The sequence below is a fragment of the Populus alba genome, chromosome 1 (genome assembly GCF_005239225.2).
Source record: "Populus alba chromosome 1, ASM523922v2, whole genome shotgun sequence".
Classification (NCBI taxonomy): Eukaryota; Viridiplantae; Streptophyta; class Magnoliopsida; order Malpighiales; family Salicaceae; genus Populus; species Populus alba.
The window spans coordinates 51,330,311-51,402,399 of NC_133284.1; the positions used below are offsets into that span (position 1 = coordinate 51,330,311).

Genomic DNA, 72,089 nt, shown 5'->3' on the forward strand with positions numbered 1-72,089 from the left:
CCATTTTTTTTTATGAATTTATTTTGTCAAAAATTGGGTTATGACAATCTTTGTAAAAGAATAACATATAACCATGTTAAACCTAAAAAATCAAAATTCTCTTAATAAAGACCAAAAGGCAAATCCAACTTTTTTCTTGGATGGATAAACAAATCTAATCATTTGAAGACACGAAAGATATTATTATCAAAAGATATATTTGTAGCTCAGTATTTTATTTTATTTTTTACTTTTGGTATTTGTTGTGCATTTCATCAATTAAAAACCTATAATGCCCTTCCTAGACTTGATAGACATTTTCCTATCTTTAACCTCGACTTACCTTTTAAATGCAGACAATTTTCACCTTTTGGCTTTAATATAGCATTTCTTAAAGTTTTCTTAGATGCCCCCTAGTCAATGATTTTTTCACTTTTATCCATTTCTCAATTGTTGGGATTTCGTTCTTAACATTCCCTTTACCATTAAATCTAATATTGTCTTCATCTTTTCAATTAAAAATCCCTTGTTTGCCCTAATGTAGGGTGTGATCCATGTCGTAGTTTTTTTTAAAAGAAATATTTCATCATGCTCACTAGGAACCCTAACTAGTCTTAGAGATCGGGCACGGGGATTGGTTGTGTAAAGGGAAGGTATTAGCACCCCAAATATGTCATATTTAAGGTAAGTTGCATTGTTTAATTGTTTGGTTATACCTTTGGACTTAATTTTCATGCAGATTCGTCCAATAATCATTTAATTTAACCTTAAATCTGGATTGTTTCTTTAGTCTTAGGTATTATGGGTACAATTAGGCTTTGAATTTTATCCAAAATTGCAACTTAATTTTCCCTTATGTTTAAGATCCTCTTCGATTTGCTTTTTTCATGTTGCCAGTTTTTATTTTATTTTTTTATTTTTGTTTTGGAAAAAAAAAAAGAAGTTAATTTAGGGAATAACCCAAAAATAGGTTATGACAAAGGAAATAAACAAAAATGATATTTTCTCATTTCAAGAAAGATAAGTTAAAACCAATTAATTTTGACTCCATCCAATGTATGATTTGGACTTGCAAGAAATTATGATTCATGAGCCCATAACTACTGAATCTACTATATGTCATTATGCATACTGCTAAAACTTAGATACATAATGCGTTGTTCAATTTCATGTGTGAGTTTAAAATTTGATTAGTCACCCCCACAACGTCTATTATTTCATTTTAATAGACATCGAGTCATTTATGCAATAAAAATACTTTTAATCTTTCAGGATTGATTAACTTTAATTTTACATGTTGGAGTTTGATCAAAATATTTTGTTAAAATACTATTTGAAAGAAACATCTTTTTTTTATTTTAAGATAATAATAAGACAACAAACAAAGCACTGTTATTTGTTCATCTATATCAAAATTGATTAGGTTATCAAACAAATGAAAAAAATTAAAAATTAATTCATAAAACTAAATATCCAGGTTTCATCTCTTTATATTATCCTTATGTTTCTTTAACATTCCAAACTCATATTGAGTCTTTTTATGGTTTTTTCTTTTCTGTTTTCGATCAATAACTTATTTCTGAATGCAAAGCATTCATCAAGTGCTTGCATTTACGAGATCAAGATAACAAAAAAAAACTGATGAAAGGAATTTAGCTGAAAGTTGACGGATTGTACCTATTTCAAAATTCCAAATATCGGATATGATTTCCTTGTCTCTGTAATGTTTTGAATATATATGGATGTAAAGTCTTTTTTTTCTTCTTATTTAGCCTAGTTAGTTAGGGAAGACTATTTAAATTAGTTTTGATGGTCTATCAATCACATCTATTATCGATCAATAAAGTTTCATGCTTTCTAAGTATTTTCTACAAATTTATTTTATTTGTTATCAGATTTAATAAATTTCGTTTTTCTTTTCCCTATACTTTACTCTCACTCAATCCACTTAACATATATTACTCGTTGGATACGACCCACACGCATTTCAAGCCTGTAGCCTGGGAGGCAAGTCTAGCCAGGGGGTTAGCTCATAAGACTTTAATAGGCTAGGCTCAAATTTTCGGGCTTGGAACAAACATTATCCGAATAGGGTTGAGCGCCCCTCAACTATAATCATGCTGCTGCTTATGCTAACAACATTTGTGACATCCACAATCGATTTATCCTTTTTCTGCCATAAAATATGATAGAATTATTTTCTTTTTTTAGTTCAATGTGATGCCCATTATCTAGATCTTCGACTCTATATTTAAGCAGAATAATCTTTCATTTTTCTATACCTCATCCCATCTGTTTCTAGAGATCGGAACTTAGACATCCCCAAGATGAAAATTTCAAGTTCTTTAGTTATTGTACTGTATACAATTTTCTTCAAAACGAAATTTGAAGTTTTTTTTCTTCTTGTAGTTTTCTTTATTTCTTGCTGCGTAGCGAGAAAATAATAATGACCACCTATAACAGCCTTAATTAGGGGTTAAAGCTTACATGTGCAGTTGCTTTGCTGAAGATAGCTAGAATCAATGAAGATATGTGGTAACTAAAAGAGGCATTAAAGGGGAAAAAATGGATTAATTATTGCTTGTTGATGGTAGAAGAAGAAGAAGAAGAAGTTGTCCGTTTAAAAGATAGCAGATTGCTTGGCTGCTCAGTAATGGGCATTCTATCCGCTTGGGCAGGGCCCAAGTAGACTGCAAGGCTGTTCGTTCCGCCAGTTGCCTTGTCTACCATGCTCAGGTCTTCGGGACAGCTACTATTTAGGTCTCAACCCAACTCCTAAGCCTTATTTTTCAGGAGCCAGAGTTGACATGCACCACACAATATAGTGTTGCGACCTTCAAGAAATCAATAGGCATCGTAATATTTTATGTTTACAAACATGAATTGTTAGTAAGGATGATTGGTCCTTCGTGATTTTACTCTTTGCAACTCCACCCTTACCAAAATAAACTTATATGACCAAAGTATATAAATATTTCAGACTGCATAAACATGCAATAAAAAAAACCATATAATAATCACATACAATATTCACTTTTCTAAACTTTCGCTCTCTTGGTTGCATAATTCATTTTCCATGTATACTATTCCTCTTCTCTTCCGCATATACTATTCATCTCTTGTAATTTATGGATTCTTTGTTCTAATAGAAGACTTATTTTTTCAGAGAGCATATAACGATAAACTTTTGATTTTTCAGTCCAAGATCCAATTGTAAAAATTCTAAATCCAACTGAAAGTTAAAAAAAAAATTCAGAGAGCATAGAAGACTCAATCATTACTTGTAGTCCTTGATAACATCATAGCCTTTAGTTCCATCTAGTTCATTGCCTCGTGTTCTATAACGGGTTAGAGCAAAAAAAATTAAAAAGTGAAAAAAAAAAAAAAACATTACAAGTATTAATAATGTGTCTTCTAAAAAAAATTAGATTTTAACCATGAATTAAATGCTTTTTTATCTGATATTAAGATGAAAAAGCATTTGATCTACCTAGGTTAGCATGTGTTGACTATCATTCTATTGGTAATTAATTTACCAACAAAATCACCAACGGAAATACTCCGTCGGTGAATCTTTCGTCGGTAATTTTCTATCCGTCGATAAGTCTGTTAGTAATAAAAAAATATTATTATCGATGGATTTACTAACAGAAAAGGCGCACAAAAAAAAAATCTACTTCATTCCATTGGTATTTCCCTCGAAAAAATACTGAATGTAATTCTGTCTGTAATTATTTTAAATTTTTTTTAAAAAAAATCTATTTTATAAATCTATAAAATAATTAAATTAATATAAATCAATACTCTATAATACTCAAAACGCTTAGAAAAAAGAAGAAGAAAATCATATGAAAATAATTCCTACAACAATATTCATATAATTATTAAGAACAAAAACAAATAAAAAAAACAAATATAGTGAAAAAAAAAAATCTTACCTTAATGTGGTTGCAAGTGAACCTAAAAAGAGAAAAAATGAGTAAAGTATATTAATTTAAAAAAAAAAAAAACTGAGAAGAAAGGAGAAGAATACAAACCTGAGTATGGAGGAGAAGAAAAGGAGTTGAGGAGAGAAGAGAAGAGAAAGAAATGGATAGTTATGTTATTTACATATGAAGAAGAAGAAGAAGAAAAGAGTCTCGTTTGTTGTGAAATTAGGGATTCTAGGCTTTTTATTGAGGTGTTTTACCGACTGATAATAAAATATTAATATTTTTAATCATTCTGTCGGTGATTCTATGTGTAATATTTAATTCAAAATTTCAATTTAATCAAAAATTTTCAAAAAACACCAAATATCACCAATAACTTTTCAATATGTTGATAATTTCGTCTGTAATATTTAATTTAAAATTTTAATTTAATTAAAATTTTTCAGAAAACCACCAAATAACATCGATGACTTTTCAATCCGTCAGTGATTTTGTCTGTAAAGAACAGTAATTAACTATGCAATTGGAAAGTGAACAGTTCCAGAGCTCTCTGAAAAATACCGACAGAATTTTCTGTTGGTAATTCCGTTTGTAATTGACATGACGAACATTGTTCACAGTTTACCAACGGATTTACCAAAGGATTTTACCGTCGGAATAATTTTGTTGGTAAAAATAGCACGTAATTGTTTTTTTTTAATTTTTTTTTTCATTTTAATTGCCTTAATAAATACCAAGGGAATATTTCCATCGATAAAATCCATTGGCAATTTACCAACAAAAATATTCCCTTTATATTTTTGTTTGTATTTATTGATTTTCTGGTAGTGTGTATTTGAGTTTTTTTTTTTTTAATGAGGTGTAGTAAAAACATTAAGCTAAAAAAACTCTGGATGCTGCGAATTAACCTATTAAACCTATAACCCAACTCATGAACACAATTGGGTTCAATAATTTTTTTATCAATGTTTTTAATTGTAAACTCCTGATCAAAAAGAAAAGAATAGTACGAAAAGTGTTGGTGTAAACACCGGCGAGAAATCGGTAATGTTGTCATGGCACGAGAATAAGCTGTAAATGACTAAAAATGAAAAATAATTAAAGTAAAGTGGCTTCGAGAAGACAATAAAATGATTAGGTGCTTTACACAAGGATGAAATTAAGGAGATTTTGATTTTTGGGTGAAAAATCATAAATCAACTAGTTTTACGTTAAAAATTCATCACACTCAATCAGGTTGTTTGAATAATCTGAAATTTTGCTGATATAATTAAAAGAAATATGGTGATATAATTAAAAGAAATATGATATAAATTAGCTGAAAAGTCAGCTTTTAAAGGGCTATTTTCAGTCAACCAAAAGGAAAAAGAAAAGAAAATAACTCATGGGGACTAGATAAATTTAAACATGAAAGGCAAGGGCTTAACTGTAATAATAAAAATTTTACTATATAAACCCCATTTTGCTTGGGGTGTCCAGCAGGTTACAAGGAGAGAAAAGGGAGTTAAGGATTTTCTTACATCTTCTCTACAATTCTCTCATCAATTCTTGAAAATAATGCATACTTATGGAGAGTTAAGATAATTAAAAAGGTTTATAGTGAGCTACACTAAATATTTGAGTGATCTAAGGGTTTTAAAGCTTGTGGAGGAAGAATGAAATGTGGACAAAGGAAGAAGAAGGAGAGAAATAAAGGGTGATTTCACCTTGAGAAGAGTTGCCTACAGGAGGACCCGTAAATTAGACGGATGAATTAGTGACCCGGTAAGAGGGGTCAGTACCCAAAAAATTAGGTGGATGATTTAGTGACTCAGTAAAGGGGGTAAGTGCCCAGTAAATTAGGCAGATGAATTAGTGGCCTGGTAAAGGGGGTTGATGCTCTGTATATTAGGCAAATGAATTAGTGGCCCGGTAAATGGGCTGGTGCTCAGTAATTGGGTGAATAAATAAAAGACCCAGTGATGAGGTCAATGCTCGAGAATTGGATGAATAAATAAGAGATCTGGTGATGAGGTCGGTGCCTAGTAATTAAGCAAATGAATTAATGCCCTGGTAACGGGGTTAATGTCAAATGTTGGATGGTTGGATTTTTGGACAGTCAGAAGTAATGGACTGAACCTAGGGTCAGTGCCGAGTTTGGGTAAATGTCATACATGCCTTGTAAATGGGCATACTGGGAGGAACTAGTTGTTCGGATGTTTGGGACTAATGTCTTGGTTAAAAGGGTTACTAATAGAAGCAATTATTGAGTGGATAATTGGTATACGTAGTATAATGTAAATATGAAATCTTAAAAAAATTTGCAAAAACATTTTGTCGGAAAAAGAAAATGTGTATTGTGATTGAATACGTGAAAATGATTGGAATGTCATGATAATTTTTATTTTTAGACTATTGTATTATTAGGTAAGATGTACTAAGAGTGATGTGTCTTCCCCTTACATAACTAGTCTTTTATTCGAACTCTCGTAAATCATTAGATTTTCTAGTGACCATAACACTAGATGATGACTCCTGAACTATAATCATAATTTTATGATTAAACTCAAAACTTCTTTTCAAAACACTTGAGAGACAAATTTGTCATTTGATGTCGTGCACGTCACAATAGTCAATAACTATTTTCTCTCTCTAAGCCGAAATTTGATGTTCTCTCTCTCCTATGACAAAAAAAGATTGAAAAAATAAAAAAAGTGAATTTGAGACAACTAGAGAAACCGATCAACTATAAACTTAAAAGATAGGGGATGAAAATAATTTTTTTGTATGAAATTCAAAGGCATCACCTATTTTACCCCTTATTTTGACTTTGATAATCTAACTTTCAATCCAACCCTTTCTTCTAAAAAAATATGTAATTGAGTGCTAATTTGGGTTTAAAAAAATTAATTATGCCCAAAAAAATTCAATGATCAAATTAAAAAAATTAACTATTACAATCCGTAATTTATGAGAGGATAAACTACTGAATTAGTTTCTGTTAATACAATATACCATGTCCGATCATTCACTTCAATCACTTGCCTCTTATTTTTATATATAAAAAGGCCACCATTTAATCAAATTATTACTAGATAATTAATTGTAATAGACTACATTCATATTTCATAAAAACTCTGCAAACCCAAATTCAAAATTCTTATTTAAACCACCTAAGGTCAGTTGTTGAACAAGGGGATATTTCTTCACCAATGCCCTCATTATAACATGAAAAATAATTTGATTGCTCCCCCATTCCAAAGTGGCAACCATGCACACTCTTGAAGCTAGGACTCCTTAAATTCTGACTGAAACTACTATTACTGCTGTAGCCAATATTGCCAACACCATTTCCATTGGGACCACGATCAGGAACTGGAAATGACAGACGTTTCTTTGCAAGTAGTACTGATCCACTACGTTCTCTCTCGGGTGTTGATGGTCTCTGCCTTGGTGCACTCTGTGACCTAACACGAGCCTTTGCTGACTCAGTTGCTGCCATGTAGTTTGGCAATATTGTAGCACTTATACCCCCACCATATCGACCAAGACCATTGTTAATGCAATAGCTAGAGCTCAAGCTCGGTGTATGTGCTGCTGAGTAGCATTTTTTTCCCTCTTTTAGGCATCTTGGGCTTGCAGAACGTACTTGAAGGTGCTTGGGTTTGCAGGGAGAGGGTGTGATAGGTGAGTGGTGAATAGAACGGCTGGAGTATGATCTATGGAGAGGAGAAGCAATAGAGTGTCTGGTGGGTTGTTTTTGTTGGTGATTTTGGCTTTGTGATCTTTGACAAGTTGGAGTTGCACTAGAATATGAAAATGGTCTAGATGTGTCCATCTCTACAGTCTTTATGTTGTTGTCTTTTCTATCTGTTGATGCCCTGTTACTTGTCTCCCATTGCTTTGTTGCCATCCATCGATCAAGCCACCTTGTTCTGTCTTCTAGTTCCTCTTCATCCCCTGCCGATGGGTTCCTTCTAGACCTCCATTTCTTGATGTGTTGGGTCATGTAGATATTCGAGAAGTTAAATAACTACGAAATACATATGTTATAGTTTTTGAACCTACAAATCAAACACATATAGGGAGTGAGAAGACCAACCTGGCTAGAGAAAGCATAAGCCAAGGCTTTTTCGCGTTTTAAAGCAGCTTCCTTCTTACTTTGCACCATGGCTTCAATTTCTTCATGTGTGCATCGACGATCATCCCAATCATCTAGAAGAGAGCTTAAATCTCTCGACTGCAACACAAAAGCCATTAGCTTACTATATATCAAGAACGCCTAATGATTTATCCACACTACCATGGTACTATTATGTTATTTCATGCCTCAAATTATGAATTATGAATTATAAATGCATTGTGTCTCTCTCTTTTCATAGCAATTGTTTGAAAATTGATAAATATATAGTAAGACGTTTGTGATCTACATTTGCATTTGCACTGGTGTTATGTGTGTTCACTTGTTTGTTGATAAAAAAAAACCTATTTATTAATAATTGCTATGGTATGATAGATTTATTTCACCAATATAGTATTGCCCTTACAAACGAAGGAGCAATATTTAGTGTTGATACACGAAATTAACTAACCTAAGAATATATACCACTTAATATGTATAAACATATTCTTCCAAAAAAACTTGTATAAACATAAGGAAACTAGCATGGGTCTAATGATCTCAATGATGAGTTTTAATCAAATAAATGGGTCTAATAATTTCAGAAATAATTATAGTTTGGCTGATGGGCTCATAGTGTTAATTACAAGTACTTACCGTGGACTTTCTCTCACGAATGTCTTGGAGATATCTAGACTCCCATAAGCTATTGGTCTCAGAAAACATGGACCTTCTGCTCCATTCATGTGAAAGCCTTTCTCGTTGGTCACGGACTCGATCTTGTACTCGAACTAAAGCTTGCATGCATTGAAGTGTTAACTTTGCTTGCTTTCTTACATTATGTCCTCTCACTAAAGCTTGTAACTTCACCAGCCCTTTTAGTGCACGTAGAGCTCCCCTTGCCTTCAATACTCGATCAAGATAACCAAATCATTAACCAAGAAAGACATGAAAATATTGAAGCGCACAATAGCAAGTGATGACTTACTAGGTAGCCTCTAAAGGCTGTTTGAATGATAATAGCAGCCCATATTTCAGCTCTAACAAAGCAGCTGGAAGCTGGTCTAGCGAGTCTAGCAATCTTTACTGCTTCTTGGGCTGTGACAGATGCAGCTTCAGCTGCCGCAGCTTCTACTGCAGTTGCATGTCTTTTCTCGGCATCCATGGTAGGACTCACGGGTGCAGTAATAGTACTCGTAATTGTGTTTGTTATTGGGATTTTTTCTTCACGTTGTTGAACTGGAAAATGGTTATTGGACTTCCTAAAAAGCCATCTTCTTTTCTCTTTCTTCTGCAAACAATCAAACCCAAAAATCCATGCACCGAGAAATAAATTCTTTGTTATACGCATAAAGTACAAGCTAGTCATTGTTCATGATAAGATCATCATGAATTACCTTTCCTTCCTCTTCTTGGTCATGGTCTTCTCTCCTTCTGCCACTCCTTTTCTCATTCTCTTTACTTGGAAACCTGAATGCTCTTTTCACTACGGTCAAACATGAGGTACCACCCTTCTTTCCCATTCAGAGAGGTAGCCAGAAAGAAAGAAATTTTACATTACAATAAAAAACAGCAAGGGCATAAAAAGAGAGCTGGAGAGGGTGGTGATAGATATAGGTGCATGGTATTCTAGTGACATTGATTCCTTCAACAATTATTATAGCTGTAAAGATGTGAAGTCGGTAAGGGATAAAGCTAGATATTAATTACAAGTCTGTGAAGGTGATGTTTATTTTGTGCAGAATCTAACAGAGACTTGTGTTGTCGTGTAGTGGCATGAGATAAACAATCTAGTGGAGGTGTGTCAGGAATTGTCAATAACATTGTAAATGATGATAATGTGATGGGAGAAGACATGACAGAGACAGATAGTTTTAATAGTACACACAAGAATCCAAAGTCACATTAAGATAAGCTAGGTAAATAATGTGTCTGGTCCCTCAAGTTTCAAATCTTGACCATGTCTAACTCCTCGCCACAATTTTACTTCTTTCATTTTCATGGATATATATTAAAAAAACGCCTAATACATCTACTTTAAAACAAAACTTACAATATATATCATATTAAATAATAATTTACTCTCACATTAAAGAGTTGAAGAGTTAATGACGAGACTTATAGTCACCTTGACCCTTTATAATAACCTCTCTATCACATGGTTGGCGTGTGCATGCATATTGATACCTGAAATTGGAATAAAAGGGGTTAAGGTGGCTGAAATCTGAAACTTGAAGGACCGCAAGAACAATGTATTCCATTTGTTAATTTTTATGGAGCTAGCATGCATGTATCTTAAAGAATAACTGACCTCCCCCTATTGCCTTCACGTGTTATGAGCAGCTTGAGGAGGATAGAAAGAGAGAATGAAAACAGACCTTGAAGACCACCAACGAAGGACCGAGTTAGCTAGCCATCCAACTATTAAACAATTGAAGAGGAATCGATATATTTTTTGGTCAGTGGGAAGTCATTAGACTGGTCAAACACTTCTGACTCTGTGGTCTACTTTCCAAAAATGTTTCTTGTCTGAATTTGAAAAAATAAGGACAAATAATAGTAATGTAGATCAGTTGCGTCTTCTCCTAATAGTTAATAATGGAGCAAATAAAACCAAGTTATATTAATCTCCCTAGTGTCCGATGCAACAAATGGCTATTGAGAGATTGAGAGGCTTATCTTGGCAGATTGTGGGGCTTCGGCTAAAGGAAGTAATACTTGAGGTGGTTTGGAAAGATAATACGAAGTTTATGGTTTTTTAAAGTGTTTTTTTTTTTTTTTTAAAAAAAGTATATATATTAAAATAATATTTTTTTATTTTTTATATTAATACATCAAAATAATCCAAAAATATCTAAAAATTAATTTACTTCCATGACTAGGTTATAGTGAATTGAAATGGAAGGTGTGGTATTAAACCATTTCAAAAAGGGAAATAATTATTCTTCATTCTTATTGTGGATGCTGAACAAATTGTGTAGTTTTTATAGCTACACCACTATAATATAATATGTTTTGCAGTACTTTGTTATCCATAGAAGAAACTTATGTTGCATTGCTTTGCCAATGTGTATAAAGTGATTAGGTTGCTTCTTTTTTAATGGAGAGTGTTGCATGTATATAGCGCCACGACGATTATCTTTCTATATTAGAAATGATTAGAAATGTTGTGGGTGGAACGAATAAGAAATTTTTATTTTTTATTAGTAAAAAAAATAAGAGGAGCCACCTAGTTTTTATCATTATGAACCCTAATTAATTTTAGAATTTGTGTAAGAGAACTAATTGAATAAATGAAAGTTATTAGCATTCCTAATACGCCTTACTTCAGGTAAGTTACATCATTTATCTGTCTGATATAAACTAAGCGAATGTTGTGTTTTCTAAATGTTGGTTTATTTATGGTCGAAGAAAAGTTTTTCTCATTAAGAAGGTCATTTTCTTATTAGGTTAAAGACCTGGTTGTTCTAATGACAATATATATATAAAAAAAACTATATTTTTATTTAATATCAGAAATAGTTCTTATGTATAAGTTCATAATCTCAAATACTAACAGAAAACAATATAATTTTTTGGTATTTTTTGAAATATAGATCAAGTTCTCATAGCTTTAATAAATTGGTTATAAATCTCAAAATACAAGTAAATAGGTATTTTTGAATTTTTATATGGAAATATGATATGATTTTTTTTATATTTTTAAGAGACTTGACCGTATGAAAATTAAAATAGATATTATTTTTTTTACTGAAATATTTTTTTTTTTTTTAGAGGGAACCGATTCATTTAATACCAAAAAAAGTATTTCACGTGTAAGTCACAATTTCAAATATTAAATATGAAAGGGTGAAAAAAATCAAAATTGATTGCAAGATCATCATCAAACCTTTGAAAATTTGACTAAAGCCACATTCAACGAAACACAATAATATGTTTTAAATAAAACAAGATATCAATTTAAAAACAAATTATTTTCTATTTGACATCAACTTAAAAACAAGCAAACACCACACCCCAAAATAAACTATGAATTAAAAAAAGGTTTTAATTGGCAATCACACTCCAAAAAAAGTAAACACACCATCCAACACAAATTATCAAATAAAAAATATACATCAGTTCAAATCAAATAATATCCAAACAATTCAAATATTATACAAAAACAATAATCATGTCTAAAATTCCATAACATCATAGTAATTTATCAAAAAATAATTTGAGATCATGAATCAACTTTCTAAAGGCTGGGAATTAATTGGAAAAGCTAACGCAACCAAGAAAACATTTATGGACGCATCGTGAATATGCCTGATCAAGACCCAACTTCACCATAGAGATTTCTTTAATTCTTTATGTCGCTCGTCACCCGCGTGATGTTGTTTTTGCAATTTTTTATTTCGTTGCTTGATTCATTAGGAGTTGTCACCTAATATTTAATTGAGGGCTACTAGGAAACCCTAGTATACTGGTTTTGTTAAAGATTCACGGGTAAGAGACTGGTTGTGGTTAGGAAATGTATTAGCACCCTTAACGAACCCTACCTGAGGTAAGCTGCTTCATGGCTTTGATGTGTTAAAGAAGTTTTAAAAATTTAGTTCATTCATCGAATATTAGAAATACAACTTACATGTAAGTTCATAATCCTTAACCGTGAGTAAATCAAAATATTAAATTCTTTTTTATTCTTTGCAATTTTATCATATAAAAAAAACATTCATAAACAAAATACAAACAACACATTTACTTTCACTATTTTTCTTTTCTTTTCTTTTCTTTTTTTTGGTACATCCACACTAAAAATTATAAAAAATTCAAAACGAAATAAAAATTACATTAAATAATTTAAAATTTACAAAATAGCCCCTAAAACTCCAGAAATTGCAAGGAAGGCCTTCTGCTGCTGCAAGAACAGTGACGGCGCGTCTCCTCCACATGCCACCACCACTGGCAGCGCTTAGGTCCACACGTCGCCGTCGATGAAGCCAACAAAACTGGTGGATTGAGAACGTCTTCTTCTTTTCTATCTTCCAACGCCAGCAGTGAGGGTCACCGTCACACAATAAAAAAAAAACGCACAAACAGCAGTCGGTTTTAATTTTTCTTTCCTTTACAAATTTGCTTCTCTTTCTCTTCTTCTCCGTTTTGGATCTACTTCTCTCTATAGATCAATTCTTTTCCTTTTCTTTTCCATTCTTCTCTGTTTCAGGTGGCGGCAAGACCAAGGGGGTCACTGGCTGCTAGGCTTTTTTCTGGTCTAGCCGGCGGAAATGGAGAAGAGATCTGTTGTCGGCTGCAGCTGCTGGAGCTGCTGTGGAGGTGGGAGAAGAAAGGAGCCGCTATGGGGCTAGTCTCCTGTGTCGGTGGGTGGTGGCTCTAGTGGAGAAGATGGGGCGGCTACGGTTTGGAGAAGGTCTGGTATGTAGAAAAAGGAGAGGAGGCAGTGTGGGGGGGCTAGTTTTGGCAGAGATGGAAACGACTGAGATGAAATGGCGTTAGGCAGGGGGGTGGCCTGTTGGCTAAGGGAGAAGAAGATAGGGCTACGGTGTGGAGGAGAAAAATTCAAACCGGGGAGGGGTTCTGTGTTGTTTTCTGAAAATGAGAGGAAATAGGGAAGATTAGTTATGGATTGAAGAGAAAATGAGAGCTGGTCTTGGTTTTTTTTTTTGGCCGAGGAGAAGAGGAGATTGAAGGGGAGATGGTGGAACCGAAGATGGTGAGCGGCGACTGCTATTTTGTTTCCAAGTGGAGGGGCGGCGCCAGCTGGTTTGAAGGAGATGAGTTTTAAGGATTAGGTTTCTCTTCTTCTTCTTTTTTTGTGTCTTTCTAAATGTGTAAAATTGTCCCCCCTTTTGTGTGTGTTAAAAGCTACTATTTATAGGCAAAATATTGTTTAGGCCTCAAAATTGATCCCTCAACTTTTATTTTTTGTAAATTTGATTTTTCTTGTATTTTTGAAAACAAGCAATATCAACGTCGACTCAATAAGGCAAATCAACGATTTTTAAAATAACGCGTGAAAAGTCGAACGCATTCGAAAAACCTTTAAAATTTTAATTTTTTTTAGACGACGTTAAAATGCTAAAAATGATGCAAATATTTTTAAAAATATATTTTTAAAAATTTTTATTATTTTTTACTATCTTTTTATTTTTTAAAAATTTTATTAAATAAATGGATAAAAAATTAGGTAATAACACTTTAACTACCTCAAAACAAAGACTAAAGAGAACTGTGCTTGTTCCTCAAGCTTCCATTTTGCACTTCGAAGCAATCACTTCTGATACTAATTGCACAGTACGGCATTCCATGATTGCCCATTCCATCATGGATAATCTTTTCTCTTCCTGTTGAAATGATATGTTAAAATGTGAACAAGCATCGAAGATTGCAACCATAAGGCGCAAACAATGAAGACTCACACCATTTTTTTGGCCAAGGTAGCAGATCAAGTTTCAAGACCTCTGTCTCCAGTACTATCCTATTGGCTTTGTAATATGGGACTTTTTTCACAACATCATCAGGATCATCCCTGGCACGAACATGATCCATGGAGAGTAGGGCCTACAGATGATAGTTTTGGCAAAACAATGAACTATATGCAATTCCACCAAGTACATATTTAAACTCCAAAAAGTTTGATTAACAAGAAAATCTAAGCAATTAGGAAAGAACGAAGAAAAACTATTATTATAGCATAATTTATTACTCCATACACATCGTAGACCTTATGACAGATTGACATAACTGGTCCCCGATTAGTGTCAAATATAACTATTTATCATGGTTAAATGAAAAGAAAAAAAATATTTTAAAAAACAAAAAAATAAATAAAAGCTTGACCCATTGTAGGTTTTGTGATTTATATTTTCCAATATAGCTAAAAAAAAACATGTCAAGTTTAAGTTTAAAAAGAGGTCTACTTGTGTTAATTTATTTGTTTAACGAAAACAATCATTATATTTTATCTGACTATTAAATCATTTTTAAATTTTACTAGAAAATTCTACAACTTTTATTTTATATTATTAACACATTGTATCTCTTCGAGGTTGGAAAGGCTTTTAAATTAGGACTTAAGAACATATTGTCTCTTTTAATGTTAGTATTTTCCATTATATTTTGGCATATTATATTTTGATTGAGAATAAATGGCGTGAGTAGAGTTTATCCAGCCCTTCTCGTGAACTTCTATCGTCTTATTTTAAAAGACACATTCAACCTCGACTTGCTTTAAGCTTATATGGAAACATTTGTGAATATGGAGACCGACCCACAAAATTGGGAAGTAGGAAAACCAGTTGAAATTTGCTTCATAAATGGGTTGGCTAAAACAAGGTGGCCACAGCACAGAATAAATACAACAATAACAATCTTAGGTTTACAAGGAAACCCAGAAAGACTATATGCTCTTGTTTTGATCTTAAATGCACCAAACGATCTCATAAAGAAGATCACACATTTAAACAACGCAGTTCATGATTAGATTCTTCTAATGGAAGAAGATAATCTTACTTCCTGCAAGTGCTCCCAACCAGGTTTTCTCTTTGCTATCATATCTCCTAGCTGATCATGCCTCATTGACGTCTAAGCCCAATGCAGGAAACCCCAAATTGTAGACAGAACCAACGGTGACAATATTGTTTTTGAGGCAGGGAGTATTGCCCAGAGATATAATAACTAGCCACACGAGGTGATGTTAGATTGGAAAGAGGTGGCAATTGGCTTGAATAGCAACTAGAACGCAGAGAGACTGGACTAATTATATAACGCATATTGTATATTTAATAAGATCAATAAAAAAAATTCACAAAACTCCACGCTTGCATTTGATCTGAGTAGAAAAGACCAAGAATCCACAGGCCATCTGAAGAAGACAATGAATGTTCTCAATTGCTAGGAACTCGTTAATGGGTATCCTCCCTACACTTAAGAATTGTTTAATTCATGCGAGACTAGTAGTTGTAAAACCCTACCTAGTAATGCTTCAAGAATTTTTACCCGGTAAAATAAATATTTTTTTATAATAATTAAAAGGATGTTGTTTTAATTATTTAAAAAAAATACGTTAAGAATTGAATTGAGTATATCAAACTTAGATTAATTAGTTTATCGAATTAACCTCTGTTTTTTATTTGGTCAACCAATTCTTTTTAATATTTTTTATTTAACTTGGATTGTTTTTGGATTCCAGATCTACCCACCTTCCATCTAGATTTTAAAACTATAGTATGAAGTCAAGGGATGACTAATTTGATCAGGCTTATATTTTACTAGCAAATTTAACACACGAATTAAATAAATAAATAGGCAATTGAATGCCTTATATATTTTATTTTATTTTAGTTTAACGTGGATGTCCGGGCCAGCTTGCGCGCACCTTGACTAATCTCACGGGTCCTGAAGTTAACAACCATGTAAGCCTCCAGTGGCCATCGTATGAGCAAGTCCAGGGCTCGAACCTAAGACCACAGAGGGAGCAAACCTCTTGGTCCCAAGCTCTTACCACTGGGCCACCACCTAGATGGTTACGATAACTGGTTTATAATTACGATAACTGGCTTCCTACGGGCTGGTTAAAGTAATAATGCAACAAGACTTTCTATATCTTAGGGAAGAGGCAAATAAGCTTCAAAAACTTAAGGTTGTATGGCTTTTTAAATAACCTTAAGTATATTTGGTAGTGTGATAGTGATTGCTTTTTAAATAACTTTTTCATATCGAAATGGATGTCAATGATATTTTTTTATTTTTAAAAAATTATTTTTGACATCAGCACATCAAAACGATCCAAAACATATAAACCGTATTAAATTTTAACAAAAAAATTAAACTTTTTAGGAACGCGGCTTGCACCGCGTTCCCAAACAGTCTCTTAATCGGTTAAGTAAAAGACAATTCTTTAATAGTATCACCCGTGTAATATGATGATTCATGTTTGTAAAATAAATAAATAAATAAATAAATAAATCATGGTATGCGGAAATTGAAATTCAAAGCAAAAAATTGATCTTCCTAGCTAGCGTTCAATTTTCGATGAACTCCAAGCATATACTATAAGGATTCGATGCCAAAATGGTATGCGGAAATTGAAATTCAAAGCAAAAAATTGATCTTCCTAGCTAGCGTTCAATTTTCGATGAACTCCAAGCATATACTATAAGGATTCGATGCCATCTATAATTGCATTTTGTGGCCAGTAGGTCCACAAGTATCAGGCGGCTTTGCCAGCATCAAAGGGCTGGTGGTCTGTCTGAAAAGTTGGTACGACATTATTTTAGATGAGGTGCTGGCCCTGCCTAAAAGGTGTTCTCTAGGTATAGTCTCAGGCACCCACTATTTGGCCCCAATAATTATGATTTCAGACTGTTCTTTTCTGTTGGTTTTGAATTTGTTGTTACTTGTTAATGTCCCATAAACAGGAGTTTTCCTGTAGGCAAACTTTAAAAAAAATATGGAGATAAACTTTAAAATGATTAAATTAGAGGGACATATGAAAAATTATGATATTCTTAGAAAGGCAAAATGCTTAATTACTACAGAAATTTGAAGTTCCGAAAGAAAAACTTAGAATTTAAGCTTGAAAGAGAGCTACATACTTTTCTCACCCAATATACATAATTTGATTTTTCTATCTGTAATTAGGTTATATTGGACAATTATTTATCGCTTAAGTGAGAGTACTTTTGAGTGTTACAAATACATGATGTATACCTCTTTTCATCAATAATTATCTAAATGTTATTATATGTCTCATGACCCAATTTGAATTTCTCTAAAATTATCTTTTTTTTTCTTTTTAAAATATTTTAAAAAATAAAAATAAATTGAAAAAAAAACAAACAAAGAAAAACTAGTAACTTTGTAAGAGCAAGCTAAAAAGGGTTTCAAACACATGGAGAAACAAAACTGGAATTTTAGAAAAAATTAGGAGTCCAATTATACCTCTATTATACTTGAAATTGAAAAACAATGCAAATTAAAAGTCAAATTAAATGATTTATTGGATGAATCTGTATAAAAAATTAAATATAAAGACTTAATTAGACTTTTAATAGATTAATTTGATTTAATCACGGGCTCAATTAAGAATTTAACTATAAACTTTAATATTTGGCAAGTACTTTTTTATGAGTTAAGAGATGAGATCCCTTACCTCTCTTGTTGGCGACTAAATTTTATAGAAGCTTATTCCACGACTTAGAGGGTGTTTGGTTTGAAGGTGACTTCAGCTCTTTTTTTTATAGGACCCACACAAAAAGAATGTATTTTTAGCTTTTAAAAATGTGGTTTGCGCTTTAAAAGGGTTATACCTTTAGAAAAAAAATCACTACACCTTCCACCCAACACACACTTTACTTTTCTCAAGACAAAGATCAGATTTAAGGGTTGTAAGGCTATTTATAGCTCGATAAACTAACTTATGTTATGAAAAGATTTTTAATTGTTAAATAAAAAAGAGAGCTTCATAGATTTAGAAAACTATGCTTATTTGGTCGTGTTGTTCAACCAATAAAAATTGTGTTTAAATTTATTAAATCTTGTGATAAAACTTAAAAGGTTGTTTGAAAGAAAAGTAACACATAAAAAAATATGTTGAAAAAAACACAGGTTTGGACGCACTAGGTGAGCAAGCTATGGGGGCCTCACCTTGCCCGAGCCCAAGTAAGCTGTGGCTTTAGGCCCAAAGCCGAAGGTCTTTTTTTTCGATATTCTTATCTAACATAATCTATTAATAAATAAAACTTTAAAGGAGTAGGTTTAAATTATGAAGACAATATTTTAAAAAATTAAACACATTAAATTAGTAGAAAATAATCTGATATTGACCCAGCCCAAGCTCTATCCTCTGTAAACGGGCTTGGCCTGGTGGTGTTTGTTTTCAAACACTGAGTGGAAACATGTGAATTGACCTTGGAATGGGTGACGCAGGGAAGAAAGTGCGAGCCCAATTAAATATTCCCTCAGACGTAGTCCTGTAATTTGAATTAAAAATTTAGCGCCCAGCACCTCACACTGAGTCCCCACAAAATTTTCAAATTTGAGTGGCTGAAAAGGCTAGATAATAATTGCACTTGCTTTTCCAATTGTGCTCGCATTTACCATTCATGTGATTTCTCTTAAGATACCCCTTCACCAAAATGTAGCTTTACATGTTTTTTTTTTTTTTTCTGAGAAATAATGTTCATTATGTTAAATTTACTATTTTGTTAAACCTTATCGTTTTGATTTAATTTATAACGAGAATTAACTCGAATTGCTATAGGATGTATAAAGGATAATGTGGTAATTTAGCTATATAAATCATTGGTCTTATTCATGTCATTTGTGAGATTAATAGCATGTCAGTTTTACTTAACGTCAAATTTTATGAAAGGTAAAACATTTGTTATTTTCCAACTAAATATCATGGATTTAAATATATGAATTATATGGTTTAATTGTTGAGATTTTAACAAGATATTAGTAAAAATCTAGTTTTTTTTTTTTAAATACGACACCATTTTATATATTCTTTTAGAAAGATTAGCCTTCAATTTAATCTATTATATTTTAAAAAAAAAATTTTAATTAATTCAAGTTAATTTATCAAATTATTACCAAGATTTCAGTTATTCCAATTCCTAAATTAGATATTATAAATATAATTTTTTATCTTTTCAGCTATAAAACTTGTTATTAAAAATAAACTGAAATTTGATAAGAATGTCAAATTTAATTGATTAAAACAATATAAAAAACACGCAAATGAATAATTAAAACACTTAAAACCAAATATATTGAAACACAAAATGTTTCAATACTCCATTGATCTATAAAAACCTTGTTGCTTATAACAATAAATCTAGTTATAATTAATTAATCAACGAAATTACAAAATGTAAATTTTAAGGCAGCAATAAAAGCAGATTTCTCATAATAATAATAATAATAAAATATAGTGAGATGAGATCTAGAAAATTCATTTAAAATTCCCTTCCTAAAAAAGTCATCCCCTGTATCTAACCCTGTGTCATCACTATCTGTGACTACTCTTGCTTTCCCTCTCAGTCTACTTCAAATTTCAAACACCAAAACAAGTTGAAGCCATCAACAACACTCTGCAGCTACCACCACCATCATCATGGGCTGTGTATCTTCTAATCTACTTAACAATGAGGATGAGTTCGCTCAACTAGGCAGCTCAGCGCTAAGTCACCACATAGTTTCACTCACTTCAACCACTTATGGCCTCCTCAATCTTGACCCGTTACCACCACCAACACCACCACCACAAGCCACCACAACTCCTCCAACACCATCACCTCGGTTCACTCTTGGCTCCATCTTCCCTACCCCTCTTACAGAACCCAAGTCCAAACCAGAAATCATTGATTCTTGGGAACTTATGTCTGGTCTTGACACCGATAGCTTTCGTTTCTCTCCCATTATCAAGAAAGACCACGAAAGTTCCCATTTTTCATCCTTTTTCAAGAAACATCAAGAAACTCCTTTATTTAGCAAAGAAAACACCAGTCCAAAACTTCTTTTGAAGGATAGCTCTTTAGTTACCAAGAAGTGCCAAGAAAGTCCTTTATCTAGCCAAGAAAACAAGAACCCAAATTTTCTTTTGAGGGACAGTACAGGTTTAATTGATAAATTTGAGAGCCTATGTCCACCCAGTGGAGAAGACAGAGTTGTGATCTACACAACGACTTTGAGAGGCATAAGAAAGACTTTTGAAGCTTGTAATGTAGTACGTGCAGCATTTGAAGGGTTTGGTGTGTTGATTTGTGAGAGAGATGTCTCCATGGACAAAGGGTTTAAAGAGGAGTTAATGGAATTAATGATAGGGAAAGAGAGAGAGGCAATGGTGCCGCCAAGGGTTTTTGTTAAAGGAAGGTACATGGGTGGTGCTGAGGAAGTGATGAGACTAGTTGAGGAAGGGATAATGGGAGATGTTTTAGAAGGGTTGCCTAAGAAGGGAGTAAAGGGTGTGTGTGAAGGGTGCGGAGATGTGAGGTTTCTGCCTTGTTTTTCTTGTAACGGGAGTTGTAAGATGGTGATGGTGGTTAAGGAGGAGCTGGGGCAGAAACAAGGGAGGACTGTTGTGCTTAGATGCCCTGATTGTAATGAGAATGGTTTGGTGCTTTGTCCCATTTGTAGCTGATGCTCCAACTTCCAGTCTGTTGTATCCTGAAGTCCTATGTTGTATCATCATAAGTAAGTTATCTCAATTTACTTGTTTTGAATTTGAGCTGAAATGATAATGATCTGTATCGAATTGATGCGAATCCTATTGAATGTGGTCTATGTGTCAATACATGATCAATTTACTTTGCTTAGATTCAATAGTTTTAGATGATTCAACAAATTGTGGAAATGGGATTATCAAATTTCTGCTGTTACATTTGGGACAAGGAGGCTAATGAATTGAAATGATCGACTCTAAAACAAAGATGTAAAACTTGTTCAGAATATGGGGAAGAACTTAAATTGATTGGTTTTTGTAGCATTGACTGTTATGTTGTTAAATATTCTTTTTGATGGTTCGCTTCCTTATGTTAGATCTTGAGCATGATATATACATTGTCTCTTACACAAGATTTGGGACTATTGTTATAGAGAGAGTTGCAAGATTTTTTTTATTTTTTTATGATGCGCTTAATCATGCTAAAGGTTAAAGTCTAGGTTGATCTAGTGTAGAATTATAAGGTAATCTTAAAGCACCAAGAGGGAAGCTTCCCATAGTGCTTTCACCTATTTCAATTGTAAAGGAGGAGTTACTGGTTACACTCTAGGAACTCATATAGTCTCAGATTGTTTGATGTTATTGTTTTTCTTTTTTTATGTATTTGAATATATGCAGAGTCAAGCGTTAAATGCCTCAAACTAGGGAAGTGTTAAATTTACCAAATCCTACTCATAGCCACAGTAACATTTTTTGATGGCTTTGATTTTATTTCTGGAAAAAATTCCCAGATGACTTGACTGATACTGAGCTCGGTGTGATTTCGAACATGCTGATTTACATCTTGGCAACAGCAGCATAGTCTTACATCGTAAAATTTGCCTTCTCTTCATTTTCCTTAGAAGTACTAGGAACGCAATTATGTATCTTTGGTTTTCTATAGCACCATGTTCTTTGCACACTTTAGAATCATTTTGAACCGCAGAATTACAGTACAACATCATTGTGCAAATGGGAGGTGTTTAAAGGCGAGCACTTAGAGTTTGTTTTGCCAAACTTTTTCGTAGCTTGAAGAGAGAGCATTAAAAACTGAAGTTTCAAGGCCATTGCATCTTATTGATTTTGACTGTTGAATTTAACCTTAAAAAAGGTTTTTTCCATAGATTACTGAAAGAAGACAGAAAACGTGACAGATAATGATTGCATTGGGTTACTTCACCTAGGGTTCATTGCAGTAAGAGCATCAGTTTTCATTGTTTTCATGTGAAACATGATGCAAGTGCGAGTGTACTGTTATGATTTTTATTGCTTACCACCATTAATTGTAACTGAAAATCTGTTCAAAATTTATGGGGTTTGGTTTTGTGATTCATCCATTCTGTTTGTGGGCCACAAGCATGGATGTGTATGTGGTGTTTATAGCAAAAGCGTGTATTGTTTGGTTTGAACTTAAAAGCTGAACGGAACATTAAATTATTGGTTAATCATGCATAAAAAAATATTAGATTATTGGTTACTCATGCATATAAAAGATGTATGTGCAAAGAAATGAACTAAAATTGATCAAAATATAGGGGTTAAGAAAATATTCTTTTCAAAAACACGAAAAACATTACCTAAAATCTAGAAAAAATGCTCAGAAATGGCAGCCACTACCAAGCTCAGAAATGGGCATTTTGGTTTCTAAGACATGCATTTTTTACCATAATATGTCACAATATCATATACAAATATGTTTGAATTTAAAAAAAAAAAACAAAAAAAAAACATTAAAATCAAATAAGAGGTATCAAATAAAGAAATACATAAACTTAAAACATGCAATATGTTCACACAACATGGATTTAAAATTGGTTTTTTCATTGAACTCATTTTATGCATGAAAAAACCTAGCAAACCAAGGAGCTTTAACATGTATAGTTTAATTAAACAAAAACTAGAACAACATTATATATCATAAACAAACTTAAACAACAACTTTAATGCATCAAAAACATAAAACAAATCAAAATAACTTCATTAAATAAAAATCACTGCAACAAAAAGGTGAATACAACATTATTTGTCGAGCATTCAAACCACTTTTCTATGCTTATAAACATAAATATAAAATAAAAAACAACAAAAGTAGGTCACTGAAAACCTCATTTTGGATTAAAAAAAAATATACCTAGAAAAACTACCATCAAGGCCTAAAAAAAGTTATTTAAAAGAGTTATTTGGTCTCTTTTTAAGTAAATATTTTCTAAAAATTTCAAGAGAATCTCCTTTATATTTTTAATACCAAGTTATCAACTCAAAATCAAAACCTATAATAATGACCACAAACTCATCCACTATAAATAAACATCGCAACTCCACTAAACACATCAATTTCAATATCCCCTGTAGTTTTTTTTATATATATATATATATATATATATATATATTAGTTAACCTTGTATGATTTCATATACAATATTTAAAACTAATTTATTTACAATAACATTAATTTCTTAGGACACAAACACATTCAAAATATAAATACAACAAAACTATATTACCAGTTAAAGTAAAGGCATTATTCTTAATTACATACCCGGCAAAAGAATAACTTTAAATATTTTAAAATTTCTTAACTTACAGGGAATATAAAATATAATATCAATACTTCCAATACAAAAATTAACTTAAACAAGGATTTTCATATATGCTTCTACTTTCCAGCTTGAGGGTGCGATGTACCTAACAACATATTTATATAACATGTGAACATTTGGTAAAAACTAGAAAATTTACACTTATTAATAATACACAATTTAAATAAGGGTTATTTGTAGCATACATATTAATATACATACACTAGTTCATTAAATGAAGTACTTATCGTCAATATATTAATTTAATCTAAATTTTAATTTTTTGCCAATCCTTTACTAGATATCTTCTTCATTAACTAGGATATGACTTTCTTAAGTTGTCTATTAATTAGTATATTATATCTGATGTTTAGGTAAGAAAGAAAAGGAAAATAGTTCAACCAATTAACCAGGAAATAATCTTTCAACATGTCCATTTAACAGGGTATTATTTCCATTAACCAAAAAAATAATCTTTCGCAATGCCCATTTATTTAAAAGGGCATTATTTCCATTATTTTTATTTCACAATTTCTACATTAAAATTGCAATCAAAGGAAATGTCTTCTAAAATACTAAATTAAACAATTAATTTATTATAGGGTATTTAACACCTACCTAGTATTTGTGGGCATGAAATGATCCCTTATTGTTGATTAGGTCCTACAACCTCTTCTGCACCAACACAAAAATCAACATGTCAATTATTATTCATATCCAAATAATAAAAATCTCATTTCATTTTAAGTTAAGAAGAATAAAATTCTCCATTTTAAATCTTAATCAAAATTAACATTTTAATTCTCCAACAATCCATCCGATTCATCTAAAATCACTTTTTTACATTAACAAAATCCAAGTCAAAATTCTTTTTCTCTTTTTTATATGTCATGGCCAAAATTCCTTTAAGGAAAAAGGATGAATATTTTATTTTTGTAACATCCTTCAATATTCTATTTATTAACATTTATAAGCCCATAAATTCCCACAATTCCTAAACAATTGCCTTAAATTCTTCAATCTCCCAAAACTTCTCCTTTTGCCGAGACCAATAACAAAAAAGAGGGGAGGGGTTTGTTTTTTCCATTTCTAAATTAAACACTTACCCACTAATAATTTATGCTTTCTAATATAGTTCAATCATAAATTGCATCATTTCAATAATTAACACCATAAATCCTCAAATTTACATAATCATAGCAATTTAATTTCTTCATCAAAACATAAAATTATAACAATTAATCATTCTAAACATATTCTTCAACTTACTTGGATAAAGATTCAAGGAATGGATGCAAGAAAAAATTCAAGTTTCCTTATTCTCTCTTTTTAAACCCTAGTTTTAGATTTCTTTCTTCAAAAAAGTTCCAAGCACTAAATCACCCCTCTTAATTATTTTTTCTAAGTGCTAATCACTCTAATTACACTTCTCTTCTTTTTTGTTTTTATATAATTTGCAAGGAAACAACTAAAAATCACACAAATCGTTTCCCTCTCTTATGACTTCTAGCCATTGGGAAGCAAGGATAAAAAAAGGGGCATTTATATGGTCCCATCTTTTAAATTTGCATATTGACCCTTTTTGTTTAGTATTTTTAAAATTTGTTCCTATCCTTTCTTTCTCAATAAATTAATGCCTTATAACTTTCTTTTGTTTAATTTTGCCCCTCCAAATGCTTGCTTACTATTTATTTATCTATTATTATTATTATTATTATTATTATTGGCCGGGTTATAATATAACCGGCTTTTACAACTACTCTCTCTTTGTTTTCTTATGAAAATTTGTCTCTTATAAACTTGTAAAGCTAAGAAATTTTTTGTTTTTTGGCTCATAGACCTCTACATTTATGTTTTTTATTGATATTTTTCTTATCCATTCTTTTCTTTTTCTCCTACTCCTCTGCCTTTGTTTTTTCTTTCTAAACTTGGGGGGGGGGTATTTACATGGTTTTGCTAGGGTTTTGGAAGGTTTTGAATCCATTTATGACCTCTTGATCTTGAGATAAGTGTTGTAAACTCTTGATAAGGACACATTGAGAAGGCTTTGTGTATGAACACATGAAAAATCTATCGAATTTTGCATGATAATTGCATTGTCAAGGCTGACCGGGTTGCTCATTTTTTAGGCCTCGTTGGAGCAATTCTAATATCATAGTCGCCTGAGACCACCTAAAATTGGTAGCAATTCTAATATCATAGTTGCTTGAGACCATCTAAAGTTGGTAAAGGGGATGCACACCTTTATTTGAATCCAACCTTACTTAATTTGGAGGTTTATAGCTTCATATTTATATGTTTGAAGTTGTCAACTCGATCACCCAAAACTGTAAAAAACAAAGGTCAATCGACCGAACGACGTGTCACTCACCTTCTCTTTTTTAAGTCTAAATGACGTGTCATTTAGGGTTTTTGATTTGAGATTGACAAATTTCAATTAAGTTCTTATTCTTTTAAAATCTTTTAATATCACCCATAATTGTCTTCAAATTTTTAATTTCATGTAATTTCACCTATGACAAACTTAATTATCAGCTCTTGAGTTGGTTGCCTTTTTCATTTTGGTTCTTGGTTCTGATTTGTGCATTTTGACCTTCAATTGACTAACAAACTTTTAATTTCTTCAATTTGGCCCCTGCTTTGGTCAATTCCAGTCCTTATATTCATGTGTCTTTTCCAGTTTAGTTATTGGTTTTGGATTTCTTCAATTAAGTCTCTAATTGCATATCAAACTTCTTTATTTATGCAATTAAGCTACTAATTTGACCAAATTAACTCCTAAAAATTACAATTCAACTCTCAGACTTTAATTTCTTCAAATTAAAGCCTAAATTGCCTTTAAAAATCATTTTTCTTGCAATTCAACTATCAATAAATTCAAATAAACTTTGAAAAAATTCTAATTGAGTCCTTAAACATCAAATTTTGTATTTTCCTTCTCAAATTGAATTTTCTTTGCTAATAAGGTATTTATCTGTCGAAAATTAATACATTGTTAAATTTTACAATCTTGTATATTTGATCTTTCTCAACCATTGATAACTTCTTGGGTATTATGATAAACATTTTTGACTAATAGGGTGTGTGTGTGTATTATTTTCTTTGTGTTTTCTCTTTTTATTTTATTTTTCTAATTGCATTGTTTATGTGGGCCTAAAATGAATAACAACAATCTCTATTATTGACATCCTTTGCCCATGGTGTAATTGCTCTTACTAATTGCTTTATACCTCTCTGGTCTTAAATAAAATAAAATAGAATAAAATAAAGTGCTAGCTGTTTTTAGCAATGGAAAAACATACTTGGATTGATCTGTTTAACATTTTTCATCTTCTGTCATCCTGACTGAGATGCTGTGTCAATCCTTGCATACGGTTAATCCTATTGTTAGGTAAAATAGTATGATTTGACACCGAGTGGTTTCCTCTCTTTTGCGAAGAAATATCTCATAATCTTGTTAGCTTCGATGCGCAGCTGCCCCATCTAGCCCGCATTTGTGCAAGGCATTGTTTACATCAGCACTAGTAAAGCATGAGAACATGGAAAAAGGTCGCGAAAAAAATTAAATTTTTTTTAAGCTTTTAAGTCACATCAACAAACCATTGAAGAATCTATTCTAATTCTCTTAGGGCCGGTTACTTTTGAAAAAATTTAATTTTTTTATTAATTTCAAATTAATATGTTTTTATTGTTTTCAAGTCATTTTGATGTGCTGATGTTAAAAATAATTTTTTAAAAATAAAAAAAAACATCATTGATATGTATTTTTACTTGAAATATTATTTGAAAAATAACCACAATCACACTACCAAACAAATTTTTAGTTTTTCACGATGATTAAGCTACGGGACTCAGAACTTATCCTATTTATCTAGAGTTTTTTCGTGATTCATGCTGTCTCCATTTCAAGCTCGCTCCTAGATGTTACCTTTCGCCATGTTATCTGACCCTACACACCTAACAATTGAGTCCTTTCGAGCTCTCTTTGTACAATCGAAACACTACCCACATGTTTTTGTTGGTTATTATTTGTGTTTTGTCCGATCTCCATTTCAAGCTCAAGGAATCCAGTGGCCTACGGCGTGTTATTGATATGATCATCTCGGTTTTGGTTTTCAAATTTTGTTTTTAATCAAGATTTTTTAAATTTATTTTCTTTTATGATAGTCTGGTTCTTCAATCGAATCCAAATTACGTCATATACTATTCATTTTTAAGATGCTTTGCTGATGAAACGATGAACATCGAATTATTAGATAGAACTTACGTTGATTTAAAAAAAAAAAAACTAAACCAAGCTTGTCCTGGGGCCTCTCTAGATAGTTTTTGACCAATCATCCATTTTCTCCCTTCATTAAGGAAATCCTCTGCCTCCCATAAAAAAGTTAGGGACAAGGAAGGGAACAATATTAAAGGCTTGATCACTAAGGGTTCGTTTGAGTCGGATGGATTATAATAGTGATGGTGGTTTAAATATATATTTTTAAATATATTAAAATAATATTTTATTTTTAATTTTTAAAAATTATTTTAAATATTAACAAACTAAAATAATATAAAAATATTAAAAAATTAAAAAAAAATTATAAATATAATTTACACCGTATTCTCAAATCAATTCCTACACTTTCGGTGGAGGTAAGATTGAGAAAGTACAATTTTATACTAATTGCGTATACGATTGAACAATTTAGGCAACCCACTTCCCTACATAAATGACAAAACATAATATTTGTGTCTTGATCTTGAGAAAAGACCATGACAATTGACATGATTCAATTGGAAGACAGAACCATCATGCTATGCCAATTTGAGTCGGATTATGCAAGTAATTTTCCATATGGCCATGATTATTAAGGTGACATTAACATATTTTTAACTAAGTATGTGGATAATTGTCCTAGTGATCATGATCACAGCTACTAAATTATTTTCTACTAAGCATAACAAACATTAGTGTGGTTTGGTGGGATAACAACGGACAATATTCAAGCTAGAAACACCAGCACCATTGCATCAGCTAGCTATTGATCTAATTCTGTTCTGTATTTTTTTTATAATACATTAAAATATTTATTTTTAATATCAGCACGTCAAACCATATGAAAATATTAACAAAATTTAATTTGAAGAAAAATATAAAAAAATTTCAATTTTTTTCAAAAATATTTTTAAAAATGAATACTAAACAGGTTTGTAGTATCTTTTTCAAAATTTTATTTAAAAATACATCAAAATAATATATATATATATTTCACATCAATCAATACATTAAAATTATAAATAATATATTAATTTAATAAAAACCAACGCTATCTCCAAAACAGGGTAGAAGGAGAAAATAAAATCGAAGTAAAATACCATAGCATCAGGATTTGGGCTTACAAGGTAGAATGGAGCTCCTTTTTAACCCATTAAGTCCCTTTTTGTGGGGCAAGTAGGTAAATCACAATGTGGGTATTAGGGCCCACTATTTGCATGCTAGGTGTCCTAAGTGATTATGGAATGGTATGCGCTACAGGGTGTTCAGAGGTGAATTAATAATTATAATTTAAAATATATTTTATTTAAAAATATATTAAAATAATATGCATATATTTTAAAAAAATTATTTATAATATTAACACATCAAAACAATCTAAAAATATATAAAAAATAATTTTAAATAAAAATCAATTTCAAAATTTGAGAAATGCAGTTTAAACTGTATTTTCAATAAATATTACAAGTGTATTGAATTAGTTTTTTAAAAGATCAACCAAATTTTTTTTTAAGTATTCAACGGGAGAATAATACCTTTTGAACCTAAATTATTAAGCGCTAAATTATCAATGACCAAAGGTTAAGTACACTTGGACATATACTTGAATTAGACGACAAAGGGATCTTACAATTTCAAAATGGGATTATGTTATGCTCCATTCAAATTCTTTGACAGCTCAGTTCTAACAGAAATAAGATCATTTTTTAGAAAAACAAGACAAAATCTACCACTAGGTGGTAGAAGAGATACACAAATATATTCACCATCACTTAGGAAAAAATAATTGTTATGTTGATTCCATTGTATACCGTCTCACCACAAAACTGTGGATCGCTGTTACTTTTTTTTTTTTTTTTTTCCAGGTGTTGCACAGAAATCAGGAGAAGGGAAAGGAAAAATGGCAATCGGAGCCATGTCGTCGACATACCGGCCACCGTCTTGGGAGAGAAAATATCGTGGCAATTCCAACAAAGTGCCAAATACTTGTTTCATTAGAATTTTAAGAGAATGTTTGTGCAAAAAATAGAATTATTGTCAGATTTTTATGTTAATTACTATTTTGACACCCATATCTTTGTAACTTGTTCAGGCATCAACCATGCACCAACTACTGATGTTACTTCATTTATGTTGCTATTTATTTATTCTAATTTGCGTTCATGCACAGAAAGCTAGGCTTGTATTGTGTGTGTATATATATATATATATATATATATATATATATATATAGAGGATGTTTCTTTTCTGTATTTTTGGTCAGTTTAGTGCACAAATTAATAATTTTTTTTTTGTTTGTTTAGCCACCAACCATTGATGTAACTTCACTTTGCTGGTACTTTATTCGGTTCATTTTCTGGCTATTCTATACACTTTTAATTAAATTTGAACGAAAGAGAGAGTACACACGGGAGGCAAATGTCTAATTGACAAGAAAAGAAGAAGAAGAAGAAATAAATATAGGAAAAAAAATCTTAAATTAGAATTCTAAACTTCCAAATTAAACATTAATCCTTAATTTTGACCATTGCAATGTTTAATTCGAATTATTTAAATCCCATCACAAAAAAAAGAAGGCCTACTGGCCTTTTGGCCCAAGTCTCTTCTTTACTTCTTTATCTCATTTATTTACATATTCCCACTCTTTTTAGTTAAATTATATATATATATATATATAAAAGGAATTTTGGGCACGCACGGAAGAAATTGGTGGAGTAAAAACAACATCATCCACGTAAATATCAACCTCTACATGCACAGATTTAATTTGTTGCCGATAGGCACATATGGGCCTTTTTTTAGCAACATATCTCTGTGCCAACAAATCTTGATCACTTCTAATAAAACCATCATTACAAAGCATGAGTATTCTTCCCCCCCTGTGTGATGAACCTTATCCTCCAATAACTCCTTGATGCTATTTGATCAGCTACCTAGTTGCTGATCAATTATCAAGATTTAAAACTACATAATTTAATTTAATTGATCAGATTTTAAATTTAGCTATAAAGATCATCAATTTAAGTTTTACAAATCTTAAGGTCAATAGAGATTTACACGGTTGTTAATTTTAAGATCTATATGATTAGTTAAGATATGCACAAACTAACCTGAATATCCATGTTAATCTAAAAAAATAAATTAAATACGACACTCTATTATCAATTAATTAGTGCATAATTTTACTATGCTAAAGTTACAGTCCAATTGTCAATGAGTGTGCTAGGAGAATTGCAAATTAATGGGGTTAGATGCATGATACCGAACTTATATTAAGTCCTACATGATAGATTAACCTTACCAATATACAAAGACTTGTTTGGTTAACAAATGATATTGTCAATGATCTTAATCAAACCCTCTTCTGATTAATTTTTTTTTTTTTATCTTATTTGTATAAAATTGATGGATCAAAGACTTATTTGCGATCGCTAATGGAAATCAATCGCTAGGTCAATTACCTACACCGAAAAAGTAGTCGTTGGGTCCTTCCATGTTAGCTTGATTAGCTACCAAAAAAAAAATACGTACGAACACAAAGTTGGCCCATACAGAAGAAATTATTGATGAAGCTTAACATCTGTTTCGAATTTAAATAGAATCAATTAATGATTAGTCATCATCGGATGGTAAACAACAAATTAAAGTTCAGTGAACGGAGAATTGTACCTTTGATTTTCCATTTCTCTGTCTAATCTTGTTTAAAGGCTACAAAATATTCTTCAGGAAGCTGCTTCGAAGCAAACGTGTCTTGCCCTAATCAATCGTCATATATGCGTCATGTATATGTGTGTGTGTCTCTCTCTCTCTTCTTTTCATTTATATAATTAATATTTTGATCATAGGCAAACCATTAGCGACCAAAACCTCATTTTCTAGGCCATGAAAATACCTTTATGAAATGGTCTGTATTATCATGAGAAGCCAAAAGGGATTCCAAATTTCCATTAACTTTTTACAAAAAACAATCCACGATTTCCTCATGTAAAGCAAGTTGGAGGACAGGAGAGCAGGCTTTCCTGCCATTCTGTGTATCTGGCATGCAAACTCTCAATATTTAGTGAAACCTGTTCAAGTCTTAGTAATTAATTTTGGTCTTTTTGATTATTATGTGATGCACGAGAGAGGATCACCTAATAAACCCAGAATAAAAAAAAAATAAAAAAAACAAAAAACAGAGTGAAAAAAGCAAGATTATGCCTCTCAATTTCTTGGATTTCATGATCACAAATAAGCCACTGTATATGCTGGTTAATATGGAAATATAGTAGTGTATGACATAACATGTGCCTCCCTATAATTTATTATTCCTTTAGGTATACCTAAATTGGTCAAGCTATCAGTAATCTATACAAAAATGTCTTTTCAAAAGAGGTATCGTCAGAGAATGATGGTCAGTCCCCATATTCATCCAAAGCTGTTAGAGATAAGGGAAATCATTAGGCTTAGCTCATCTTGCCTTGAAATTCAAATATTGAATATTGGAGCGTTACAGCACTTAATAATTTATAGAAATTACACATATAATTGATTGATATTTCTTCAACACCATGGCTATATTAATTATCGAGCTCGTGGAATTCCCAAAAGAACGTACAATCACTTTGATCCTTTCATTTTTTACATGGGTCCCAAGATGGATCATAAATTAAACCTTCTGTTCTTTTCTTGCATCGCTATATATTTCAAAAATCATCATTCGACAATTAATTGGAAAACCTAAAACGAGGCATTAAATAATTTCCAAAAATAAAATAAATCAGGAAAGTAGATATTTACATCTACAAAAAACATCAACTTAGAAGTCTTGTGTCTAGGACAAGACCAAGGCACTACTCTTTGCTCCCTCTTGTTAATGATTTTCGAGTGGTAAGGTAACTCATCTTTCTCTCTTTGTTATCTTACCTCGGCTGTGGCATAAAGATAACTCATCTTTCTCTCTTTTTTATCATCTTTATTGGTACGTAGATTAGGTTTTGAGACCCCATGACCTCACTATTCTTCGACAAAGCAATAACCAATCGATCAATTTTGGATTATTGGCATCTTTACAATATCACCATGCCATGTGGGTAATATCATTTGTGTGAGTATGTGCCGACCCCAATACCACATTAAAGTCAGCTTTGTGCTATAATTGGCTTGTCAAGCTTTTTCAATATGGTTAACGAATTTAGGTAAGACCTCAATCACCTTTGGATATGATTACAAGTAGGAAGAGCAAATCACTCAGAAAGTTAAAAAGAAACTGTAGATGTAATATTCTTAGATAACAATTTTCGAATAAAATGGATGACATATATCGTTGTTTAGGATATTTACAAAATGGTGCGAATTGACTATGCCATCCCATCGCAAATATTTCTAAAAACTATATATCACCCAAATTTAAGCTTATTTATGCAATACATGCATGCACTAGATACATAAAGACTACAATATAACGTATACGTACCTAGACTCTTAGGGTTTCTATATGACTCTATAGGGTATACAATAGTGAGCACTTTTGTTATACCGATAAGTGGCATAATGGGTCCGATGATGATGATGGAGACGAAGATTTAGTGAAGCCCCATAGGTCATTCTCGTTGGTATACACATGAGAAGTATTTGCTTGAATGTTTGATGATGATCTATGAGAATTTTGCAAGTGTGATAATTGCATGTCATCATCAGGAGAAAGACCGAAACTCGCATTTGGGCCGGTAGTAAAGCAAGATAAATGCTTCGATGTCTCTGCTTCATGTCCATTAAGTTGTGATGCCACTAGACGATCAAGAGTTACCCAATCGTTAAGTTGCCCGGATTTGGAGCCATGAATTACGGATGATGAGATCATGTCGAAAGTGCCATTGCCAATTTGGTTTGAAGAGGAAGGTTCATTCTCTGTCAGCATCTCATCGTACGATTGGTGATAACAAGATTTGAAACTTCGATCTTGATCAAAAGATGGACTGCTTATTGGAATAGAAGGGAGTGGTGGGCTGTCTAGCCGAGGAAGGTGCATGAATCTTTCATGGAGCCCATCACTGATGCTATTGTCTGAGAGAAACCTTAAACTACTGTTGTTGTTGGAGATATTCATGTTGCTATATGTTTCATTCTCCATCTTGCAAGTCTTTCCCATATAGAGAAGTATTTGATCAAGAACTCCATCATTTCCTGAACCAAGAATCTGATGCGCCTCCAATGAGCTTGATGAGCTTTTGGGACTCTCAAGGGTTTTTTGATAGTTCTTCTTTCTAAATACCCGGCAAACCACCCACCCTTCTTCAGGGATTGCCTCTCCTATAGGATTTGAGACCTGCAGGATTAAGAGAGTGAACAAATCAATACCATATAAGCTAGAAGCCTAGAACCGAACATAGAAGAAATCTATACCAATAGTTTCCTTCAAGTCAAAATACATGAAATATTGTATGAGATCTCAAATTTGAATCCTGTTTAAAAAACAGTATAATTTTCATCTCTGAAATTAATCAACTTCACTTTTAATTATAAAGAATGGTCCTGGTATTTTTTTTATAGAAAAAACAAAAATAAAAAAACAGAGACAAGACAAGAGAAAAGGTAAGAGTATAGGATATTCAAGCATGTAAAATAAAATTAAATATAGGGAAGATACGGCTTACATTAGTGTCGTTGGTGGTGTCATCAAGCCTATATTCATGCATGATCCAATCGGATTTCTGTCCATGTGGAGCTCTTCCTCTGTAAAACACAAGAGTCTTTCTCAATCCAATTCTTTTAAACCCACTATAGATGATCTTATCACGGCCAGTGGCTTTCCAAAACCCAGCAGCCGTAGCTCGATTTGTTCTCGTCCCTGTGGGATATTTCTTGTCTTTGTGACTAAAGAAATACCAATCATTCTGTGGTGTAGATCCGATTTTGCACTTCTCTACAGTCCCAACAAAGGATAATTTCGTTAGTCAACATGTTTGGAAAATAGGAGATAAGTTATGTAGAGAAAGATATAAATGGAGATCACGCTAGCTTAATTATTACCTTGGATGTCCCATGGCTCAAGCTTATTAAGATCAACCTCGCGAATTACATCAAGGTCTATCTTCTCATTAGCAACTTTCTTCCTGAGGTAGTAGTGAAGAAGCTCTTCTTCTGTTGGGTGAAATCTAAAGCCTGGAGGGACCTGAGACTGACCATTTATTGATAGATTCATCATATCCTCAGGCATTATAGGTAGCGAGGCTTGCAAATATATGATCAATGTAGATGTAAGAGAGAAGGAGAGTAGCTAGAGATCAATATGAAAGAGAAACGGAAATGAGAGAACATTTACAGAGTTTGTTGAGGAGAGAGGGTGCGTAAAGGGTAATGCAGTCATGATAATTTATAATGGTTTGTAGGGCATGTGAGGGAACGGTCCAAAAATGCATGAAAAGTTTTGAAATCAATGCTATTAATGTACTTAGTGTGGGTTCTAAGCCTTGGAGAAGAGCTAACCTAGAAGCTGATACTAAAGAGAGAAAGAGGGTGTGGTTTTATAGGCCCACAATATAGGTACTAACAATTGGGTCCATCGAAGAAAAAAAAAATAAAAAATTCAGACTGCGATAGAGGTAACTATTTGTATTTGTGCGAGCAGGAGGAAAGCCCCATCTCAACTACGACCCATGACCTTAATATCTATTTGAAAGTCACCTCTAAAACCTCCAGTACTGTCCTAAAAAAATCTCTCTTTTTTTCTCGCTCTAAACATCACTCGTTTTACTTGTGCAACCACCTCAACGACAAGAAGGCAAGTGAGAGATGATGGGGTCGGGAGGCACTTAGCTTTCATGCATGGTCCCTGAAGGAAAGAAAGACATGATGTGCTTTGTGGAGACTCAGCAACTTAATTTCCATATTTCTTTCTTCCCTACCTTTCTCTTTTTTATTCACATTTTATCATTGCAGTCACCAACTATGTACATCATGGCAGAAGCACAAGAGTAAGATGAGAGTGATCACTTCTCGGGGGGAGGGGGGAGGCGAGTAAAAAATCAATAGTGTCTTAAAAAACTCATGTAGCTGTGCAAATACTGCTATATATTTCAAGAATTTTGGTATAATTTACAGCCACGTGCCTTGAAAACCTTAAGAACGGCTACTAGAGTCCAAGGGGAGTCCTACATAAAGGTCATGTACCTACGAAATCGTGGGAGAGGACTCTCTCGTAGACGTGCATTTTCCTTTCTTGAACTTATTATATTTCCCTTTCCATGATTTTACATGACAACTGCTGAATCTTTCTTTCAAAAAGGAAAACACTTCCTCTAGAGTCAAAATGGCAACCACTAAGAAATCAGTGGCGAGAAAGGCATCTAATAATGCGTTCCCATTTTGTTTCTTCTCTTTCTTTGTTTTTTATCGAATGGGAGATAGAAATTGTCTATCCGAACCCATGTAGTAGTATTCTTCAAGCACCTTTTTGGCGCAGCGGTAGAATTATTGTTTTGCTATTTTTTAATTTTTTTTAATTTTATATTATTTTTGTGTTTCTGAATATTTTGATTTATTGGAGTTAAAAATAAATTTTAACAAATTATTTTAATATATTTTTAAATAAAAAAATATTTTAAAAAAACAATATCTACTACAATATCAAATTAACAGGCCTTAAAGTATCCTAGCTAGCACAAGTCTAGCACACTCCTTTTACATGATACTTGTGATTTTAGCTTAAACCCAACCAAACCGGAAAAAAATCTACTATAGTAATTCATGCTTATACATTAATTTATTTCTTTCATTAGTGAATTTAGGATTAAAAACATCATGTAGGGAAGAGATATATAACATTGTTTAGTTGGTACACTACTAAAAAATTAGAGGAAAAAAATGATGAAAATATTTTTTTCGTGGTTTAACGATTGAAAATACAATGATAAAATAACCCATAGAAATTCCATTAGTGATTTTAAAATAAAAAAAAAAAGCAACTCTTTTACACATGTGTGGCGTCATAAGGAAAACATCCACCCTAAAAATTGGTATTTTATCTATCTATCTGGCAAGTATGGAGAGACAATGTATTCTTGTCTTTTATTAGTGGAAAAATAGGATGGGAGTCACCACCTAGTATTTTGGTCACTAAGAACCCTAACTGGTCTTAGAGATCGGGTACGAGAATTGGTTGCATAAAGGGAAGGTATTAGAACCCCAAATACACCTTACCTAAGGTAAGCTGCATTGTTTTATTGTCTGATAAAGTATAAGGTCTTGTTGTGTTTTCTAGTTGTTGGTCTGTCTATGGTTTAAAGAAAGTCCTCTTCGGTAAGGAGATATTTATCTTATCAAAAACCTAACCATTCTAATGCCAGAAAAAAAAAATTAATATCCAGAATATGTCTTACGTACAAGGTTATAACCCCAAATACTAAAAGAAAACAAAACAATTTTTTCAGAATTTTTAAAATATTGGCCTAATTCTTGTGGCTTTAATAAACCGGTTATTAAAGCCAAAATGTATGCTAATACATATTTTTAAAATTTTCTTTGTTGTATGAAAATACAATATGATTTTTATTTTTAATTTTTAGAGACTTGGTCGTATGCATAAAAATATATATATTTTTTATTTTTTCAATGTTTTGATGAAAACCGGACATCTTAATATCGGATTTGTATCTTTGCGATATAAAAATACAAACAAATATTAAGAAAAATTCAGTAGATAAATATGTGGAAAATCATAGATTTTCTTTTGAAATAAATTTTGAAGAAAATTTTATTTTTTTATGTATTTTTTTTAGAATGGGTTGGATCCGGCCCAAAAAAGAAACTAGGCCAAGAACAACCCAACAAAATGCAAACTATCTCTTATTGGGTTGGACTCAGCCCAACCCCATTGGGTGGGCTGATAATCTAACCTGGGTTGGTTACTATTCTCGTGCACTATAACTAGTCTAAATACATTTTCATGCATTTATTTAAAATTTGCAAAGGAAACACATTTTCATGAAAACAAACATGATAAGAAACATAAATACATTAAGACGCTAAATCAAGATAGTGATAATAAAGATGAGAGGAACTATATGCTAAGAACACACATGAAGATGAATGAAAATCCAACTTATGAGCATGATATGGATACAAAAAAAAAAAAAAAAAACAAAGACATCCAAAAATACATAGAAAATCATAATCAGGAGTACGATGAAACAAACACTCAAATGGAGATTTATTTTGGAGGACAAGAGTAGGCATGCGATTAATAAGATACACTGATGATTCAAATGTATGGTTCCAAAATCATAACTGTTGCTACCCAATGTTTTACCCATATTTTGATAAATTTTCAGAAAAATCCAAAAATAGAGAAAAAACATCGAAAAACCAAAAAAATACATTTTTTAAAATATATTTGCATCATTTTTAGAATTTTTAGCATCGTCTCAAAAGAATTTAAATTTTCAAAGATTTTTGGAACGCGTTCGACTTTTAACGCATTATATTTTAAAATCATCGATTTTTTTCATTCTAGGTGATGTTGATAAAAAAAATCCAAAAAATAAGAAAAAAAATCAAAATTTACAAAATAAGATGTTGAGAACCAACGCATCGTCAGTGATGGTGGCGCGTGGAGAAGACGTGCTGCCACTGTTTCGACTGTCCTTGAGGCTTCACAGAACCCTTACCTGCAATTCCAGGAGTTTTAAGGGCTGTTTTGTAATTTTTAAAGTGTTTAATGTAATTTTTGCATAGTTTTTTTTTTTTAATTTGTACCATTTGTAGCGTGTAAGAAAAAAAGAAAGAAAGAAAGAAAGAAAATATAGTAAAAGTGTATGTGTGTGTTTGTATTTGTTTTATGGATGTTTTTTCTTTTATTTATGATAAAATTGTAAAGAATAAAGAAGAATTTAATATTTTAATTTGCTCACGCTCTAGAATTATTAACTTATATGTAAGTTGTATTTCTAATATCCGATGAAAAGATAAAATTTTTAAAACTTCTTTAACACGTCAAAGCCATGAAGCAGCTTACCTCAGGTAGAGTGCATTAGGGGTGCTAATACCTTCCCTAACCACAACCAGTCCTTTACCCGTGAATCTCTGACGAGACTAGTACATCCAGGTTTCCTAGTAGCCCTCAATTAAATACTAGATGGCGACTCTCAACGAACCAATCAAGCAAATCAAGCAACGAAATGAAAAATCACCAGCCGAAGTCGCGTGGGTGACGTGCGGCAATAACAGAGCACTACATTATCCTGGGGGGTAAGACTAGTTTCTAAAATATGCCGATGACGACATTCAACGATGCCATTTTGCTTATATGTATGATGATAAATTAACCTATGATGAATACCAATAGTCTAAAAGAACTTGTTTAACTTATGATATTTACCACCCCAATCAGTTTGAACAAATTTAATTTTATTTGAAAATTGACACTCAATAAGTATTTGAAAGCGATGAAATGTAGAAAACACATCAAACTTTGCAACAAGAGGATAATATCATATATGTTTGGTATGCACATCGATGAAGATAACAAAGTAACAAAAATCATAAGAAGAAAACATAAGAGCTGGGCCCCAAACATCACTAAATATTAAATCAAGTTGGGTAGTAGTTTTGTGACCCATAGGTCTCAACAACAAACACAACGACTTGCCTGACAGACAAACTTGACATTGAGCAAAAGAGTGTCTAGAAGTACAAACTATTTTATTTTTAAGAACTAACAAATTTAAAATGTATGAAGTAGAATGACCCAATCAACGATGCCACATATTAGCAGTCGTAGAGACGTAATGCGACCAATAAGTCTAAGTGATGGATATGGCAGAAGACTCGGATAGAACATAGAGACCATCATTACTCTAACTAGAAAGGAGCACTTTCTTGGTGATGAGATCCTTTATGTGGTATGTCTAATATGGTATATGGCCAGGCCTTTACCATCATTAATATTCAACTGATCATTACCAAGATAGGATGCATAATCGGTCAAAGTTGCAAGATCATGTGCAACGTGTTGGTTCACACTAGTGTCTAGGAACCAAGTAAAAGTAGAAACGTTACCAACAGCAAGGTGGGCAATGGCTGCTGGCCATTACCGCAAAACTATGCATATTGAGAAGCTATGTGGCCGAAGGAGAAGCACAATTGACACTTGACTTTCTGCTCAAATGATCGGTGAAAGGACCACGGTCTAGACCTAGAGGAGTGTCTATTCTGCTACTAGTTGCTTGCCTCAAGTCGATAAAGGCAAAGGAATGGAAGCCATAGAAGTCAGACCTATTTTGATAGTTGTGATGGTTGCTATTGGGATGTCAGTTGCCACAAGAACCCCTATTACCACTAAAATTGGGGTTGCGCTGAGATGTGATAAGATGAGCAGAGGGCGTGGGCAGCAGAGGTGGGTTTGTATCCATGGATTGAAAAGGAGGTCTTGTGCAGAAACTTATGGGTAAGGAGATGGTTATGAAGGTCGGTATATGACAGTGGTTCTGCCTTCGTTATGAGGCTGGTTACAACTCATCATGAAAGACACGAAACATATAGAGGTTGAAGTCTTCAAGAGAGATAGCTCAACCAGTAGCAGCCAATTCATCAAAGATCAATTTTATTTGCTACATGTACATAGCAACCGAAGCATCACCTTGTCAATGGTCTTGAAAAGACCCATGGAGTTACATAATGCGAGAATTAGATGGAGAGATGAGAGCTTGCTTAAGGGTACACCAAACACAATCAGAGGTCTGACAATCTATCACAAGATGTAGTACATCCATTGAAAGGGAGGAGAGTAACGCGCTCAAAATAAATTGATCATGTTGCTTCCAACGTAAAAAAGAAGGGTTGATTGTCGAAGAAGAACTAGCAGAACTGTAAAAAAACATGAGAGGGAGGACACAACATTGAGTCATCAAGCACAAATCAAATATCATGATATTTGGTTTAAAACATTGTTTTTTAACTATGTTTACTTATTTATACAATAACAAAAATAGACACTTGAAAAATCAAGCACAAACCAAATATCAGGATATTTGTTTGAAATTATGATAATCTCAAAGAAAATAAATTGAAACAATTTATGAAGACAAATTCAAAATAAAGCAAATATTAAAGGACAAAAAATGAGAAAAAAATGGTGAAAAAAAGAAAAAAAAGGGAATGCAAAAAAAAAAAAAAAAACAATCTCCTTCATTGTTTCCATGAAGGTGAGTGAGTTGAAATCCCAACTCTTTTAGATAATCCTATGATCACATCTATAATTTAAGACTCTTGTGTAATTAGCCCTTACAATCTAAATAGTTGTAAATAATTGGCTAAATCCTTGCCGTAAAAATATGAAAAGCTACCAATGGCCCCATAATAGGGAAAACCCATGCATGGCAAAGATCTTTACGCTATGCTAGGCTTATCCAAAAAAATCATGATAAAGATGGTAATGGTATTATTAACTTGACATTCCTTCTACAAGGACATCAAAGTGCCAGGCAACATCCACAATAAACCCAGAGAGATCTACATCACTCAACAGAAAAGGAGGAAAATTATCAATTAGATGCCTTCCCCACGCAATTTGGGCAGTTGGGTCACTCTTTTTTATGACAGCGGACTGGAATAAAGGTATTTCTCTCGAAGACTATAATGGTGCCGATATAGATGCATCTTGTTGCTTCTATGATTGCATGCCTGGAGACAACTGTTTTGCTTGTGCTTGCTTGCTTGCTTTTTGCCTTCATACAGTACTTGATCAAATGTGCTAGCACAGTTACTTACCACCCAATTTCGTTGCCAGGATTTCAATAGAAATCGACATTCGTCTCGTAAGTTGATTTTTTTACCTTCTATTTCGATTAAATTTTTTAAAAATACAAATTATAAAATTTTCAAGAAAATGTGTGTTTTTTTTTAAAGTAATTGGACTGCTTTTGGGTTTTTTTTTTATGATAATAAAAAAATATATTTAGATAGCCATTTAGAGGATGGTCAAAGGAGAAGAACATGAAGATATTTGTTACAAATCTGGAGATTGCTAAAAACCGAGTAAAAGTAGGGAAAAAACATTAAAAACACCTAAGTATAGCTGTTAAATAGCCTACCACTAAAAATCTACACACTGTCAATTTGTATGACTTTAATTCACCAACTGTCTAGACACAAATTTAACGGTTTTATTGATAAAAATTTATTTTGGTATTTAAAAAAATATTTCTTCTATGATTATTTTATTGATAAAATCACGAACAGAAAATGTCCACTAAAAAAATGGTCGTCAGTAAATTTTAGTTTGTCGGTAATAAATTTAACAATTGCTTTACAAATGGACCATGCACACCAAAAAACAATTACCCGCTTAGTCCATCAGTAATTCCCTCTTTACTATTTAGCATATCGCCGATATGAGAACTGTATTTAATTTTGTTGGTGAGTTGCAGTGATATTTGCAATAATTCTTTTCCAACTCTCTGGAATATACCCACTGACTGATTTCATCGGTGAGTTGTATTGGCATTTGTTGTAATTGTTTTCAAACTCTCTGGAATATACCGATGGAATAAGTCTGTCAATAACCCCATCAGTAATAATTTAAAAATATATTTTAAAAAATATATATTAAACAAAAATTAAAAATTAAATTAATATAAAATTCAAATATTTAAAAATCAATTATCTTGATATAAAAATAAAATATTTTTTTATAACTTTATATGTTCAAATACAATGAAACTAGAATAGAGGCAACGTTGGAGGAGGAGGCTCGTCGTCCCCGAGAACGCGGGGTCAATAAGAGTGTGCACATGTACCACCTATTTGTAATCTCATATCCATTACCATTCGGCAGAATTCTTTATAATTCGTAAAGAGTCGTTCATATTTTTCATTGAGATGAGTTGTACGTTCTTGTACTCTTTGATCTAACAATGCCGTAAAATCCAGAGACTAAGTGCTTAGGACCGTTTGTGAGCCTCCAACAGTTGAAACACTATGGGCTGTTTGCAAGTTCTCGGTCGTAGTTTTAGATAGTTTATACACTGGATTTCTATCGGATCCACTAGACAATCTTGTTTCCAACCACAAATCTGGATAGATATCCGGGTAGATCGAAGGATGGTTCTCATACCTCTCCTTCAATCAGCTGTTATATGTCTCATGGAAATAAAAAATAAATTCATCAAATTCAAGTAAATAATAACTTAAGAAAAATATGGTTGAAAACCAACATAGCACAAAGTGTTGAGCTCGGCTTTCCACGAACTGATGCACCACTTTTTGGTGGTCATCAATAACCCATAAATACTTGTTGCTTGTGTTGAGAGAAAGAAAGCTTGATTTCTAGCCTTGATATTTGATAGACAAAAGAGAAGAGAAGAGAAGACCAAATAGAATAAGAGAGAAGAACTAAGTTCTTAAGCCAAGAGAAGAAAATGAGAGTCTGCTACTCCCGTGGAGCTTTTATATTAGGTTTTATGGATGGAATTCTCGATGGACAATTAAATATTACTATTTTTAGATATCTTGTCGGTGATTTCATCTATCAAGTCAAATTGAAATTTTCAATTCGCACTTAAAATTTCAAAAACCCCTCTAGATTTTTTAATTATGTTTGTTATTTCGTCAGTCAAATACTAAATAATTAACAGTAAGAAATGTGTACCTCGATCAAAAAAGCATTAATTACCAGCGTGTTGGAATTCTCATTCCGTCGGTGATTTCATTGGGAAACCTGTAAAAACATGTACTTCAATCAGTAAGAGCATTAATTCTCAATATGTTGGAAATCCCATTCCATCGGTGATTCCATTGGAAACATTAAAACCTTTAATTGTCATCACCAACTTGCCGAAATGATCTTCCAAGTATAGGCGTTGGACTCAAAAATTATCTTCTAAGTATAGGCATTAGACACAAAAATGATTTTTTAAGTATGGGCAATCGACCCACACAAAAACTCTATACAAAGATTCGAAGCTCGTGGAAAGAAATATAGAGGTAAAAGAGTTATATTATAAAAGAAATAATGTACATGAAAGAAGAATACATGTATACAACAGATCTAAAAATTCAGCACAGGCTTCTCTACTAGATACTTTCCTTGTAGAGCTGCAGCGGCATTGACTAAGAATACATCTGTGAATCAGGGGTTAGGGTTGGATGAAAGGCCGGGTTGAAATCCACTCACATTCCTTTTGAAATATTGAAGAATTACAAGTTGGACATGGCTAGTAAAATGTTATGCCCTTTAATCTCAATCAAAGCTATTAAACCCCTAAAAAATTGTTGGAACTCCTCATGAGAGTCCCTTAGGGCCTAGCCTTCTCGAGGCCAACCATAGCCTCGATGAATTACCTCTCCTCATCCTTCAAGGTTAGAAAATTGAATGGATTATAGCCCAGACCATGTCAGAAAAAAAAAAAAAGTTATTGAACTCTTAGCGCTAACTCTGGTAGAGGTCCCAGCAACCGCTTTCTTAGCTAGTAACACAACAAGTTGAGGCAACAGGAACATTGTCGTAAAAGCTTTTATCAATGTTCCCATTTCTGATTCACAAAATTTAATTCTCATTTCTTGTATTCATACACAAAAATAATCAACCCTACCTTAATCACACTCAAAATCAAACATGTAAAACATTGTAAGAATATAATTTAATACAAATTCATGTGCTTGTTTTTTAATAGTTTCATTTCTTGTTTTGTATGCATTACGATGCAACTTAACACATAATTTTATTTAGTTCCATAAATATCTACACATCAAAGTTTCTAAACTTCCATACATACACTTTCCCAACATATGAATTTATACCCAATTAAAATAATTGCTTAAATACTTTAGGATTTTTAGCCATATGAAAGCAAAAAAATATATATTTTTATTTGTTTATTATTTTTTCAACTTTGTTTGGCAAAAACTTATTTTTCTTCCTAATAAAACTATCAAAAAAAGACTAAAGGGATGTTTGTTAAACATACCCTTAAATCCAAAAAAGTGGCAAACAAGACAGGTATTAAACCCTTTGACCAAATATTTTGACCCGACCCGACCAAGTGGACCTGGAATTTTTGGTTCAACCATAAACCAAACAAAAAATTTTGGTTTGATTTAAAAACAACCAAAAAACATAACTGAAACCCAAAAACATATTAAACACCTAAAAGCACAAAAACAAAACTCAAATATTATTGAACAAAACAGATCAAACATATAAAAAAAGATGAAGAACACCTAGAACATCAAGAATATCGAACATGAACCCAGCAACATGGGTTCCAAAACAGACCAGATTTGGTCAAAATGAAGGCACATACATGTTGGAAATCATATAAGGATCAATAATCTAGCATCCATTCACTTCGATTATCATTAAAATATCATGATTTTTGTCAAAATGAGTTTCGGTTCAAAACCAAAACCCTATAATTAAAACCTATAAAAAACATCTTATTGATGCAAATAAACTCTAGATTATCTACTAATCATGCATAAAGAAGGTATTTATGCAAAGAAATAGATGAAACATTGTTTGAATCAAGAGTCTAATGTAATGTTCTTCCCAAGAACATGAAAAACATACCTATAAAACCCAAAACTATACAGCCAAAGCAACCTCTATCAAGCCCACAAAATGGCATTTCAGCTTCTAAAGCATGCTCTTTCAAAAGTCTTTTTTTTTTTACTTGTAAAAATAAATATAAAATACAAACAAATAAAAAAACACCTTAAGCAAGCCACAATGGCTTGCTTGTGGATCAAATGATATACCTAGAATAGCTACTTTCTCTCTTTTCTTTTCTTTTCTTTGGAAAGTTTTTCAACTCCCTTTTTCTTGATCTGAATGAGGGTATTTATAAGGTTTTGCTAGGATTTTAAGAGGTCTAGAATCCATTTTTGATCTCATGGTCTTGAGGGAAGTGTTATAAACCCTTGATAAGAACTCATTAAAGGGCTTTTATGTGTGAACACAAGAAAACAAACTTAGTTTTTGCATGATAGTTACACCATTGAGGCTAACTGAGTTGCCTACTTCCGATGCCTAGTTAAAGAAATTATGTCATCGTCGCCTGAGACCATCTAAAGCTGGTGGAGGGGGTGCACACCTTTTATTTGAATTCAACCTTGCTCAACTTGGAGGTCTATAACTCTATATTCATGCATTTAAAGTTGCCAACTCGATCAGTCAAAACTATGAAAATAAAGGTACAAGCTGACGAATGACATTTCATTCACCTTCTCTTCATAAAGTAAGTTCGAACAACACATCGTTTAGGTTTCTTAATTTGGGATTTAGGAAATTTCAATTGAGTCCATGTTCTTCCAATTGCTTTTAATTGTACTTGTAATTGCCTCTAGACTTTTAATTTCATGCAATTTCACCCTAACCAAACTCAATTGTCAATTTCAAAGTTAATTGTTATTTTCATTTTAGTCCTTAGTTCTGAATTGGTGCATTTTGAACCTCAACTGACCAACAAACTTTCAATTTCTTTAATTTGGCCCTTGATTTAGTCAATTTCAGCCCTTACATTCACGCACATTTTTTAATTTGGTCTTTGGTTTTGGATTTCTTCAATCAAGTTCCAAATTGCCCATCAAACTTTAATATTTATGCAATTAAGCCCCTGACTTGACCAACTTAACTCTTAAAAATTCCAATTCGACTTCAAACTTTAATTTCTTCCAATTAAAGCCTAAATCGTCTTCAAAAAATCAATTCTTCTTGAAATCAAGCCCACAATAAAATCAATTAGACCTTGAAAAATTCCAATTAAGTCCTTAAACATCTAATTTTGAATTGTCTTCATCCAATTAAATTTTTCTTTGCCAATAGGGCCTTCATCAGTCGAAAATACAATGTCAAATTTTCCAATCTTGTATATTTTAATCTTTTTCAATCGGTTTTCAACAATTTCTTGGGTGTTTTGGTATATTCTTCTCACCAATATATTTTTTTTTCTTTTTAAAAACTTTCAATTCTTTTGTATTTTCTTTTCCTTTCTTTTTTCTGATTTTTTTATATGGAAGTCCAAAATAGGTAACAACAATTAGCACAGATCTCGAGAAGTTCACTCAATTACCGTATTTAATGCAAGCCGCCCTTTTGTTTCTCAAGGGACACCTTCTCCTAGTAAAGACAAGCCACCTAAGCATAAAGATCCCAAAAGTCCTATATGGGACATGCAAAATCTTTTAGAGAAGGTAAAACAGCTCTCATCTATTGATGGCAGGAGATTTTCAAAATCTTTGAATATAATACACAAAGCTTTAGGGGGCTATTGATGGATTAAATCTTTTTTCTTTTAGTCCTCCCTTCTGAACTAATGAATAAATTTTAGAGTGATAAGCTCTAGACTCAACCAAGTGTTGAGGCCAGATATGTGTAGGTCTAATAAACCGCTAGACCCACCATCCATAAGCTCAGCCAAGCACTGGGCCCAGATATGTGTTGGTCTAGCGAATCGCTAGACCCACCATCCCTAGGTTCAACCAACCGCTAAGCCTAAACATGTATGGGTCTAGTGAACTGCCACGTCCACCTTCTTTGGGCTCAGCCAAGCACTAAGCCCATGTATGTGTGGGTTTGGTGAACCGTCAGATGCACAGTCAGAGATATTTTACTCTAATGAGTTAAGAATATTTTACTCTAATGAGTTAAAGATACTTTATCTTGACAAGACAAGAATATTGGGCGGATATGTAAAACTTTTTTCCCTTCCATAAAATGGAGGAGACCTCAAGAGCTATAAAAATGAACCAAGGTAATCTCCTCGAAGCAGGTTTAATTTTTCTCCTCTACAAATGATATATATCTATTTCTAAGGTTTTCTTCTAAAAGAATATATATTTTTTTTCATATGATATTGATGTAATCATCGAAGAATTTCAAAACTCTAAAAAGGAGATTGTTTACAAGTATTGAGCATATCAATTATTTTACCAAGAAAATTAAGATAAATCAAAATATTGTTAAAATCAAAGGATTAATAATTTTATTCTAGGCCTCGACTTGACCTTCAAGAAATGTTTCTTATTGTATTTTTTTACAGTCAAGGTGAACTGGGCCAAACATTTTAATTAAAGAGCAAAACTAAACAGGATAATACACTATAAATATTATATAACTTATCTATTTAAATAAAAATTTTGCGCCAACACAATTGATGGTACAATATAGTCAAAGTCACTTTGCGTGTTTATATTTTGATGGCCAGAAATTTAGGTTTATATCGTTGCAGGTCAGATAATTCTAGACAAGTACATTGCTGGTTTGGCTCAAATGTCAATTAAAATGAAAGCCATAGATCTGGCTAGTGACCTTTGAATGTAGAAATTTGAACAACGATATTTCAACAACTTATCTTACTCCTCTGAGCTACCCAGCAGTTTCAGATTCTTTTTTAAAAATTAGCACAGTAAATTAAAAATATTAATGAAATAATATAATTTTAATATGTGATGAACTCATGATTTAAATATTATATAACTTAACTCAAAATTTGAATTTTTATTTTTCTTAAAATGAAATTTCTTTTATACTTTTGGATCGTTTTAATATGATGATGTCAAAAATAATTTTTAATAAATAAAAAATTTTACTTTGATACATTTTTTAGTAAAAAGTACTCTAAACCGCCACCACTACCATAATTTCAAACACACATATTATATTTTATAAAAAAGTCATATTTTATAAACATGATATTTTATTTAATATTGAGTTTTTCAATCATGATTTCTTTACATATCACGTTTTGAAACCACAATAAGCATAAATTTTATTATTTCACCTAAAGTTTTTGTAGTTAAGTTTTTTCATCAAACTTTAAAATTTTCTTAGCTAGTATACCATTTCAGGTTTAAATTAAAAATAACAAGAGAAAAAAACTTAAAAATGGTTTGTGCATAGCATATGATATATAAGCACTAATTTAACAATAATCTAATCAAGAGAACCTCTCTAAAAAATCAAAGTAAAAAGGATATAAAGTGGGGCTCGATGACGTGATCACTTGTGTTAAATAATTGAAGTCAAGTCAATCCCACGTTTAACTAACTAGTTAGGTTACAAGAACAATATTAATCCATTTATTTTCATATATTCCCTTATAAATATTACCGTTGATGATGGCATGAATTGAGTAAGCAAAGAGACTAAAACACTTCTTATTCTATTCCCCAGCACTTTAGCCACCTCCTAACACAATATACAATATATATATATATATATATATATATATATATATATATATATATATATATATATATATATATATATATATATATATCAGAGGTGATTATGAGCTAAGATTAATGGGCATCGATCTCTCTATCTCTCAGATAACGGTGCCACTACACTAGCTAGCACTACATCAAAAATATTCTGTTAGAAGGTCCTTGTGCTTCTCATTTCTAATCATGATCGTTACTCCTCCAAATTCCACCCCTAATCATGATTCTGGCCAGCAATTGACGGCACAACCACCTCTTTTATCCTCCACTCCCCCTGTCACCACCTTGTATGCTGTTGTGGTTGGTTGTAGTTGGGGGGAAAAACCTCTATATATATATAAACTTGAATTTACCTTCCATTTCTCTAATATTACTTTAAAACTAACCCATGTTGAAAATAAATGCATCGCTTTTCAAATGACGTGGGCTGTGACGAACACCCTCCAATTGAATTCTAGAAAAAGACACAGATGGTGCAAGAATGTCAAATAAAGTAAAGAACGTATACAAGAGTACTCCCGAATGTGCATGGTACGAATTAGGTATAAGATTCTTAAGTTTGCATGAGACGCTATGTAAAGAAACATTTCTTTTGTCGAAAAAAGGTCTTGGTGTAACTTGTGATGAAATATATGTATTTGGGAACTCATATAATTAAATTATACAAGCTATAAATAATATGTTTATTGAAGGAAAACGTTACTTTGGATATGAGAAAGAATTTTTTTAATAACACGCTAATCTTGGATAAATTGTCTAATAAAACTTGACTAAAAAAATTTTGATTCTGATATAAAAAAGTTGGTAAAAAATACTTTTATCCTAATGAAAATAAAAACTATAATCATAGAACATAAATATAATACATTCAAAATGGGAATTAGTCTCTTAACAAGGCCTGGTGCTAGTGCTTCATTGCATGCTGAATGAAAAGCCAATTATTGCATTAAAAAATATGAGCGCTATTGTTTTTTTTGTTCATTTGATATAATATTTAATATAAGGATAAAAAACTTGAGCGGTATATTAGATTAGATTAATCAACCATGTTAAAAGGTACAAAGATATTTGTGTGACTTATTTGACCTTATAGCCAAGAGCGAACTGGTCATCCTGTTTAGAGGGTCATCTAATTAAAAAGGAATTCACGCCGCTTTTATTTTGACCTCAACCTAGTCCCAAGTTAAATATGAGATAATAGACTGTTAAAGGATTAGATCATAAAAAAATATTTAAGAAAATAAAATGAAAAGACAACAACATATTGTACTAGCACAAGTTAACACGCGAAATCTATAACCCAAGCAATGGATAAAGCCATAATGAATTAACTCAGTTGGACAATTTGTGTCTTTCATTTTCCTTCCCTTATACTCTTCTTGGTTAGGCCTTGATTGGGTATTAATTGATATCGGGTTGGATTAAATCTAGAACCAAGTTGAAGATTTATAAAAGAATTAAAGATGAAATTTAATAAATAAATAAATAAACTTTGAAGAATAAAATTGAAAAAAAAATATGAGTATAAAGAAAGGAAAAGAAACCAAAAAAGAAAATTTAGGCGAATCTCTTAAAATTTGGTTAATTTTCAAAACCTGCAACCTGTGAAATCCTTGACTCACATTGAACTAGAAAGCTCAATTCTCAACAAATTTAATATTGAATAATGAAATCGAAAAAAATATTTTAATAAAAAAACTGTCAAAATAAAACAAATAGCAATAAAAATAATAAAAATCAAATTTGATAGAAAAATAAAATAAAATAAAATAAAATGTTGATGGATTAAATTGAAAAGTAAATTCAAATAAGAAAACAATTGAAAACAAAACAAATAGTAATCAAACGAATGAAGACCAAATCCAACATAGAAAAGAATTAGAGGATTAAATTGATAAAAAAAAATTATAAATCATTTCAAATAAAAAAAAATAGTAATCAAAAGAACATGAACTAAATCTTAAGGAAAAACAAATTGAAGGACTTTTTGAAAATTTAAGTTTAGGCATGAAAATCAAGGAGGAGAGAGCAAAGAAGAAAAATAAAAGGTTGTCAACACTAAATTTGAGGTATGTATGCTAAACGCATTGCCCAGAAATGAAGTGGTCGCCGAAATAATTCAAATGTCATCTTGAATGCCACCATTTGGCCACTAGACCGCCGCCATCCTAATGACGCGACTTCAACCCACGCGCTAACATATGTCATACACATGTTAGCCACTTTTTAAAATAATGTTTATATTTATTCAATTACAAAAGTTTCCTATTCAACTTGATAATAAATAAAAAAAAAGACAAATAAAGCCCTTAAATACTAGTTAAAGTTTTTTATTTTAAAAATAATATAATCATTTTATTGTGCTTTAAAATGTAAAAGTATAAAAAATCTTTGAATACCTATTCAATATATTTTTTTCATTTAAAAGTAAATTGGTAGTTTTACCATGAAAAAATATGAAAGGACCTTACCATCTCTAATAGTGAAGCCAAACAAAATCAACAGTTCACTATTCCAATTCACATAGCAAATAAGTTTAAAAGTACAATATTTGACAGGATTAAAATGCTTTTTATTTTAGTTTTTTCTTAATAAGACATGCTTAATGGTTTAAAATTGAAATTAGTTTCTTAACAAGATAATATAGTGAGTAAACTTGGCATCTTAATTACCATGTGCTTGGATATTATAGAATAATTGCTTTGATCCATCTTATCACTCCACTCTTTTTATATATTTAGAATTTACCCTTTTGTGATTCTTTAAGAAACTCCTTTCACCAATCTTTTTTTTTTTTTTTTTTCAAAAAAAGCTTCATTTTAACTTCAATAGAAAGTAATTGATATAATAAAACTAAAGGTTAGCTACAATAGATATATCATAAAACAATAGCAGCATATCTTGAAAAAACATGAGCTGCTTCATTAGCATTTTTAGAAAACATGACTGAGACTGAAATTTAATCCCCTTTGTAATAAATTTCTAAAATCCTTAAACACAACACCAAGTTCATAAACATTAGCACGCAAACTAGTCACTCCATCAACAACAATATTTGCATCCAATTATATACCCACTTTATACATACCTCTAGAGATCAAGAACTTTAGGACACCTTTAAGCCTTAATGCTTCAACCATTGTTGGAAAGATCCATTCCAAATCCGCACATTCCCCTAGCTTTAAATCACCCACATAGAAACAAACAATTTGGACAACTACTCATCATCTAATAGTTGAACTAAACCAAATAACAAGTGGTTATTTTCATGATTACCAAATTTGATATCATCCATACCAACCTCATACCAAACATCAACAACAAAGTTACAATTAAGAAATAGGTGCTCTATTGTTTCGCCTACTGTATATACATAAAATACAACAATCATGAACCTCGACTTCTTTTTGTAACAGCCTAGATTTAGTGGGAAAACAATCATGACATAGTCTCCAAATAAAATACTTGATCTTAGATGGTATCCTAAGATTCCAAAGTTTCGTCCATGCCTCTAGTACTACTTCTCTCAAATCAAAAACCTCAACTTCAATGGCCACCTTGTAGGCCAACTTCACACTAAAAATCCCTTTCTTATTAAAGTACTAAATAAGCTTATCATCAACATTTCTGTAGGATAAAGGAATAGCCTATATAACAACTGCATCCCTTGTTTGAAATAGTGAATTGATTATTTGTAGATCCCAATCAAAACCAGTATCCAAAATAAGATTACAAACATGTAAAGATTACAGCCTTTCTATTATTGGTGTCTCAATAAATCTATTTACATCATCTATTAACCATTCATTGAACCAAACTTTAACATTATTGCCCCTACCAACCCATCATTTACTACCTCTCTTGATAACTTTCTATAAGCTATGGATGCTTCATCAAACAAAGCTAGGGCTATGAGCCTTAGTTAGCAATCTATCTCTCTACCTATGAACTTTTTTTCATATTCAATTTCTCATGTAAGCAAACTTTGAACATTTATTACGTTCAATTAAAAAAGAAAAATCCAAGTATTTTCCATGGTTTAAAGGAGCAAACAAAGCTACTTGCATGGCTCATTAACTATCATGCTAAAATAGATTCCTGATTTCTGGAAATTGACAAACTACCTACAAATTAGATCATATTGATGCAACAATTCTTTCACAACACAACTCTCTTAAGTCGTGGCCTTGAAAAAAGAAAAAGCTATCATATGCGAAGAGTAAGTGCGAAATTGATAGAGCACCTTTAGCAACATTGCAACCAAGAAAGGATCCCTTGACGCAGCCCCTTGTATGCTTATATAAAGACCAACTTCACTACCATTAAAACACAAAAAATATCTTGGTGTAGCGAAACATAACATTATTAAGTCCACTCAATCAGCCGCAAATCATCACTTTAACATAATAGTATGCAATTAATTTGAATGAATCTAATCATATGCCTTACTAATATCTATCTTCAAAGCTACCAACCTCTAATTATCTTGATTGAAGCTTTTCATGAAATGAATGGTCTCAAATGCAATCATTATCATTATAAAATACATTAGCTAGGACTTTAGATATTAATTTATAAAATACATTACAAAGAGCAATAAGCCTAAATTCCTTCATACTTTGTGGATATCTCACCATGAAAGTGTCAGATAGAGTTGTAAGGAATTCCTTTCTAGTTAATCAACTTGGACAAGCATTGAGTAGAGAAAGAAGAGAAGAAGAAGAAGAAGAGGGGGGGGGACTCTGATTATAGTCTACAGTACTAAAATCATCCATTCAACTGTAAAGCTTCCAAAATGGCATTCCCCATTTCGAATTGCGGTTTTATTCTTGAAATTTTTTTAAACTTCCCAAATTTTCTTAATTCACCCGATTCCAATTTTAGCATAAGCTTTGTAGTCTGCCATTTTTGTCTTCTTTCGAGAGCACTTGTTAGTCATGATGAGATCTGCCATGGATAATTTTATAGGATTTCGAGAGCATTTGAACCTTGTGAATTCAAGTGGCTTGTATGGAGTCAAAGGATTATAGTGTTTTTTCAAAAAAAAAAAAAAGGGATGATAATATAAGCTGACAAAAAACACAAATTCATCTAATTTATGGGTTGTTTTAGAGTATTTTGACATGTGCTTTTAAAAATATTTTTTGCTCGAAAATATATTAAAATATTTTTTTTCATTTAAAAAAAATTATTTTTAACATTAGCATATTAAAATGATTTAAAAACATTAAAAAATTAATTTTAAATAAAAAATTAATTTTTTTAGAAACGTGGTTTCCACATGTGTGTTTGGTAATGCAATACAAAGATTTTTTTAATTTAATTAAAAATACATTAAAAAAAATTTACAAATTTTCACTTTTATTTTTTACATCAACCCATTATAATCATAAAAAAAATACTTAAAAATATTAATTTATTACGTTTTTCAGACAAAAATATAATTGAAAATATACTTTAAAAAACAAGTTAAATCACATTATCAAACATACATTAAAACTATACTAGACAACTAGGTAGGTAATGATGTAGCCCTGTCATAGAAAAAATAAAGCAAAAATATGCATAAAAAATAAAATAGACGTGGGCCTTATAGTTTAATTTCATGATAAATCAGAATCTGACAATAGTGAAAAGAGCATGATTTATAAAAAGAGAGAATCAAATCTTGCAGAAAAAATGCAATCTTATTGTTTTCCCATTCTCTTCTTTGGAGTTATTAATTAATTTGATAGCACTTCATTAAACTCTGATCTTCTCCATTAATCATTGATAATTAAGTAATTAGTTTTGTAAATCTTATATCCTATCGTTTTGCATGCAACCTAATTGGGATTCACTTTTCTTAAGAAAAAAAAATTGAACTCAACCATCTAATTATAATTATAAAAAAAAAAAAAAAAAAAACTATACATGTGTATTTGATTTACCATTAATGCAGAGTTGATGATCTCCTTCATCACTGAATTTCACTTCATCTTGTACGAGATTTGGAATATAAGACATTAAATTTTACACATTGGATTGTTCCTTACGAGCTACAAAAAATAAAAATAAAAATAAAAATAAATAAATGGGAAAAGGAAATATTTGTCTTCGATTTTCACGTTATTCCCAACTTGGTCCCCAAACAAAAACAATCCACATTGGATCCTTCATCTATCAAACATTATACAATTGCCCACCACCATTAATATTTATGAAAGCAAAACGTTCTTTTAAGACAAATAGTTCCTCGTTTTCTATGATTTCGAAGGTAAATATTTTAATAAGAGGGTTAACTTGTAATGTCCAATAGATGAGTGATCCAAATGGACATTTTTGTTTGTTTGGGGACCCAATTGAAATTGGGCGGTAGTTGAAAGATAATTATTATCTCCTTTGCCCAAAAAAAAAAGCTATTTTTTGCAAAATATTAGTTTCACATAAGTTTTCATGAACATATAACATAAGAATGATGTAATTATATTGCTGAATTCTCATTCGTTATATCTATCTATTTTTCTTTTGTTTTCTTGAAACGACCTTATAATCAAATAAATTAATTTTGTTAAATCCCAAGGATCAAAACGGTTTTTTTTCTCGATCAAAAAATCAGCTATTAAATGGTTCGAAAGGAAACATTTTTATTTTTTATAAAGAAGATGACTAATTATTAAGAAGTCTAGAGTCTGGCTGCCAATTCTTAAAAACTAGGGCCGGCTCCCTGCATGACTAGAGTCCTCCTCCTCCTTGTGTGGTAGAAGCTAGCTATATTTGTACTAATTACACGACAACTCATCATTAATTAATAGTAAGTGAGGGTTGAGGTCTTAAGCTGGGATCGTGGAGGTTAACGTTGGTGGTGTGAAAAACATCTTGGGATAATCGAGGGGGAATGTCCCTTTGACATTGAAGAAAGGAACATAAAGGCAGTTTTATTTTTCTCGTCAATTTCCATTGATAATTAATGATACTCGGAGGTGTCGCAGGCAAGGGCACTGTAAGGCCCCAGCTTGCCAGCTAGAGAGCTTGATTGAAGAAGATGATTTAACATCAACACCCACCGACTTAATTGATGAAGCTTCTATTATTAAAGAAGAGAAGTACAGTTCTCCTAAGCCATGGCTTGATAAAGCAGCTTTATAGAAGGGGCCATGATCATCAGGTAATTATTATTCAATGATTTGTTTCCGTGAGAAGATAATATAGGGTCCCTGAGTGAAGACGAAAGCGAACTTGACAAGAAGGCTCTCTTGTTTATCTCCTTGCTTAATTATAAATCCTAATGAATATATTTAAGTATTGCTAATATATATATATATAAATCAAATTTTCAAATTATAAGAACTCTAAAAGTCAGCACAAACTGTATGGATTTTTGTATTGTGGACCAAAAAATATTTTATTGTTGACTCACTATGTGAATTCTTCTTCTTATTTAGAAAATTTTGTTCATCAAACTTTTTGTAGGTGATTTCATCATTTTATGGAAAAATTGAAGGCCAATTTTTTGAAAAATGGCAAGATTCAAAGAAATGGGACTAGAATGAAAAAGGTTGAGTAAAGAGGTGGTAGTTTTGAAATTGTATAAAAAATTTCACTTTGTCCTTCTATTTTTTAAATTATAAACTTCCAGTCCTTTAATTGTATAAGTATTTTTGATTAAAAATGAATTGAGAATTAAGTTTTGAAGGGAAAAAAAAACTCGAGGCCTGTATTTTTATCAACTATGATCGCTAGAAATTAGGTCAATAGACGACACACCATCTACGTTGGATTTTTAAAATAAAAGGTTGTAGAACACATCATCCTCCCTGTAATATAAAAAAATAATATTAAGAATGGTGAATAACGTGTTGCAATATTAAGAATGGTGAATAACGTGTTGCTTGGCCTCTATTATTGGAGGAAAAAAAGACTTAGCCGCGAGCCTTTTTTATAAGTCAAGAATATAGGTAGGTCCATATTGTTGGCCTATTTGTTTTTTTATTTTATTTTATTTAATGTATTCTTGACCTTTTAACTTAAAAAAAATAATATCATTTTATCCTTTGTTTTTTAAAAAAAGTCTCTTAAAAAAAAAAAAAAAAAACTCCTTATGTTATTGATTCTTTAAAAAAAAAAAAAAATAAGTTTGCTTTCTATTTTAGTCTCACACGTCACTCCAATTTTATTTTATTTTTGAAACAAATATTGTTTAATATATAATAAGATATCACCCACGAGGTTGGCATATAATTAAATAAATAAATCATTTAAAAAATAAAGAGAAGTTAGATCCAATAGGATGCATACCTAGAGTACTAGTTTGGTAAGTTAACCTGATTTAATTCAAGTATTTTTTTTTTAATTTTCAACTATTTTCTTCAACATTAAGTTGAAAATTGAAGCACTATAATTTATTTTGATTTATTTTTTATATGTTTATCTAGATATTGTGACTCAAGTGGTAGATTTAACTGATTAAATCCGATTTACTCAGTTGATATAATTTGTTGCCTCTCAATAATGTTATAAGAAAAAAAAACGTTGTTAATATGTGTTAGATTTTGAATTCATGATAAGGTTTTTTCTCTTAGGAAACACATAACTATGCCTAAATTATTATTATTTTTGCATTAAAAAAATGTAGATTAATCCAACTCACTTTCTTTTGTGTTTTTTTTTATTATTTGATTTAATAAAATGTTGATTCTGAATAAATAAATTTATTAAACAAAACTGAGTTCATTATCCAAGTTACGAGATCATATATCTTAATATACATCTATTTCTTAATTTCTCAATTTAGTTTTTAATTATCATCAATAATTTTTTTTATTTTTGCATATATTATAACAAATTATTTTTATTTATTTCATTAAATTATTAAATTAATTAAATATATGCATAGGTTTTCGATTTGTGATTATAAAAAAAAAGTATTGTAAACAATTGCATATTCATTTTTTTGCATAGAAATTAAAAAAAAAAAAAAAAAACCCAACTTGTTGTGGAGAACTTGTTAGACATCTTAAAAGAGATTATATATTAAAGGATAAGTTAATTATTATGAACATTAACTCTCTTTGTGAACATGATTGCATTGCCTATAGGTTAGTATTATTAATATTATATATGATTTTAATTAGGAAGTTCACCGGACATGTGAGTGTTGTTTAGTTGAAAATAACTCCTTTCCATTCGACATACTATAAAAATACATAGGCAAAGCCTCTGAATATGCCCTCAAATCCTACATAGTGAGATACATAATACAAGGGGACAGCTAGCTTTGTCATCTTGTGATTCATTTGTCTTATTACTTGATCAAAGATCTATTGATTTAATGTATATAAAACTAATATGCATTCCGGAACAAAAATGATCACACCATTTGAAAAAAATTTAGAATTAATAGAAGTGTTAAAATATATCTAAATTCAAAAATTTAAGTTGGAAGGTAAAGTTTTAATAATACTTAATTTTATATTATTGTTTGATAAATAATTTTAAGTAAAAGTTTTTAGACTTGAAATTTTATATAATTTTAAATTTTAATTAAAAAAATAAAGATGAAGTGATTAAAATTCATAACCGTTTAGTCATGATTCTATTATAAAATGATTAGTTTAATTCAAGAATTTAAGTTGAGAGATCAAATTACAAAAATAATTTTATATAAACTCTTTAATACATAAATTTAAATTTAAGATAACTAGGGGATTTTGTAGGTAACTAATTCCAATATAAGAAAAATAATAAACATTTTGTTAAGGAAAATTAAAGCCTACATGCATGGTCCATCCTGATAAATCAACAAAAAATGAATTTCTAAGTTCATAGATAATTGTGTGGCTGGGGTTGTTTCAAATCTTCAATGCGCCACCTACCATTAATTGTTTAAATAAATGTTGGTTGTATTTTTTCTGTTTCTAGTAAGACTACATGCATGGTACATTTTTTTAGCTTCACAGAAAAATAGATAAATAAATTTGAAAAGCATGTTTCCAATCGTTAATCACGATCTTGAATTAAAGTAGCTTGAATACAAGAGCACCTTGTCAATTTGAGAGCTAGAAACAATAACTGTCACCTTACTATGCGAGAGGTGACTCATAATTTTCTTAATTATTGAAAGAAAAACACTACATTGGGACTAAAGCTATCCATGTCGTAATTATTAAAATATCAAATTAAGGTTTTGATATATATATATATATATATGAACATGTTAAACTTGTTAATTTTGTGTACATTTCTCATGAAGAAAACCATATCCTCAAGATTACTGACTGACAATGCCATTTCAACTTGCTGATATACGTATCTAGAAGAGCAAGATAAATGTGTATGCCTGTTCGTGAGCAAAAATCCATGTCATGAAGCTGCTAGATTTCTTACTTTAAGGCAATCATCTCCATTTTCGAATATGATTGATTTTTTTTGTTGAAAAAATTTAACTTTTGTCATATTTCACGGGTACTTTTCTTGAGAAGTAGCTTTCATTGGGTTCCTCTTTTCACCACCAAATATATAAGAAATTAAGATTACCAAGTCTTTTCGTGAAAGAATAATTTGATTAATTAATAGAGTACTAGCTAGCTAGCTAGCGGCCATATATTCACCGAATTTCTCCCCTGTGATTTCTTTTCATTCCTCTAAAGAGAATCTGTGAAATAATATCAATTTGTACCGTCTAGTGATATGGGGAAGAAATTGATTATTGTGGCCACATGCATAACGTTTAATTAAATTTCTCTTAATGTGGAACGTGCGTTTTGCAGGTGGCATTCCTATTGAAAGGTTTTTGAAGCAATGAATTTTGCGTATGGGACACAGAAATTTCAATAGCCTTGTGATTGATAAAAAAAAAAAAAAAAAAGTGCTTAAAAAGCCAAGCTCGTGAACTATATATATAAATATATAATCCCGTTGCTTATGGAGTAATAGTCTTTAAATCATCATGAGTTTGTCTTTTCTTTCAATTGGATCATGGCTTTCATGAATATTTTTGTTTTTGATGAATTGAAATAATAACTTTTTTATATAAAAAAAAAGTGTGTGTGTGTAAACCAATCATATATTAAACAGAAAATACTACGATTTTTATACGCATATAATAAATTTTATTCTATTTATGTTAGATTCGAAACTTAAGATATATTGATACACTGAAATTCATGCTAGTGTTATCTATTAGTAGGTCTGCTGCATGCCTAGTGGTTACATAGCTACTTACTTCTGAGAAGTATTGCTGAGCTAAAATTGTTGACATTGAAGTAAACATGTTGGTTAATTAATTGCACCCACAAGATTCCAAGTAAATAATTTTGTTGGTCCCATGACAGGGCAGTGACGTTGAAAAAGAGGTAATATTTTCTTTACCAAGATGCAAGTGTCTTCATTGCTTATTTTTTTTATTTTTTTTTATTTGCTTTTGCTCTTCTTATAGGAATATGATATCAAATCATGCTGTAAAATTCCACTTTACCTCTGTAACAACGTATTTGAATGTGATTGATACCATTGAACTAGGGTTCTGGCTTGACCTGGGACATGTTCTTAAGTTTTTGTCATGATGTTCCTTCAATTCAAAATAAGAAATTAGATTTTGATGGTTAAATTCAGAGGTTTTTTGAGTATTATCAAAGGGTTGTTGGTATATGGTTGACTAGAAACAAGCACATACAGCAGGTTTTTGTTTTTAGTTATGAAAATGATGACCACATACATCACCATCTACTGATAACAAAATCCACCCTCAAATTTGTCATTTTGATCAAATGATTTTGTTCATATTCATCGATCAGAAGTCGATCGAGTTAAATACACGCCTACAAAATCTAGAACATATACTAGGGAGATGAATTTGATCAGACACAAGAACTTGAAGTCCATATTTCTTGTAAGCTATCCCTTCTCGGCTTGATATTTACTTTCATGGCTCGTTTCAAGATTTGGGTGTTTGTGGTGTCGTGTATATGAGTATGTAATCATAGTTATAATATATGATCCGACCTGGCGAATTAATACAAGGTTTGATCCAAGCAATTAGATGAAGGAAAAATAATTGTTTTTTTTAACTAAGTCGAGTCTTATAACTATAATTTAATTCAAAGACTTGATGTTCTAATTGGTTTTTTTTAAGATAAATATGAATAGATCCTCCTCGTCACACACTTATCTCATATTGAAACTAAGATCAGAAGAAAGAATTCAAGATGTCCTAAGAAATGACCTAAACGTTAAGACTTCGAATCCAAGCTTTTTGACAAAAGATAATTGATAAGTGGGATAGTTTTTTTTTTTTTTTTATGAGATAACCCAGAGTTTTGAGTCCTAGTAAGAGAAAAAGGAAGAAAAAAAGGTGGTGTGGTCTGCGTTTAACAATTCTAGGCCCATTGTGAAAAGGGAGCACAAACACACGGATTTAACCCGTGATGGAAGCCTATTTTTTGCAAGATTCAGCGTTTATCACTGCTCTAGCTTTCAGAACCAGATCCATCCTCAAAGAAGGCTTCGTTTCATGTTGACTGATAGGTCTAGACCACTGCCCATATCAGGTTTATTCCTGAATTGACGGTATGTCAAGATTAAAAATAATTATACAAGTTTAAAAATAAATTGAATGATTAAAAAAAATATTATCTAAGTTTAAATATAAATTTAAAAAATGATATAATTTTTTTTTTTAAAAATATAAAAACGGTGACTTATTCGATCAATTCAGGTTTTGCACGACATAACTTGTTGAACCTGCAAATTTAGATCATGGAATCTATTGGTAATTTAAATTCAAAAAATATTTTCAAGCTCAAATCTACTCTTTCAAATGGTGGGAATGCCAGAGGACACTCTAGTTCTTATTGAATAGAATTTATTGACACCAAGATCATACTTTTTTCGTGGCTGAAAACTATGTCAACCAATAATTTTTTCTTTCTACCATCGAAATTGGGAAATTGTCTCTCTCTTATCTATCAAACCAAGAATTGAAATATAAGAAAAATAAATTTTTGAACTAAAATTGAATTTTTAAAATTTTAAGGGATCAAAAATTAATCATTTAAAAATTATGAGGATCAAAGTAAATATTTTGCACCACCTATGATTACCTATCATCCTTGATCAATTTGGCCCTTTCTTAGCAAATTATAAGGAATTGGATACTAATTTGACCACAAAAAAGATCAATTGAGGAGAAAAAAAAAATTTGATGACTACAAATAAAATAAAAAAACATGTGGATTCATGTAGAAACCATCGATGCCTTTTAGTTTTTTTTCTAATTATATTTGTAGTTACTATAAATCCAAAATAAAAAGAATTCTATTTTGGGCTGTTCCAAGACCCCAAGAAATTGCCATTGTCCCCTGACTCCCTGGTCTGGTAGTTCCAAACTCCTGCAAACAAAGTGGTTCAGCCATTTATGGGCACCACCAGCATCAGCAAGAGCCCAAGAGATCTAACTTGGAAGCTCATATTCAGCCCACTAGACCCAGAATCCCACTTCTCTTTTCAAATCACATATTTTCAGTAAGATTTCTGGTTGCTTGATTCTACAATATTCAACCAAACTGCCAGTATGTCAACATGTTTGGCAAAGATGTTTGGCAACATGTCAACAAGATTTCAGATTTTTCATACGTGAGTAATCATGTTTGGCAAAGACTTGTTTAATATTTTTCTTGAGAATCTACACTGTAATAATCAGTGGAAAATGGCAACATACATACATATATATATATATACATACATACATATATATATATATATATGGACAGAATATGCTAATCTTTTCTGAGACTAAAAACTTAATTATAACATTAGAGAGAGATTTCAAGCACACTGTATTAATGATTCACACTAAATATCAACTAAACTATCTTTCTTGCAAGTAGCAGTCCTGCTGCTAGAGAGACTCCAAGAATCTGAAAAGTCAACAGAAGATGCTGATGATGAGAACCCATTTCCACATTTGGCTACAGCTCTCACATTCTCAATTAACTCTTCAGTGCTAGCCTCTTGGGACAAAATCTCTACTAGCTGCTCTGGACTAATCACAAGCTTCACTTTCCAAAACCCATCATTACTTTTGTTGTAATTATTTTTGCTGCTGTACCTAGAGAAAACTTCAGTGTATGACCTCTTTAACATGCCCTGATAATCTAAGGACATCCTGTAAGGTGCAACAATATTTGATGTAGCAGCAGCAGCAGCTGGTGTACTTTTTGATCTAACATGACCTTCTCTCACTATTTGGCCACCAATTTTTGAGTTGTTGAGTGGGAGTAAATAGTAAGACTGACCTCCATGAAGCTCTTCTTGTAGAGAAAGTGGTCTCCAAAAAAGATCATGGCTTGGAAAAATAGCATGGCCTGGAAACTCGTTGGTGATGGTTCCTGTTGTTATTGGTGTGGTAAACTCTAAGATTCCACCATTAGATGTTATCACCTTAATCACTCCTTCTGCCACTCCTAGGCCTCCAAATATACAATTTCCCATGCCTAAAAAAACAAGAAGAAGAACAAATAGCTTTTCGAAATGGATTTAGTTTCAAGGTGAGTGAAACTTCTATGGTTTAACGAAAAAAAAAGGAAAAAAAATTATTCTATTTGAACAAGAAAAGATAGTTGACAGAAAACATGACCCTTCTCTTATAGCTCTAGCTTGGTGGTGGGAATTGAAGCCTGAAGGAGGGAAAGTGTGAAGAAAAAGAGAAAGACAACCGTCGGTAGGATTATTCTTTGGGAGTTCCCCAGTCAATCCCACTAAAGAAACAAAAAGAACAGATTGAAAAAAAAGGAGAAAATGTGACCACCATCACCGGCATTACTATTAGAAATTTATTGACGTGTAATTTACAGTTCAACCAAACGTTCATACACGGAAAGAAATGATTTTTATTAAGTTTTTGGTATGATGGATTGCATGCCATGTTCACATTACTAGCAATGTGACAATTTCCTTTTGATCCAAGAGGGGGGGCCCTTGTAGCCGGAGAGAATATATAATAGTAATCGCATTAAAGATTTCAGTCAACATTCATAAAGGGTCAATGGAGGAAAGCCAAGGGAACTACATCTTTTGTACTTTCTCTTTATCAAAACTTGGTCCCATAAGAGAGATTTTTTTCACCAAAGTGAAGGGATGCATCACCTTCAACAAGGGACATCCATCATCGCCTGAGATGTATCGATCCCAGGCCAGATTCAAGGGACAGTTCAGTGATCTTCAAGAAAAACAAGGAATTCTTTTTGTACATATAGGCACGCACACACTCTCACACAAACAGTGAGGTGGGGGGTCCTTTTGGAATAGCGAGCAAAGCACTTTCAGCCACTTTCCCCAGGACATTAGGATGGTGTCTTCAAATTCTATTTTCTGTTCAATTTAGTGGAATTTAGTGTATTCACATAAGACCAAAAAGAGATTCGAATTGAAGGAAAATATAAGTGTCTGGTAAAAAAAATAAAAAGAAACAAAGACATATAAGTGGAACACTACTGAAATCCAGGAAAGTCGAAACTCGAAAGAGCTTCACTCTTCCATTAATTATTTTAGAAATTCTCGAGTTTGTAATTGAAGAATTCTTAAATATTTTCTTCTGGGATTTAGCTAAGTAGTATCGGGAACACTTGTTATTAAATGATTAATATGGTAAATTAGCATTCAACATAAGGTTAGGATTTTAAATTTCAATAATTGTTTGTTCACTCATGAGTCAGTCGAAATAAGAGAACATTAAATATACATTTTTCAATATATTTAATACATAATTTGAGTTTAAGAAGCATAATTAATAATCCTTAACAAGTGTTCTTCCCTAAGTTTCTTGATATCTAAAATCCTTATAAAGGATAATTTTAGGCACAAAATATGTGATAAAATCATGGATGTCCTTAGAACATATAACAGTAATTTAATTAAATCACATTAACAAAATTCCGGGAAAAAAAAAGTAATTATTGACTTTAGTTTAATCATATAATTTAGTAGCTTTTCTTTTTTAAAATTACACAAGAAATCATTTGAAACCTCTCATTTTATTTTTTTTCTTCTTTTGTTTGATTTTGAATGCCATCTAAGAATGTACAGGAAGACCATTCACACAGATGGTTTTAACTTAACGAATTGATAGAGACTGTACAGCACTAACTAGGACGTGATTGAAGCATAAAAGATACTGAAAATCTTTCAACTTTTTGGACAGAGAAGGTTCACTCCTGCGGCCCTCTCTTTCAATTAAAGACAAAGAAGTCCCTCTGGCCTGTGATTGAGGTAGAAAAAGATTTTGTTTGGTATTCTTGGAGTAGTTAAGTTATTTTTTAAAGTTTAAAAAATATATTGAAGTAATATTTTTATTATTTTTTTAATTTATTTTTTATTTTTAATATATTAAAATAATCTAAAAACACTAAAAAAAAATTATTTAAAAAAAAAAATAATAATTTTTTTGAAAAATATTTTGAATATCGAAGTACCAACAAAAAAAAAAAAAGAGTATTGTAGGGTTTATCACACATAATCACCTTTTGAGCTGGGAAATCAGTCACATATTTCCATGTCAAGCAACTAATAATCTACAGTTCTATCTTACTAATGTGATACGAACAAGGAAATATAAATGTCAACTTGCTCAACTTTGTGTCTCTCTTGACTAATTAATTTTGTTTGAAATTCAGTTTAATTCCCATCATTTTCTTCAGCTGAAAAGAAAATTGACTTCACTTTCCATTCTTTCCCACCATACCTTTAAACAGGAATCAATTTCTTTTATTAATTTCCTCCACTCAACAAAACACTACTCACTTTCTTCAAGGATGGTTTCAAGCCCTGGCTGCCACCTTGATGAAGAGTTGACTCCACACAGAGCAACACTTCGCATGCCCAATAAGCACATCTCTTCTACTGCTATCTTCTTCTTGGATAGCAATTCTTGAAGCTCTTGCTTTGTTAGAATCATTTTAACTCTCTTTGAACCACTTGTGTTATCCATTGTAGGAGAATGATCGCCAGCAACTCTAAAAGGCCCGCCCAAGTTCCATATGGGAAAAAAATGATGATCATTATTTCCATAGCCCTTGATGAATATAGACCTCGTATAATCCAAAATCTCTCCATTAGTCTTCATGACCCTTAAGACATCTTCATGCCTGGTTGTGGTTGATTGAGAGCAAGACTTTCTCTTGGTGAGTTGGTGCAAAGCAAAGCAATTGCCCATTGTTGTTCAAAGAGGTGGTGTAATGGAGAGGACAGAGATAAAACTTTGTGTGATGGGGAAGAGAGCGAGAAGTTTTAAGGGGAGATGTGAAATATTGTTACGTCAAACGTTTTGTAGATGAAAAGGTTGTTCATTTGTTAAGGATTTGTAAGTGGGCATGTTACTTTCTGTTATGAAAGGGTGTTAATTTGGATAGAAAAACTGGAAACTAGTAGCGTAATGGAAGTATGGGGTTAAAGAAAATCGTTATATGAAATGTGTATAATACTATTGTTTAAATGCCTTAGAAAGCTGCAGAAGACCAGGAAGTTGTGCTGCTGCATGTTGATTATATTTCGTCAATAAAGATCTCTGCTGAAGCCCAAGATTTTAGGAATAAATCACTAATCATATCTGATCAGTAGTTATGCAATATTTTTGAATTTTGAATTGTTTTTGTTTCCATGTAAAACTCTAACTCTATTTAAAGAGTATTCGGAGATCAATAAAAGTAATCTTCTTTTACAAATTCTGTTTTGCTGTAGCTTTACACTAATAAGTGTTCTGCAACTAAAGAATATAACCAACAAATTGGTATCAGAGCAATAGATTTTTCTTGAGGGACTTGTGAGTTGAGAGAAACAAAAACACAAAACCAAATCAAACCACAAACACAACCAAAAAACACAAAATGGATTCTGAAACAATCATCTCACATGGTTCACCACCAATCTTCAATGGTGAAAACTATGAAACATGGGCCATCAGAATGACAGTGCATCTGGAGGCTCTAGATCTCTGGGAAGCTGTGGAAGAAAACTATGTTGTTCCTGACTTGCCTGGAAATCCAACAATAGCCCAGCTAAAGATTTACAAGGAGAAGAAGACAAGAAAATCCAAGGCCAAAGCTTGTTTATATGCTGCAGTATCGAATACAGTATTCACAAGAATCATGAATGTGGATTCTGCAAAAGGTATTTAGGATTATCTTAAAAAGGAATATCAAGGCAATGAAAAAACAAAAAATATGCAAGTTCTTAATTTAATTAGAGAATTTGAAATGCAGAAGATGAAGGAAATCGAAAACATTAAAGATTATGCTGACAAATTGCTAAGCATAATAAACAAAGTAAGATTGCTTGGAAAAGAATTTTTTGATGATAGAATTGTGCAGAAAATACTGGTTACTATGCCAGAAAAATATGAGTCTAAGATCTCTTCATTAGAAGAGTCAAAAGACTTAACCAACATCTCTCTTGGAGAATTGACAAATACACTGCAAGCACAAGAACAGAGAAGATCAATGAGACTTGAAGAATCAATGCAGGGAGCTTTTCAAGCAAGAACTCAATATCAAGGAGGAGGCAAAGACAAGAGATTCATCAAGAAGAAAAAGGTTCAAACGTACAGAAACAAGGTGGAAACATTTCCACCATGTACCTACTGTAAAAAGACAAATCATCAGCCGATCAAATGCTGGTGGAGACGAGATATCAAATGTAGAAAGTGTGGACAGACTGGACATGTTGAAAGAATCTGCAGGACACAACATCTTGAAGAAAAGGTGAATCCTGTTGCACAACAACCTAAAGAGGAGCAATTGTTTGTTGCATCATGCTTTTCAACAGGAAATAGTTCGAATGATTCCTGGTTGATTGATAGTGGATGCACAAACCACATGACAAACAATTAGGATTTGTTCAAAGAACTTGACAGAACAACTATTTCCAAAGTTAAAATTGGAAATGAAGATTATATTGATGTCAAAGGCAAACGAACTGTTGTCTTAAATAGTCTATCAGGTTTGAAGTATATTTTAGATGTTTTATACGTGCCTGACATTGATCAAAACTTGCTTAATGTTGGACAGCTTATGGAAAAAGGGTTCAAAGTAATGTTTGAAGATCAATGGTGTTTGATCAAAGACAACTTGGGCAACAATGTGTTCAGGGTAAAAATGAAATCAAAAGGTTTTACTTTAAACCTTATAGAGAAGGAGCAGAGTGTGTTTTTTACAAAAATATGCAGTGATGAACTATGGCATAAAAGGGTTGGACACTTTCATCATGCAGGGCCTATGTACATGCAAACACATACTCTTGTAAAAGGAGTACCACAACTGGAGAACAGATCAACAAACTGTGCAGCATGTCAATATGGAAAGTAGGTCAAAAAACCTTTCCCTCGTACAACCTGGAGAGCAACATGAAAACTTCAGCTGATACATACAGACGTTGGAGGTCCTCTAAGTACAGCTTCACTGAATGGCAGCAAATATTATATCATCTTCATTGATGACTATTCCAGGTTCTGTTGGATTTACTTTCTTAAATTTAAATCAAAAATTGCTAATGTGTTCTGGAAATATAAAACATTGGTAGAAAATCAAAGTGGGTGCAGGATTCAAACATTAAGATCAGAGAATGGAAAGGAGTATACCTGTGGGAGGTTCCAACAATTCTGTGATGAATCCAGAATTGAACATCAACTTACTGCACCTTACACACCTCAACAGAATGGTGTGAGTGAAAGAAAAAACAGGAGTATCATGGAAATGGCTAGATGTATGCTGCACAAAAAAGAGTTGCCAAAGAAATTATGGGCTGAAGCTGCAAATACCTCAGTGTATCTACTGAACAGAATGCCAACCAGAGCTTTGCAGAAAAAAAAAAACTCCTTTTGAAGCTTGGTTTGGATACAAACCAGACCTGCAACATTTGAAAATTTTTTATTGTATTTGTTTCAGTCATATACCACAGGTGAAAAGAGATAAGTTGGATAAGAAATCAGAACCAGGAGTATTCATTGGATACAGCAGTCCATCAAAAGCTTACAGAATTTTTCAACCTCAAAATGGAAAAATTCTAGTAAGTAGAGACGTCAACTTTATGGAAGATAAGCAATGGAAGTGGGAGCAACAAGAAGAAAAGTTGGAATCATTAACAGAGAAGCAAGAATCTCCAATCTTAGAGATTCTTGATGACAACATTGACGATGAACCAGTAAGAGGTACAAGATCTTTAGCTGAAATTTATGAAAGTAGCAATATTGCTATTTATGAACCTGCAGAATTTGAAAAAGCAGTAAAGAAGAATGAATGGAATGATGCAATGCAAGAGAAACTTAGAATGATTGAAAAGAATGATACTTGGGTGCTGATGGACAAGCCTTTACACAAGAAGGCCATAGGAGTAAAATGGGTTTATAGAACTAAACAAAATACAGATGGTTCTATAATCAAATACAAAGCCAGATTAGTTGTGAAGGGTTATGCTCAAGTGTTCGGTGTGGATTTTTCAGAAACATTTGCACCAGTAGCACGTTTGGACACAATCAGATTACTACTTGCAGTTGTAGCACAAAAGAATTGGAAAGTTTATCAATTGGATGTAAAATCTGCATTTCTAAATGGACATCTGCAGGAGGAGATTTACATAGAGCAACCAAGAGGATTTGAAGTCAAGGGACAAGAGGAGAAGGTCTACCTGTTAAAAAAGGCTTTGTATGGCCTCAAACAAGCTCCTAGAGCATGGTATAGTAGAATTGATGATCATCTACATAAACTTGGCTTTGTTAAAAGTTTAAGTGAGGCAACTTTGTATGTAAAAGGAGTTGATGCAAACTTAATTATTGTATCTGTTTATGTTGATGACTTACTTGTAACAAGGAGTAATAAGACACAAATTGAAGAATTCAAGGCAGAGATGCTTGATGTATTTGAGATGACAGATCTTGGGTTGATGTCTTACTTCCTTGGAATGGAGGTGAAACAAAGTGATGAAGGAATCTTTATATGTCAATAGAAATATGCTAAAGAGATACTGAAGAAATTTCGCATGGAAAGTTGCAAGAGCACAAGCACACCAATGAATTTGAAGGAAAAATTCAGCAAGAATGATGGAACAGACAAAGCTGATGAAGGTCAGTACAGAAGTTTAATTGGATGTTTAGTGTATCTTACAGCTACAAGATCAGACATTACATTTGTTGTGAGCTTGCTGTCACATTTTATGCATTGTGCAAGTGAAATGCATCTACAAGCTGCAAAAAGGATACTAAGATACATCAAAGGTACATTAAGCTATGGAATAAAGTACTCTCATCTTCATAAACTTATGTTGCAAGGATACTCTGATAGTGACTGGGCAGGTTCTGTAGACGACATGAAGAGCACTTCAAGTTACTGTTTCAGCTTTGGATCAGGTATGTTTTCTTGGTGTTCAAAGAAGCAAGATAATATAGCTCAAAGCACAGCTGAAGCTGAATATGCAGCAGCTACTGCTGCTGTCAATCAAGCTATTTGGATAAGGAAAATTCTTGATGATCTACATATGAATCAACTGGAACCAACAAAGATTTATGTTGACAATCAAGCTACAATTTCTATTGCAAACAATCCAGTGTTTCATGGTAGAACTAAGCATTTTAAAATTAAGTTATATTTTCTAAGAGAAGCGCAGAAGGAAGAAGAAGTTATTCTGCTATATTGCATAACTAATGATCAGATTGTAGATGTTCTAACAAAAGCCCTTCCAAAAGCAAGTTTTGAAGATTTACGAAGAAAGCTTGGTATCTGTTGCTATTAAAACAAAGAGGAGTATTGTTTAAATGCCTTAGAAAGCTGCAGAGACCAGGAAGCAGTCCTGCTGCATGTTAATTATATTTCGTCAATAAAGATCTCTGTTGAAGACCAATATTTTAGGAATAAATCACTGATCATATCTAATTAGTAGTTATGCAATATTTTTGAATTTTGAATTGTTTTTGTTTTCATGTAAAACTCTAACTCTATTTAAAGAATATTTGGAGGTCAATAAAAGTAATCTTCTTCTACAAATTCTGTTTTGCTGTAGCTGTACACTAATAAGTGTTGTGCAACTAAAGAATATAACCAACAAATACAAAAAGGGAGAGAATTTTGTCACCAAGCTTGCAATGCAAGCGATGGTTAAAGGACGTGTGTTTTTTGGTTTATAAAAAATATTTTCAACATACAAAAACAAATATATTCTTAATCGTGATCATGCCTAATATATATATGTGTGTGTGTGTGTGTGTGTGAGAGAGAGAGAGAGAGAGAGAGAAGATTTTAGATTGTACAAAAAGGAGAAGTGGTAATCACTAGCGAGTTGAGAAAGCATGTTTTGCCTACGCTCATAAAGCTAATAAGCATTCAGAATAGAGTATTTTCGTTATTTTCAATTTCATCTCTTTAATTTTGAGAATATATTTTTAAAAATGAAAAAGAAATCAGTAAAAATGATTGTACAGATTATGAGCATATAATACTTTATAGAGGAAATGATTTTACGGCTTGCTCATGAGATTTGTTGTTGACGAACTCACATAAAAACTCCAATGAATTTGTTAGTTTTTCATTTGATCCATGCATGTTAAGCTTAATTGTGTGAGAGAGATTTCTATAGCATTATGCTAAATTTAAAAAGTTGAGGATCCGTTTATCTCTGGGGTCTAATTGTAGTTGGAATTATAATTTCAAAGAAAATACATTGTTTTAAAACACTAACATATTATATAGATAATTGGATGTTCAGTAGGTTTTTTGTTTTTGTGTTTAAAAAATAATTTTGAAAATTCTTGAATTTTTTTTGTTTTAAATTAATTTATTTATGATTTTAGATCATTTTAATATGTTGATATTAA

At 31.8% G+C, this 72,089-nt stretch overlaps 3 protein-coding genes and 1 long non-coding RNA gene across 4 annotated transcripts; 1 reads left to right on the forward strand and 3 right to left on the reverse strand.

The window, feature by feature from the left end:
• Nucleotides 1–7,032: 7,032 nt before the first annotated feature.
• On the reverse strand, nucleotides 7,033–9,647 carry LOC118042480 (protein IQ-DOMAIN 18). The gene is made up of 5 exons (XM_035050171.2): nucleotides 9,408–9,647; nucleotides 8,999–9,301; nucleotides 8,668–8,913; nucleotides 7,993–8,130; nucleotides 7,033–7,881 (listed from the first exon to the last, which is right to left on the reverse strand). The coding sequence occupies exons 1-5, from the start codon at nucleotides 9,531–9,533 to the stop codon at nucleotides 7,051–7,053; spliced, it is 1,644 nt and encodes a 547-aa protein (XP_034906062.1). The 5' UTR covers nucleotides 9,534–9,647; the 3' UTR covers nucleotides 7,033–7,050.
• A 10,349-nt stretch (nucleotides 9,648–19,996) lies between these two features.
• On the forward strand, nucleotides 19,997–22,578 carry LOC118042469 (uncharacterized protein At5g39865). Its single transcript, XM_035050155.2, has one exon. It carries the CDS (start codon nucleotides 20,135–20,137, stop codon nucleotides 21,158–21,160), a length of 1,026 nt encoding a protein of 341 aa, XP_034906046.1. The 5' UTR covers nucleotides 19,997–20,134; the 3' UTR covers nucleotides 21,161–22,578.
• Nucleotides 22,579–33,297: 10,719 nt separating this feature from the next.
• Nucleotides 33,298–35,533, reverse strand: LOC118042470 (NAC domain-containing protein 43). Its single transcript, XM_035050156.2, has 3 exons — nucleotides 35,072–35,533; nucleotides 34,696–34,964; nucleotides 33,298–34,367 (listed from the first exon to the last, which is right to left on the reverse strand). Exons 1-3 carry the CDS (start codon nucleotides 35,256–35,258, stop codon nucleotides 33,573–33,575), a joined length of 1,251 nt encoding a protein of 416 aa, XP_034906047.1. The 5' UTR covers nucleotides 35,259–35,533; the 3' UTR covers nucleotides 33,298–33,572.
• Nucleotides 35,534–62,882: 27,349 nt separating this feature from the next.
• LOC118042472 (uncharacterized) lies at nucleotides 62,883–64,144 on the reverse strand. The gene is made up of 2 exons (XR_012169010.1): nucleotides 63,873–64,144; nucleotides 62,883–63,729 (listed from the first exon to the last, which is right to left on the reverse strand). It is a non-coding gene; the product is annotated as an uncharacterized lncRNA (long non-coding RNA).
• Nucleotides 64,145–72,089: the final 7,945 nt, after the last annotated feature.

What these genes read in the sequence shown, in the direction of transcription:
- LOC118042470 (XM_035050156.2), bottom strand. Translation starts at nt 35,258, where the DNA reads ATGCCTGAGGATATGATGAATCTATCAATAAATGGTCAGTCTCAGGTC. An exon ending in TGAGCCATGGGACATCCAAG is followed by an intron (nt 34,965 to 35,071) that starts GTAATAATTAAG and finishes TTGGGACTGTAG; the next exon opens with AGAAGTGCAAAATCGGATCT. An exon ending in ACACCACCAACGACACTAAT is followed by an intron (nt 34,368 to 34,695) that starts GTAAGCCGTATC and finishes TTAATCCTGCAG; the next exon opens with GTCTCAAATCCTATAGGAGA.
- LOC118042469 (XM_035050155.2), top strand. Translation starts at nt 20,135, where the DNA reads ATGGGCTGTGTATCTTCTAATCTACTTAACAATGAGGATGAGTTCGCT.
- LOC118042480 (XM_035050171.2), bottom strand. Translation starts at nt 9,533, where the DNA reads ATGGGAAAGAAGGGTGGTACCTCATGTTTGACCGTAGTGAAAAGAGCA. An exon ending in CAGCCTTTAGAGGCTACCTA is followed by an intron (nt 8,914 to 8,998) that starts GTAAGTCATCAC and finishes CGAGTATTGAAG; the next exon opens with GCAAGGGGAGCTCTACGTGC. An exon ending in TTCGTGAGAGAAAGTCCACG is followed by an intron (nt 8,131 to 8,667) that starts GTAAGTACTTGT and finishes TTTGTGTTGCAG; the next exon opens with TCGAGAGATTTAAGCTCTCT.